The sequence below is a fragment of the Cupressus sempervirens genome, chromosome 5 (genome assembly GCF_028749045.1).
Source record: "Cupressus sempervirens isolate cs-2001-9-10 chromosome 5, ASM2874904v1, whole genome shotgun sequence".
Lineage (NCBI taxonomy): Eukaryota > Viridiplantae > Streptophyta > Pinopsida > Cupressales > Cupressaceae > Cupressus > Cupressus sempervirens.
In genome coordinates this window covers 327,083,478-327,155,566 of record NC_143122.1, presented here as the reverse complement: position 1 = coordinate 327,155,566, position 72,089 = coordinate 327,083,478, and the positions used below count along the sequence as shown (strand labels likewise).

The following is a 72,089-nucleotide window of genomic DNA, read 5'->3' as shown; positions in this document are numbered from 1 at the left end:
GTTTGACAGTGCTTGGATAGTGGTTGCTAATGCTTGACAATTTGGGCTTGTCGAATGGAGTTCTTACATATTTGATCGATTGATTTGGAACATTTAATGCATGTAGTTTGATATCATGATGTGGAATGATCATGGGAGTTTATGTTGACCTATTTGTTTCTTGGTTATTTGTTCTAGGTGTATTTAATGGGTGTTGGAAGCCTTTTAAGACATTTTGTATTTAATATTTGTTGTAGGTTAACTTGTGGCATAATTTTGTATTTATTATAAGGGTTTATATAATATTTAACTTGCTAGGTCTACTTGTGGTTTAGTTGGGTATAAGTAAGGAGGTCTTGTGGAGTCTTGAGAAATAATCATCTAGTATGGGAAGATGGAGTAGATAAGAGGAGCAAAGTTCAAAGAACTAGTGGTTGCAACTTGGAGAACAAGAAGGCTGCTTAGTGGGTCTACGAGCACACATTTAGATTCCTTTGGGTTCTTCTTTCAGATTATGGATATGGGCTAGCTAGGTTTTTAGATATTTTGAGATCTTACAAAATTACTGTTGTAATTGTATTGCGTTAGGCCGTAACCTAGAAGGCCTTACAACCAGGCATGTTGGATGAAAATCTTATGATTCTATTATGAGAATTCACATTGTTGTGGATCTTAATCTCTATGTTATTGTGTATATTCCATTACGTGGTTAATTTCTAGAGGCTAGGACATCTCCATTGAGGATTCTCCTACCTTGCATTGCATCATTTGGTGTAGTTAACTCTGGTTGGTGATAGTATGGTATGTTTAGTAGAATAATTGATTAGAATGAAGACAACATAGATCTTTTAATATTCATCTTAGTTTTTGTGTATTCAATTTCCTATATTGATTCTCCTAGTACATATTTTGGATACAATTTAGTTGGTCATCAACAAGAGTATACATGACAAGAAAATCCTACATTTCCTACTATTGGTGGAATCATGTACTTAGTTGTTTGGGTTCCACTTATTAGTACACGTGTTAGTTTATGGTTGGTTGATTGGGAACTTATGTTCAAATTGTTTTTGATCAATAATTTTTTCCCTTTTGGTTGGTCATAGTTGTTTTTGGTTTCATTGGTATATTTCTCAGGGTTGCTAGTTCATCCAATGATCTTTAGGTTTCTATATTTTGGACTTGGTTGTGGCATTCCTATGGTTTTGACGATTGTGCTATCTTATGTGCAACCTGTGTTTGTAACATGGTGACAAGATTCAATATCTATGTATGATGCTTATAATTAAATGTATCAAAAAAACCAATGCATTGGAGATTTTACATTATATATATATATAAATAAATAAAAATAAATAAAAATAAATACATACATGCACACACACACACACACACACACACACACACACACACACACACACACACACACACACACACACGTGCATGTGCGCGCACGCACACACACACACACACACATATATGTATATATGTAGAGAAGACTTCTTTTTATTGAAGTAGTATGCAACAATGCAAATGAGTGCAATGTGCTAGGAATACAAGTATGCAATGTGCCTAGAAGTAGTATACATATCTGGGTTCACATGTTATTGGTAATGAAAGTGTGAATAACTCAATCAATTTTATTAGGGAGGTGCAAACAATTCCCAACTAAACTTTTTAGAGGCCTGACACTAAACTAGTCTAGTTTCTTTTTCATTCTAGCAATGAGCCTTTCTGTATTTTAGGGTATAGATACACATGCAATTAGTCTTTTAGAAGTATGTATTCTTATTTTTGAAAGTTATCATTATTCTATCAAATCACCAAATTAGCGTTTTAGTTCATTTCTTGAGAATTAGTCTCTTTGTGGTTTTTCCTAGTTTGGGTTTCCATGTCATATATGGTATTCATTGTGTCAGTATACCTACGATCTCAATGCTTACAATTTGATTGTGTATTGTTGTGAACTAACCAAAATATCTTTAGTAGAAGTGGATGTATGCTTTTCTATAACTAATAGTTGGAAAATTTCTTAAGAATGTGTGGGATCACTAATTCACTCCCCTCTTAGTTATTAAACCCATTCAACAATTTCTTACTAAGAATAAAGCTTAATGACCAAATGGATAAAAAGATCATGAAACACTAGAGATTATGGATTTGGAACCAATCCCTAATGGCTAGAATAATCTAATTTTACTCTTATCTAAAAATAAAAAAGGATTCTAGTTTTGATGTGGATGATTGATCATGGATCATGATAAAAAATGTTGATGATATTTTTTTCACACACAACCAAATCCAAAAGATAATTTTAAATCTATTATAGATAATTGAAACTTGCTGTATTTAATTGATTAAAATAGTTTTTGCCACCTCTCACTAGATTTACAATTATTATTGCTTAGTTATTTAACCCCCTTTTTTTCATTGATATTGCTTTAATAATTTTCTATAAGCCTAAACTATTAATCTAATAATATTCTACTCATCACTTTTTATAACTTGATGTGAAACAAGATCTATATATAAGTCATATATAAATAACATATTGTAAGAATTTTCCTAAGGCAAACAATGAAAAAACCAATATCTAGAAGCTCAATTGACAACACAAATAAGAGATAGGCAAAAAGATGATCAATTGATTGATTCAATAATAATCAAATAATAATGAGTAAAAAATCAATGTGTGTGTGTGTGTGCGCACACACGCATAAATATATAAGAAATGCATGAAAAATAGGAGTGATACAAGAGATATTCTATCAACTAAACAAGGTCTAATTACATTCCCACTAGTGGTGGACCATCTTCCATTTCACAAAGTATGTGCAATAATGAGAGAATGATATTGTGATAGGAAAAATAAGTAAATCTCACACACAAAGAGGTATACTATGATAACTAATATGCAAATGCATTATACTATATAAACTTAAGTAAAGTATAAAATTAGGAACATTTAACTACAACAAGACCCCCCCTCTAGTGCAACTTAGGAGAGTACACTTAAACTTACAAAGCTAGATGATAGTGATGTACAATATGAAAGCAAAAAAGAAATGCATTCTCTCATAAAGAGGAGAAAGAGGTAAATACTCATGCGAAAAACTCTCCTCCAAAGAGAGAGATAAAAATAAACAAGATGCATGGATGATGGAGTAATTAAAACCCCCCAACTATGACATACAAAATGCATATCCAAGAATCCCCCCATAGGAAGGAAAGAAGAAGACATGATATACCCTTCATAGAGAATAATCTCATTAAAGTATGGTAAGTGTTTGAAGACAAAACATAGTCTTATGCCTAAAAATAACATTTCTCTCCTTCGAAAGAAAGCAAACCAATTGCAAGTGCAATAAGGCTTCCCATTGTGCATATAAAGAAGGAATGTGTATCCAAATTAAGTATGATGTCTCTAAAGTGTGTTCAAGATTCACCATGTCCTATTGTGATTATCTGTTTTGAATACATTGCACAATATTATTATACATTATGATATTTATTTTATTATGTAATGTTGAACCTAGGAGCAAATAGATGGGCATGCAACATGTAGAGATTCCCATAGAATGTTCTTGATGAGTTGTATTGTAACATTACAATAATATTTGATGTAATTATTTAATATTGGGGAAGAGTATTAAATGTCCAATATTAAATGTGGATCAATGGGAATTATGTAGCACATGATTTATGTAATACCACTTGGTAGTTTTGTGGGAGATTGCTACTATAAAATAAACCATATGGGTAGTTTTAGATGCAAGATAAAAAAATGCAAGGTGAGATATGTTAACTAAGGGAGAATTTGTGAAGTTCAGAAGCATTGCATGAGATGTATGGATTTATGCTTATTTACATTGATTTCTTGATTGTGGCTTTGGCTTTGAATGCTTCCATGGTTGTATTGCAATGAGGCTTTGCTAAATAATAGATGGTGATGGAGGCTTTTGGAGGTTGGGTTTTGTTCCCTAATGAGGGTTTCTTAGAGTATTTCTTGTGTCACATTTTCATGGGTATTTTCTCTATTTTCGTGTGTGTGGATTTTAAGCACTTAATTATTTCATATCAAAAATGGGCTATGTAGAAACAACAATATTCTTGGTTGCAAGTTTCCTTACAAGTGGTATCAGAGCTATAGTTTTGTTGTTGTAACCTTGGATTAAATCCATGGGAATAAATAAAAGAATAAAATAGAGGGAAAGTTATATGGATTTTGTAGGTTGTTTATTGTAGATTTGAGGATTTTGGGTTTGCAGTTATGATGGGTTATTGGAAGAGTTTGGGTATGTGAAATTTTTGGTCAAAAGGGTTATTTGGATGTTTCACTTAAATGAGAGCTCTAAGGGGAGCTTGGAAAAATGACCCCTTGACAAAAAGATACCTCACTATTTGATCCATGTTGGCATTTCCATAAATTTAGATATATATATTTTTATATTTTGGACATGTTGAGAGAAAATACAAAATAACTTTAGTTGTATGCTGTGATGACTGACAAATTTTATCCCATCTAAATTTTTGTCATTAAAAAAAAGTTTTCACAGTGGTTTTTATAAGAAAATAGGTTGTCTTGGTAAAACAACCATGACTTCCACTTAGGATATTAGATATTGGATTATAGTCATTAGAAAGCTGATTCAGAGCACTGTAGTTTGATATAGGTTTGATTATGTGATCGTACCATTTTTTCATATTTTATGAGCCTAAAAGTAAGATGTTATTTACTTTTTAGCATAGACTTGGGAATAAATTTGGCATACAAAGTTGGATTTTGGACTTCAAATAGTCAATAGAAAGGTCTTGGAAAGATCTATGTATTGGTTCAAATTTGATATATGTTTGGCATTGCTTATTTGGTGATGTATTAATTTGAATGGCTTGTCAGTTATATTGACTATGACAACATTATGAGTTTATGATGTTATATATTTTAGAGATTCTAGATTTGATGTCATTATATACTTAGGATGTATTTAATATTGGTCTCATGATGATATGGTTATCAATATCAAGTTGGGATATCTATAATGACTTGTTGGGTCTACAAGTTGTGTAGTGTTGTTAGCAGTCTATACTTACATGTTGCATTTGTGGCTTGGCTATGGGTTATCTTTGTTAGAATGTAAATAGAATAATTGAGAGGTGGAGGATGTGAATTAGTTATCAAAGGCCCATATATACAAATTCAATAAATAAATACTTCAACTACTTCAGATCTAAGCATCCATTAGCTCGAGCTCTAAAGGAAGATTATTAATAATATCAACTAGTAGTCCACTGTCCTAATAATAATAGACTCGTAGAATGTAAAACATTAACAAAAAATCATCACAAATAACATCCACACAAGTTTGACACTAGGATTTAATGTGGAAACCCAATTTTTTAAAAACCACTAGTAACATGTCACCAATCTTTTACTCTTCTGAAGTGAGATCTATTAGGAGCCAACCCTATTAAAGGTTTCAAAACACATTGTTAAATGTGACCTTGTTAAATGATTTAATCACCCTATTAGGAGTGGACTTGTTAGATAACTTTAGAACATTCCATTAGAATGGCACCTTGATTAAAGGATTTATATATGGCTGTTAGATCAACCTTGATTAAAGGATTTCAATAATAATACAATGGTTAGAAAGTAATAGTAGGTTTTGATCTGACTAGTATAACTACTTTTGCAAATACAAATCACAATTTAGATCACATGTTGATCCAGTAAATGGCCTCCATTGTCATCTCAGTCTCTAATCTTCTTGGAAACCCTTCAAGTAATCACTCTTCACCTCTTTGAAATACTTCTCAGCCTCTTTCTTAAGTTCGCTAATCAATAGCGTCAACAACTACTCCAACCTTACTAGGTTAGCCCTTGTACTTCCTTAAATAAGTAATTTTGATCTTTTTCCTCTTAAACACCACCATAGATCTTAGGGTTTGGTTGATTCATTGAATCCTTCCATAATTTAATCTCCTCTTTTCTCCTCTGGAAACTTCTCCAAACTTCTCCTTGAATTATTTCATAGAAATGTGCAAATGTGATTTCCCTTCATTTGAATATTCTAGGTGATCACTCCTTATCCTCAACACAAATTACATATTCCAAGAAATTAACCGCGTTGGATAGAAATCATGATTTCCTCATAAACTACAAAATGTTGTCCCTTGGTCAACGCTATGTTTTGATGCTCAATCATCATTGCATTACTTGGTCACTGCTAACATTTCTATTTGGCACATATACTGATGCTCAACCAATACTGATGCTTGTCGACACTACTTCTTCTTGGCACATACTAGCACTCAGTCAACATTAGCATCACTCGACAAACACTTTAAGTTACTTAATATTCTTCTCTTTTACTTGATCAATCCTATGTATTTGGTCAATTTTTAATTACTTCTTTAAGGCTTCAGTAAAAATATCTTCTTCACTTGCAGTATCATGATTCAAACAATCACTTTATCTTGTCAAATTCTAACCAATCAAGTGCTCATTATAGTTTCCTCTCATATCTCAACATTTCCTCTAAGTGCTTTTGTTATGTCTATCTTTTCAAATCGTTTTCATCAATCTTCTAGATATGGCACTTAAATTAGATATAAAATTGTCTTACCAATTAGGTTTGACATCAATGAAAACATAAATTTTTTTTGAATTGTAGTTTCCAAAAATCTCCCTCTTTGGTATTGATGGAAACAATTTTAGTTACCATGCAATCCAAAACATGTATTGCTTCAATAAATCTCCCTCAGTGTTTAGTATCATATTTTCATTAATATCCTTGGTTTCATTCTGATTATCATCGATGTAGCTCACATAATATCACATACTCCCTCTTTGATATACATCTTAAATGTTCTTCTTTTTAACATCTATGCTCAATACTATTGCTCCTTATTTCATGTATGAATTCTCTTCATTGTTCACTTGATATATTCTTCCTTTTAATGGTAAGTCACTCTCTCCCTCTTTGAAAACAATGCCAAAGACACTTTATCTATCTCATACATCATGATTATGTAAATATCCTTATGTTAGTACTAAATTCATCATCCATCATCTATGTATGACTGATACAACATTTTTTCTCCTCCCTTCACTATTTTAGGCAACTTCTAAAGTACGACAATCTACATCAACTTGTATGATGTTTTGATCAATGCATTTGATGTAGAGCTCCATCTTAGCTTAAGTAGCCTTATCTAGGGGAATCACCCTTAATTTTCCTCTTAGATATTCATGAGCATCCTTAGGTAATACCTTAGTTAAAATATTAGTTATATTGGAAGTATGAATGCTAATGGTATTCCTATGGGGGGGCATTGTAGATATGTTACTATGATGATATCTTACATTCATGACTAAGTTTGTCATTGATGTCAACATAGCAGTCTTCTAATTTATTTGACAAAAGAAAAATTGAAATATCAATTTGGTAAAGATGGATAGTTGAGTATTCTCACTATCCAAGGTTATGGAAGATACTTCTAAGTATCTAGTATATGTAGTTAACATTGGATGAAGAAATGATAAGTCTGGAAGAAGTTATGTAAGTTTTGGTGATGTTTGTTCTGAGATAGACTTTACAAAGGCATGTTCTCATAAACTTGTTATATCTCTTAGCAGAATTGTTGTTCTGAGAATCAAGGTTGAGGATATGAAGAAGACATATTTTTGATGATGTGGCTAAGTTCGCTCATCATAATATTGCATGTATAGAAAGTTATTCAAGTTGCAAGGTGGAAGATTGATGTTATCACTAAGTGTAACATGTTCTTAATGTGGTCCTATACTGATTAATTGAGAAGGTCTAACAGTCAACTTAGGGAATTATTTTATGGACTTAGTATAAAGGAAGGACATTTTCTTTTATCATGACACACTAATACATTAGGGGTCAATTTGCGAGATCAATTTGTGACAGTAGGCAAATGTAATGTGTTTTTGGCTTTTTTTTTCAATTATAGCCCGACGACATCGTAATTGCGACATAGGTGTCACAATTATGACATCATCAAGCTATAATTTCAAAAAAAAAAACAAGCGTTGGTCATTTTGTGGGTTTTGTTCTGTAGGTATACAATATATGCTATGCGACATATTCATCCACCATTTCAAACATTTCCCATCATGAAATATTCATCTGCCATTTGAAACATTTTCCATCGTGACATATTCATCTGCCATTTCTAGAGAAGGGTACACTATTTTTCTTTGAGGTTGCATTTTTTCAAGGCAGGGGCGCATCTACCATTTGCAACCTATGTCATTTTATCAAATGGGAGGTACATTTTGCACATGCCTACATTCCATTTGATATTGGACACTATTTTCCAAGTTGGGAAAGCCTACGTTTTGAATATTACCTACACTTTCATTTGATGAGGGAAATGTTTCAAATGTGTGCCTGCGTTCAAGCATTCGGTGCACTATTCTTCAATGGCATGCCACCATTTTGATGCTTGGCGAGCATGCACAATGGAGACTAGTGCGTAGGTCATGGTGCTACGATTTAAAGGAGGGAGATTTGGCTTGTGTTTACAAGGCAACATTCCAAGGTAATGGCCAACACTCTTTTGTTATTTGTGATTATTTTGTACATTTTAATTTCTATACCAAAACCCTATATTTGGTTGCTAGAGTTATGGTTTTATTAGACATTATTAGGGTTACAACTTATTGATATAGTTGTAATGAAAATTTGTCAATACATATGAGGTTTTGATATGGTTGCTTGAGCCCTACAAAAAGGAAATTCTTATGAGCTATTTTAAACTATCATGAGATTTTTGCATTAATGTTTGTAAAGGGTATATATGCTTCATATTTAGTTTGTTGAGTGTGGGTTTTATAGTCCCGGGAGAGGATGTGGAGAAATGCTAAGGGTGTCTTTCAATTCCTATGCATATGATTTGGAGAATCTTTAGATAGAGAGAGACTATGATGGTAAAGTATTGCTGTCAAATGAGAACACATAAATCTAAATTATTTTGAAATGGCAACAATTTTTAGTAAATTTTTGAAATCATTGACAATTTTTGTTTGAATAAAATTGCAGAGAATTTTTTCCTATTAACGTAAGAAATAAATAGCAACAACAACATAAAATTATAGGTAACAAAGTTAATGTTGCATACATATCTAACAAAGAAGTTAATGTTGCATAGATATCTAAGAAAGCAACTGATTGTTGTTAGTTTATTTCAAAACATGTCTACTATTTTTTCAACTGAGATAATATGAAAATAGTAAGAAAGTTTAGTACATTACATCATACAACAATGAATTTCTATAAACATTGAGAAATTAGGATATATCAATGGACAAAAATGCTGCTAAAATGATATCAGATATTTCAATTCATTGAAAATTTCAAGAAAGTGAAATTGCACTCTAATCTAGAACCAAAACAACAATCATTTATGTAATCCATTTTAATTTGCATAGGAACATAATCAGCATAAACAACATCAATTCCTCATAAACAAATTTTGGCATACAAACGAAAAGTAATATAAAATTAAATAACCAAAAAAGAATAGCCAAAGGTCATATTTTTTCAACCTATTGTTTATATAGGGTTGGAGTATGCATACAGCCTAGTACATGGATAGGCTGGGAGCTCATGTTCACTACATGGATAGGTAGGGATGGTCCCTTTAGAAGCCTAATATCTTCCAAGAGCTTCAAAAATTGATTTTAGTTATCATTATAGTCTTCATCTTCATCATCAAGATTAATTTCCAATGCTTCAAGAGAGGGTGTACTCTAAAGTAAGCAACTTATTATTTCAACTTCTTTCTGACCATACTCAAAAATTTTGATGGTCATTTTCTTGAGATTAGGATGTGGAGGGGTGATGTGTAAATAGGTATAACCATCTCCTGCATTTCAATGAATAATTTAAGAATTTAAGACAAACTACGATAACTTACTTTAAAAAGAACCACATTTATCTATTATTTACCTCAATTCAAGACATACTACCTGAAAGAAGAAACTTATACAATTGATATGTAATTTTTTTATGTTTTAACATACCTGACTATTAAAGCGAAACACAGAGAACATCTTAAGATTTGGAAGTCTGTGAAATAGTTTGAATAATGGAAAAGCCATTTCTTCCCATTGCAAGAGTATGTGAAGTTTCTTCAGGGATTGAAAATTACCTATAATGTCAAGAAACCTTGCTGGAAATTCCCTATATCTAAGATAGCCATCATTAGGTGTGGATTAGAGTCGCAGTTCCCTTAAAGTGTCTCCACAATACATTTCAAGATGATAAACTGCATAAGAAAGCTCATAGAACAAAGTACCATTTACTCTCAGATCCTCAATCATAAACACATCCATACCTTTGAGTTTGGAACAATCAACTAATACAAACTCAACTTCACAGATATTAAGATCTTCTATAAATGATGAAGTGATTACTGCATGAGTTAGCCCCAAACTATATGTCATGACAAGTTTTCAAAGAAGGGGATAGTAAGATACCAAGGAGGCTAAAGAATCATCTGTCATTTGAACATGAGAGAGGTAACAAATAATGAGGTTAGGGAACCCAAGAAAACTAGTTGGAAAGCTGGTGAGAATGTAGTCACCCAGATTAAGCATGACAAGACGTAAACATGAAAAGAGATCAGGGATATCTTCTTCTACATATCTTGGATTAGTAGGGTGATTAGTAAAGCAATTATTTGTAAGGCAATATGAGAGATAGAGATTTTGGATTTTGTGTTGAGATGCATATTCTATCCATTTGTGCACATTTTTAGGAGAGAAGTATATTTTTTAATCTAATGTATATTTTAACTAGACTTTTAGCTTATATGTTTTGAAATTGCTTTTAGTGGCTTAATATTGTAAGGTCTCTTGAACTAAGACCTTCAGGCAATTGGTCAAAGTTTTACAAATAATCTTATCCACAAATTTGCCTAGAGCAATTGATTGAATGTTATAAGAGGTGATTGGGTTAAATGTCTTAGGAATAAAGTTGAAGAAAGTATTTTTAAAATATTAAAGTATTTAGCTAGGTCTAAGAAGATTTGTGTACTTTCAAAAGTTTTGTTTAGTCTGTGAAAGTTGTAGACCGAAGTTTTCATAGCCTAATTTTTGCTTCTTGCGAAGAACGATCATGTCAGATAATATAAGTGAAGAACAAAATAGGGAGACAATCTCTAGATTGTGGTCTAAGTTGAAAACAAAAGGTGATGGAAAAAGTTATTGTCCTTGCAAAATTTGTAAGGGCTTAAACCGTAGAAGACTACTAATCAAAATAGTTAAGAGACATTGTAGGGAGAATGGTCACATTGAAGGGGGGCATGACTATCATCCAATGGTAAGTTGTTCATTATATCATTTTAACAATTTATATACATATGAAATCACTTGATGATGAGTTGATGATCATGGTTTATTTATGTTAATCAATTTTATATAGGCTGATCTCCCCAGGGAAGTACATGATATGAACCACACCAATTTGAAGAATATGGTTTTCAAAGTGGAGGAACATGGAGGTACGAATATCCAAGGTGAAGATAATGATCCCATGGAAGATGATGATCATGCGCCAGAAAACACAATTGAAGATGATGGTATAAATACATTGATCCATGACACATTTAGTCCAAGTGTATTTGATCATGATGATGATGATGATAGCCTTGATGTACCTCTACTTGAGAAGGCATATGAGCCCCTATACAAAGACTTCCAAACAACTCTTCCCTTTGTTGTATTGTTGTTGTTGAATTTGAAGGTTATGAATGGTTTGTCCAACATAACAATGTCATGTATGTTAAGGTATGTCATATATGTCTTTATAGTTAACAAAGGGTGAATAATGTAACACTAATATTGTTTATATTAACAACTTATATTTTTTGCTGTAGATTGATAGGCGAGTTTCTGTTACCACCATCAAATATTCTACCTCACTCATATCGAGAAATATCTGCTGTTATGAAAGATATTAGAATGGAGTATGAAGCAATACATGCTTGTCCCAATGATCATATTATATATTATAAAGAACATGAATTTGCAAAATAATGCCCTGTATGTCATATGAGTAGATATTAAATAGATCGACTGAAAAAAAAGGTGCCTCAAAAGGTTCTTCATTACATCCCCATTATTCCACGGATGGGACAATTATTTAGGTGTAGTAGCTTGGCTCAATTTATGGATTATCATGCACACAATAGAAGTCGAGATGAAATTATTCAAATCCCTGAAGATGGTTCGACATTTATGCACATAAAGGAAAAGTGGCAACACTTCAAAGAAGAACCTCGTAATCTCAGGCTTTCATTGGCAGCAGACGGTGTCAATCCATTTGGAGAGATGAGATCTGTTTACTCAGTGTGGCCTATTTTTGTTATCAAAAATAACATTCTTTCATGGATGTCAATAAAGAGGGAGCACATTATGTTGGCAATGATTGTTCTAGTTATCTTATCATTTGATAGTTATTAATTTACATGTACTTACAAATTTTGCAGTAAAACGGTCACAATAATTATGTAATGTTACTATTCATTCAAGTAGGTAAATATCAAGTAAAAGATACGAATGTATATATTGAGCCTCTTATTGATGAGTTGGTGGAGTTATGGAACTGTGTCACTATGTATGATGTGTCTAGACCAATAAGACAAAGACAATTTCAATTCCATGCAATACCTGCATAGACAATACATGATGCCCCAGGGCTAACACATTTTTGTGGTATGTTATAGTGAATTTAAGTTGCGCATGATAATTATAATTATAAAAATCAACATATTTAATAATCCAATTATATCATTATCTTGTAGGTCTTCAAACAAAGGGAAAATTTGCATGTCCAGTTTTTGGTCCAAAGATGAAATCTCGTCATTCAAAAAGTTTAGGAAAGTAGGTATTTGATGAGTGTAGACACTTCCTCCATAGGAATCATATGTATCAAAGTACGAAAAAACATCTTTTCAATGGGAAATAAGAGACTACATCAAAGCCATGAAGAATGACACATCGCCTATGGAAGTTTGAATATAATAAAATTAATCGTCGAGGTAATGTCATTCCACCTAATGGTTTATGTTTGTAATTTATATATTTATATTGTGATTTTTGTTTACTAATTGTGTAATTGATGATCATGAAGGTCGTCAAGGCAGTACTGACAACCTACCGAAGGGACTAAAAAGCTATCCTAGACAATTTAGTAGGTTGCCCTACTACAAGCACTTACAAATTGTGAATTTGTTTGATACTATGCATATTGGAAAGAATATAACAGAGACATTGTGGAAAATATTGGATGGAAGGTGTGACAAAGAAAAAATTGTCAAAATTTGTAATGACATTCATGAATCCAATCATGCATTGAAGAATTTCATTCACTCAAATAGCAACAGAGATCAGATTAATATAAGTGCCCTTCCTTGGTTATTAACGGAGCAACAAAGTGATGCCATAAAAGAAGTCATACGAAAAATTTGATTTCCCATAGGATTTTCTGCGAACATAAACAATCTCATATAAAAAAAAAGTGAATTTGGGCCAGGGCTCAAAGTGCATGATTGGCATACTTTCGTCAAGGCAAGTTATGTTCTTCTATATTTACAATATATTCATAAACTACGTGTACTGTTTGTTATGTTATGTTAGAAAACAATGAAATGATTGGTCTATAATTACTGCAGTACGTGCTTCCTCTATCTCTCCCAGATCACTTCAACAATAACATCAAACAAATGATATACGATCTTGGAAAATACATGAGGTAAGCAGTAATATCTGTTCAATTTGTTGTATATATTTATTATATTTGTGATTTTTTTTTCTTGCTATGTAATCTATTGTATATTATTTTGTAAAGTCTCGTATCTATATATTTTTTGTGACTTGAATCTCTTAATGTAGGTGGTTGTCATCTAAAGAAATCCATAAAGAAGATATAAACTATTGGAAGAGAAGAATTCCTCATTTACTATGTGAAATGCAAAAGAGTCTACCTCCAACTTTTTTCAATGCATAGGAACACTACCTCATACAACTAGTTGAGGAGATTGAATTGTGTGGACCTATTCACACTAGGTCAATCTGGATGGTTGAGAGGTACTTGAAATCTTTGAAGGCTTTGGTTCAAAAAAGAGCACATCCTGAGGGTTCTATGGTAGAGAGATATATGGTATACTAGACTATGGTGTACAATACTGAATATCTTCCTAAGTTTGCATCAAATATCCATGTAGATTGCATTTGGGATCTCGAGCCTTTTAAAAAATTAGAAGGGGAGTACTTAATGGGGAAAGGTATATTGATGAAAGGGAGAGGTAATAAATTATAAGATGTTATTGTAATAAATTATTTCTTAATCTTCAAAATAAATCGGTTGTAAGTTGTCTATTTTTTTTTTTGTACAGGTGCTCGAGAGTGGGATGCACTACATTTGTATATTGCAAACAATCTTTGATTGGATGATGGTATGGATTGAACAATTTCAACATTTTGGTTGCACATTAACATGGGAAGGTGTATCTTCATTGGTTAAAGAATCTCATCATAATGGAGATTCCAATGTTACACAAAGGGAAATAGATTTAGCACATGGTTTAAGAGATTTTCAGATACATACAAATTTATTAATCACCCATATGTTTATCAACTCACAATACAATAATTTTGACATGTTTCACATATTATTGTAGGTTAAACACCAGAAGGCTATGTTCTATAATGGTCAAAATTTTTGTGTCAAAGTGTTGGATGGCACGAAGAAAACTTGTGTCAAATTAGTACTCTTCATTGTCAAATGGTACAGGCTACGACTTAATCCAAATGATCCTGATAGAACTGTTATTGAACATGATAATGGATTTACAATGGTTAATACAAGGTCGTTTGAGCCAGTTGTGGATGAGCCCTATGTTCTTTCAAGCCAATGTGAGCAGGTATTTTACTCAGAGGTTCCACATAAATCGGGTTGGTCATTTTTTGTTAGATATGAACCGAGAGGAAGGCCAATAAAGTATAATGCGATGGAATAAGAAGATATCGAAGAAGTAGAAGATGATGTAGATGGTGATCACGATCGACAATTATTGGATGATGTTCCTGACACAAATTTTCATGAAGAAGAAGAAGAAGAAGATGATGATGATGATGAAGATGATGTTGATGTTGATGATGATGATGTTGATGATGATGATGATGATGATGATGGCAAGGATGATGATGATGATGACAAGGATGATGATGATGATGATGATGATGATGAAATTTAGAGGTATGCCATCAATCCTTAATCTATTTAATATTCATTTCTTGATAGAAATATATTTGTCTTATATGGTTACATAGTTTATTCATTATCTATTTAAAAGCTACAAGTTTCAACTACAAATAGAATATTGCTAATCTAAATTAACTATTACTCTAAATTAATTAAATAAAAATATTTAAAACACATATTGATGTGTGAATGTATTGAGCCTTATTTTCTTTTAGGTCAAAAGCATTTGTAAGTGTTTAGTTTATAAAAGGGAATTCATTAAATATCTATAAAAGGGAGTTGTACCTAGAATAAAATTCATAGGGAAAACATAATATAAGTGCTTACCCAATTTTTTGGTTAATAATTTTTCCTCTATAGGTGATGTAGAGACCCTAGGTGGACTTGCAATCATTCATAACAAGAGGGACTTCCATAGTGTTCTCACAACACCAACCAAGCATCTTCATAAGATCCCTCTCCTTGATCCAAGCCAACTCCATAACCTATCAGAGTGCACACCAAATCCTTATGCCACCTTAGGTTCTACATCTTTGGAATAATCCCATGAGTGTCCCTCAATCCATCCAATGGATTCATCCAAGCAATCTAATCAATAGACTATTAAATGCTCACAATGCCTCAATAGGCGCCAAAATTGACTTCACCTTAACTAGGTGTTTCCTCCACCTCCACACACATCAAACAACTTGAAATAGCATGTCCCCAAGGTGACTAAGCCCTCAACTCATCAACTGATACAGAAACCTAGTTTTAGCACTTCACTAGGCCTACTTCCCTATTAGGCTTATAATGTGAGCCTGATTTAAGTGTTATATTGTGTTCCTTTTAATGTTTTTAATTTTTATGTGATGCTTATGATGGATGTGATTATGATTATGATGTGATTATGCTCACAATAATTGAATTACATTTGCAAGAAATTGAACCCCTTTTAGGAGCATCCCGCACAGTCTCATGGATCGACACATATAAGTCAATACTCCTTATAGACAATCTATTTAATACACTTATCAATAGTAAGATTGATGTCTTCTAAGATCTCTCCCATTTTCAGGTACCAGTGAATAGGTATTTGTCAGAAGTGTCTTCCTCGAGTGAGAGAAATATAGAAATAGAAGAGGAAAGTGAGACATGCAGTTTATCTAGAACATGGAGATTAACTAGAGGTCAAAGGACTAGAAGGAAATTCAATAAAAACATGAAATTTTTCCTTTCTCAAGGGGGGTCATTTTCTTATGATGATGAGATGGAAGGCGACATCAAGGTGCCCTTGAGGTACCAACATCTACAGAAACATTGGTTACCCAAGGAACTTCCTCCAATAAACACTAATTTTTGTGTTAACAAGAGGATATATTGCATAGCACCATCATCATTACATGGTTTGAGCCTATTTTTTATGGACGACATAAAGGTGTCTTACAAAAAAGTTTCTGAATTGATGGAGTATGTTGGACCATGTTACGATTACAAAAGTTGGATGCATATTGTTCAATATAAAAAAAGTATGTGTAGGTATGCCCTCTTAGAAAATTATATACAACAACAAGACAATAATCGAAGTAAAAGTGTGGCTATATACATTGATGGAAGGCCAAAAGCAACAGGGAATATTGCAGGTTTTATAAATAGTACATGACCTGGGTCAACTATAAAGCAACCCAATTGCATATTTGAGGTGCGCGAGGGAAATCATGTATTCATCTATGCGATAAATCAATACGTGTAGGAGAAGAGCTTCTTATTGATTACAATTTGAACCACATAGATACAAACAAGGCTACTATCATGGGGGTGGTACATACTATTAAACCAACTTCTAATCAATGACTCCAACATACCATTTACTCAATAAATTTTTGGCTAACATTTTTATACTTGATCTTTGACACAGGGGCACAATATGGAGCAACCACCTAGAGGGGATGCTGGCGATGTTCTCGGCTCATCTACACATGAGTAGGTAAAACTCATTGTAATTGTGCAAACTAGATAGAAGCAAAATGTTATTTTTTTAATGTTGTTTTCTTCATTTTTTTGGAGTAATTTTGATAATACTAATACTATTGTTGTCACAGAGGGCCAGTGGTCAGAGGGAGGGAAAGGAACCTGTAGTCCCTCAGTAGTCCCCCCCTGAGGAGGACCCTTTCTATATTGATTTAGCAGAGACTGATGACCCGATCAGTTCAATTAAAAAGGTGCTAAAGAAAATTGGTAGAGAAATTATACGTTTGGCAACCATAAAGCCTACTAGTCAGGAAATAAAAGATAGGGGATCTGAATTGTTGCACACCTCTGAAACCTTAAAAGTAAGTATTAATGAAATTTTTAATTATAACAAGAGTTTAATAATGGTTTTTATGTTATGCTCTTTTATGGCATTAATTAAAATATGGATGCATTGTCTTTATAGAGTTTTTTGCATGATTTCCAGCCCCATTCCCATGATGAGGGTGCTACAGGTGGTTCAGGTAGATCGCATGTTCCATTCCCCTTTTGTTTTTTCCATTGAATATATATAGGAATGATCATAATCATTGACAATACATGCTCGAACAACCCTTTTTTTTAATGCTCTAACAATCTTGTCCATGCTAGTCCACGCGTTCTATATTTATGCATGTTCCAACAATTTTATTCTTTAGCTTCAAATCAATTGTATCCTATGACAACGTCACCTCCATCCAGGATAACCACAAATCTCTTTTCGACTGCTGAGTCCACAACACGTAGCTTACAGGCATTGACTGTTGCACCATCTACTAGTACACAAATCCCTATTTTTCTCTCTTTTGTTATGTGTTTACAATGTAGATTGTAATGACCCCCCTTTGGTAGTCACTCAACGTTTAAATTTTTTCACAATTTTATGATTCCAAATCATAAGAACTCGACTCCATTCATAGCTTGGATATACAAGGTTATGTTATAGGTCAAACTTCAATTAGCTATCTTTAGTTATGAAAGATTGTAATATTGAAGATCATCTTCTCTTGTAGTATATTATCACAATTATATTCTGATGTAGAGTCTAGCAGCCGCTTCTTCTACTAGCCTTTAGAAGGCTTTCACAATCCAATTTTTGGATCTAGGACTTGGTATAAGTCCCCTTACCCACACTGGGTATACACAACTGCTGAGGTCAAATGGGGCAATCCACTTCAAAAACTTCACTCACTAACACAAGAAATGGTGACAGCAACCAGGACCTTTAGTCCAACCACAATCCTTAGTTTGTGTGGAATCTACCAAATCCACAACAATCCTTTGCACTTCTAGGCCTACAATCCTTGCAGCCTTTCCAATCTATTTTCTTGTATTTTCACCAACTATCCCTCTATGGCATAGGGACTTCTCCACTATTTTAGACACCTCTTAAGACACTTGCTATAATCCCAAAAGCTTCTAGGATGATCTTTCTCTAGCACCCTCCAAACTACTGCTTGGTACCTAGGCCTAGTTGATCAAGTTAGGCTAGGGCTTCAAGGAAGGATGGACTAGGTGGGTTCCCAAGACCTCCTAGGTTAGGTGACCTACACCATATTAATGTGCTTGATCATGCAATGAGATGTGAATAAATATTTCTTTTATTGATGAAATAATTGTCTAATATAATGTCCTTGATTTCATAGAATGGTTAATGTGATAATAAATCTACAGTGATGTAGTTGATATTTCAGATGAGCCTTATAAACTTACATCAAGTATGATTCCATTTCTAATGTGTATGAGTTACTTCATGATAAATGGAGTTGTCTTGCTTTGATCTTCCTTAGTAGTAATCAATGCTTTCATCATCTTCAATATATATATATATATATATATATATATATATATATATATATATATATATATATATATATATATATATATCCATTGCCAAAACTATATTGTAATTATTGGCTCTGATCTATATCTGATTTGCCGTCTTCCCAATAGTCACCCTTCATAAGTTACTCAAGGATTCAACAATGTCTTGGAATCCACTCAAGGAACTAGAGTTCAACTCAAGGATCAATAACAAGTCCCTAACTTTAGGATATCAACCAAACACTCCTCTGTAATAGGTTCACTGCCTTGATTCATTTTGAACAACTTTCAATTCACTTTGTCCATGTTTCAACTTCCCTTTCATTGGGAACACTCCTAATTCACCCTTCATGCAATCAACACTTAATCTCTATCTTCAAGGATTCTCCTGATCCTTCCAATGCCTCAATAATCTTCAAACAACATAACTAAGGAGTTCCAACCCCTACCAAACATCAACTCTATACCAATCTTCAAAACTGCCTTTTGTAGGACTGTCCTATTAGCCCTGTCTTGAAAGAAAATTGCATTTTTCTTCCAAATTTCTCAAACACCATGGTAACTTCTCCACCTCTTCAAATACCCTTTAATGAGTTCTTAAGCCCCTGCAAATATCAACCTTTCAACTTGTGACTAATGAACCCTTCTATGGCCGTCTCTACAATCAATTAGGCCTAATTAGCCCTTGCCTAACAAAGCAACTACCTTTTGTGCTTATTATCAACCTCCCAAACCTTTAAAAAACCTTAAGGAATCTAATAAATAGTAGGATTCCTCAACTTGTTTAAGCCTCCATGCATTTCTACATACTTTTCCATCAAGCCCTCCCTTTAAGGGTTTCTAGCCTAGGGCTTCCTAGAAAAGACCCTAAATCAACTTATAAAATCTTTCTAATGGCTCAAACACTTAAAAAAAAACCCTCTTAGATGTTTTCAAGTAGTATTTAGTCATTCCAACCCTCAGATCATCATATTCACCATGTGGTGCCTTGCAAATGCACCTTCACTGTTTGGTTTAATAGTCACCCTTCCGTTCCTTTCTTTGTTCACTATCACCTGCATCTAAATCATGTTAAATTCATCATATTTACAAGCCTTAGTACCTCTCCCACAAGTTACATTTTAATCACAAGAAGTGGGAGAGGCACATTTTCCCAAATTACTTCAAAACAGTGACAGACTGTCACGTTTCCTATGATAGCAGAGATCTAAAAAGTAGTTTTGCTTGAGAATAAATTACAAAACACTTGCAAAAAGTTAACCAAACATGAAAATCTCTTCAAAAAGAAAAATCATAACTTTTGAATGGCAAGAACCTTATTGAGTTACCAGTCTGAATCTTGCAAATCAGAAAACTATCCCTGTGACAGTGAAGTGCAAAATTCTTTTATTTATATTTTTTATTCGTACACACACACCCCTTTTCTCGACTACAACACTTGTGTCTTATAAAGACCTTGCTTTTCAAGCCTTTTTCCCATCTAACTGACTCATCAAACTGAACAAAGACTCCTTGGATGCCAACTGCCCTTCATAACTATCTTATGACAGCAACAAACAATTTTTTTTTTACAACTTTTTAACGTCAATTATCATTTGTTCTTTTATACTTCATGACAAAGACTTATTAAACTTATGAAAATTTTTACAATAGGAGCTGCAACATCATTTCCTGGATGTTCCTATGTTCCTAGTATGGGAACGGTGAAGGATGTCATATTGATCATCAGTGACGATGAAAGCATTCCATTAAAAGTAGCCAAAGTTCCAAGTACTTCAAAGTTATTATTATTCTATAGTGATATAATAATAATTTAGTTTTTGATCACTCTTCATCGACTAATGATCCCATGATTGTTTTGTAGGGAATGATGTTTTTTGGAGAAAATTTGGTGATGAGTGTTTGCAAATATTTGGGCCCACCCTGCATACCTGGTGGAACATCATATCCTAACTAAAACCCCAAACCACTATTTTGATTTCATATCATTGCTAGAATAGTTTTCCTTTTCATCCATTTCTTGAACTATATTAAATGTAGCTTCACTTCATTTATGAGTCTAACATGTTTTTTTATACTTAAAAGGTGGAATAACCAAAAAAAAAGTTGAAGGATGATCTTATAGAGAGCATGACCTAACTTTTTGGACCTCATGCATTCGAGAGAAACAAGCTCCTTGAAAAAGCTAGTATATGTTTGAAGTATATTAGGGACCAATATAGAAAAAAATTATAGGTTAACCCCAGGTATGAGTGTCCACCCTATGTTCTTAAGGTTGAGTGGCAGGCTCTGATTTTGGATGGAAAGTATAAAGTTGACATGAAAAAAGAAATTACACCAGTAGAGAGTAGAGCAAGGTATTTGATACTGTTGAGAACGTAATTATGTACTAATTAACCTCTATACTTATGCTATCTAACATATTTCAAACTTTTTATAGATTGCCTAACACATCAAAGGAAACAAAGGCAAGACTAGAAAAGCACGAGACACACAAGCTCGACTCTGGTGGTTTTTTGAAACTTCAAGCACAAGTTGTAAGTATTAGTAAATGAAAAATTGTAACAAATTTTTTATATATTGTGATGGGAAATGTTAGGATATACTAGCTTGTCTATGCTCCTAATCCTCAACTTGGATCTCAGTGTTCCTCCACACCAATATATGATGCAGAGTAACATGCTTTGGAAGCACCAACAAACTCCTAGCACCTTGGAATAACTAAGAAATTCAAGTTATCACCCCAATATTCTATTCTCCACAAGAACATTCAAGGCTTGATTCACCTTCAAACAAGGAACTAATCTGCTGTTACAACTGCTCCTTTAATTCATGGACCCAACTCATCACATAAGGCTGCATACTAGTTACTTCTCCCTTGTACCATTCAAGGCATCATACACCCAACCTTGACACCAAGTGTTTTGGACAACTCGAACCCTCTAACATAAATGGAAACCAAAACAAACATCAACACAACCCAAAACAAATTAGGTCTAAGGAAAACTTGCTGTTACCAATCACAAGGTAGATTGTAGCACTTGACCTTTATTCTACACACCCAACCAAGAGTGCAATTGGATCCTTCAGGACTCCCAAACACCAAAGAAAATTTAGAACAACTCCAACATGACCAAAATAAGGTGCAACAAGGGTTGGAAACCCTGCTAACTATTTACCATGCAAACTATTGCAACCAACCTAACAAGCACTTAAGTTTCTCAACACTGTTTTTCACCAACAACTCAAAATGTTTACAAAGGACAAGGAAAACAAAAAGAAAATTCAAACACCCTTTTCAAAGTGCCAAAAGACTCCAAAGTTTCAAAATTCTACTCCACTCCAGCATACCCTAACCTCAATCATGCACTCAGGCCTAATTAGCAACTTTAGGCTTGGTCTACAATGAAAGGGTTAAAAATATGGGTGCATGGGTCAAATCTTCAACTTTAGTATGTCCTCCTAGCCAAATCTGAGATGCCTTGCCTCCACACCAAGTCCCAACTTTCCTTTTTCACTCTAACTCATCAAATTCCAACAAACAAGGTCTAATACATGGGTCTTATTAGACCTAGGGCTTGCTCTTAAAATTACCTGCTGCAACCTCCTACCTCCAAGCTTTTGACATATGATAAAACATTGCCCTAGTTTGCTCCATACCAAATTGGAGAAAATTCCAATGGTGGGAATTCAAACTAGGGCCATTTCTTTGGCCACAACCCTTGTTTTGAGGATTTCACAGATAATAAGAAAGAAAAATGGATAACTTGCACATGCAAATAGATCTTTCCTTGAAACCAATGCCAAAACTTCTTAAAATGCAAACTCCAACTTTTCAATGCAAAACAGCCACCGTACAACCTTAGGAGTCCGTACAGTACGAAAAAAGTCAAAATTGCTTAGAAACAACATATTTTATTGATTTTAAAGGAAGTACATAGATTGTTATTCATCCCATGGATGTTTAGAGCCTTTATAGGCTTGTACAAAGTGGATAGAACCACCCCATGGCAGTTGCAGCTGTTGGGAGTGGTTTCTATTAAGAGTTGTAACATTTTGCAAAAAGTTGCTAATGCAACTTTGCAACTTTTGTATTTCCTTTTGATATTTTAACTACCCTCCATTGGTTTATGAAACAATGCAAGTAAAATTCACCATACCATGCAAAAATGCAGGGCTCAGAGTTCAAGAGATGCCTCGCAGAAGAGGATAAGAGAATTGGCTTCCAACAAGGCTATAGAGCCGTGGCTGAATGGCTATGAGCTGAAATCAATGTGGAAGGCTCTAATAATGATGCATCTGAGCCACAGGTAAGTAAGCTAAATGATATTTATTTCAAATTGAACACTTTACCAATTAGTCTATTTAATGTTAAGTTCCAATATAAAGTGAGTATATCTGTTTTAAGCAAGCAATGATAACAATGCGTAGGATGTTGGAATGCAGCCTGAAAATCTGTGGATGCTAAAGGTTCGCATGATGTGCATCCCAGTGGTGGAGGTATACATTTTCTATTAATTTTTTTATATGTAATTGCAATTTGTGTTTGGATTAACGTAACATTTTGTATAACAGTTGTAGAGGATCGAGGGGTCGATGTTCATGAGCATGTTGACATTGAGTCCAGACAAAATGATGTGGTTAGATCAGGTAAAGAGCGCCACAGTTATGTTATTTAAAATAATTAAATACTTGTAAGAATTATAATAAATTATTTTTAATTTAACTCTTTTATTTGTTATTGCAGAGGATCCCCCTTTGCAACAGCATAGGAATTTGAGATCATCAAGAACAAAGAACATAACAACTAATGAGGGGGGAATTGATGATGACCCTGATGCTCCTCTTACATCTTACATAGAAAAAAGAAATAGAAAGAAAAAAAAGAAATGATTGTCATCTACATACCTTAATTGATAATGACTGAATTTTATGTCTCAATGAATTTAATTATGTGCTAATGAATGTTCATGAATTATGTGTTAATGCAAAATATTGATGAATGTTGCGTGTTAACGAATCTAATGTGTTAATGAATGTTATCATGTGATATTGATTGAATGTTACATTTTATTAATGGTTGAAAGAATGAATGAATGTTAGATGTTAATGGGGAATGTAGATTGATTTTAGGGGGAGGGGGGTGGGGCCAAATGAGCTTCCACCTTCATGTGGTTGGCCTTGTTTAGTAGAGAATAATAAACTATTCTCGAAACAAATTGAAGCTCAATAAGATACTAAATATTTCTCTATTTCTCTAAAGTAGGTTTCATATCATATGTTTTTATTACTTTGCAAGTAAAGCCATTGATATGGGTTGAAGCTCAAGTGGAAAAGCATTCAAGAAGTCGGGTTGAACAGTAGGAAAGTTGGATTGAAGAGATTGAAGATTGATATTAACTATTAGATTCTGATGGGGTTTGATTAAAACTTTCTTTAATGAAAAGATGCAAATCTATCCTTATTCAATTTATATACTCCACATTTAAAAAATTTTACGAATTCAATGTTTAATCTTTTCGATCCAACTATCTTCCCGTTCAAGCCTGTCCTAACTAGATTTGTATCCTCAACATTCAACAAAGTTATGAATTGTATCCTCATTGTTTTTTCTAAATTTCACCATAGCTTCCTAGTAGGGTGTTTTATATAAGCTGTTTCTTGCAACTTTTACTTAAAAGAGCTATTACTGTTCATGGCTTTCCTAAACATTGTTTCTTGTTTATTTGCTGAAGTTAGCTTGGGTTGTACCTCGATATGTTTTGTGTATTTATTTTAGTGAAATTTGCAAAGGGCTAATATGAAATTACATTTAAAAAAAAGAACATGTAAGCTAACTTTCATGGAGCTCCCTAATAATTTGTTGTTATGAAATTTTGCTATTTCAAATTGTGATAATAAATTATAATATCTAAATTTTGTGTTATTTTGTCATTCTGTCTGTTTATGGTCTCAATGTTTCTTTTGAACACAAACTACTTTCTTATTTTAGTTCTAAGGTGATAGGGAAAAAATTACTTCCCAAGCATGCCCCTCTGGATTTAGGGGTGTTCATGAAATTCGCAAAACGGATCTTTGATTTTTTGTTGTTGTGATTTAACTTCTGAAATATGAAGTCAAAAGCTAAATAGTAAATTTTTTAAGTATGATCATGATAGTTTGATGGTTGGGCTTTGTTTTTGATAGGAAGAATGTAGAAAGGTCTCAATAGAAGGGTAGTAGAAATGGTTGAAACTTTCAAATAAATTTCATGATGCAATTAAGGTTTGTTCTATATTTGAATTTAATTTTTTGATATATAGATAAGACATCTACGCATTCTGATTCTTAGCACGATATTTATGTTTTATTTGCCCCAGGTTGATTGCTAAGTACAGGCCTACTATTCCATTAATTTCTTTTGTCATCCCAAGATTAACAACAAATCAACTGAGATGGGGCTTTACGGGTGCATTTCAAGTATGCTATACATATTAAAAAAGAAAGTTGTCCTATTTTTCTTCTACTTGAGTGACATGGAGTAAAAATCAAAGTAGCTTTATTATTCTGTGTAAGTTTTTGTTCAAATCATTCAAGTAATGTTAATTAAATAAAAAATGATGAGATCAATACGCACATCTCAAAAAATTATGATGTTGCTTTACTAGCATTAATATCTAGAGATATTTTATATTCAATTACATAAATCGATGTATTCAATCTAATGCCACATCATTGCAATCTTTCTTCATAATATTTGTTTTCATTGAACCTTCCCAATTTTACTGGCTTTTGCTTCCATGGTTTCACTACTTCTATATTTGTATAATCAGTTTCACTACATGATATTGTAGTGCATAAAATATATATTGCACATTCCTAGTCCACCATAGCCAGAAAAGTGTGTGCATGTTCAAGAGATTGTTTATATCATAGTTTATCTTTATAAGAAAGCTTCTTAAAAGAGAAATGTAAGGAATCAATTTTAGCAAAATTTTCAGTATTCAATGATTTAAGCAACATAAGTATGACATATTAAGGCCTGAGAAGGAGTGAGGCAAAGGGAGGAGACAAGGGAAGTGAAGCTTACAACTATGTCATTCTCAACTACTTCCAACATCAAACCAAATCAAACCTCCTAAACCCTATGTAACTTCATTTGGTCACATCTTATATTTGAGTAGGATGGTGTCTTATTGGTGCTCCTTCCATTATTTCATGATATATTATTATCAAGCCACCAATCGGCTATAGGACAAAGATGATTCCTGAACAATCGAATTAGCAATACGGTCGATCTGCATTGCATTTGGACACTTGGTTTGAGGTTCATCTCATCGATTCCCATTCATCACAGGATCTTTATCTGATTAGACCTTGATAGAAAACATTGAGATTTCCCAAGCCCCAAGCCCAAATCATGTAAGCTTCAATCTCCACATATCATAAAGCTTGTATATAGAGCTGAGCATTCTCACACCATCTGAGAGCTGATGCAGGTGAAGCTTTTAGCTACAGGATGCTCAACTCTATATACAGGCTTTATGATATGTGGAGATTGAAGCCTGCACGATTTGGGCTTGGGAAAAGAGAAATATCAATGTTTTCTATTGAGGTCTAATCAGATAAAGATCTTATGATGAATGGGAATCGATGAGATGAACCTCAAACCAAGTGTCCAAATACAATGCAGATCGACCGTATTGCTAATTCGATTGTTTAGGAATCATCTTTGTCCTATAGCCGATTGGATGGCCTGATAATAATATATCATGAAATAATGGAAGGAGCACCAATAAGACACCATCCTGCTCAAATATAAGATGTGACCAAATGAAGTTATGTAGGGTTTAGGAGGTTTGATTTGGTTTGATGTAGCTAGAAGCCAGCAAATTTTTTTGTTTGTTTTACTTTGTATTCGTCGCTATTGCGATGTCAGCGACACGAATTGCGATGGGGTTTCTGTAGCGTTGACGCCCAAATACCATCGCAATTGCAAGGGTGTCTGTCATAATTGCGACGTCAGCCACAAGCATTGCAATGGGGTTGCTGTAGCAGTGATGCCCAACTGCCGTTGCAATTGCCAAGGTGTCTGTCACAATTGCGATGTCAGCCACAAGACTTGTGATGGGGTCTCTGTAGTGGCAATGCCCCAACTACTGTTGCAATTACCTGATGTCCATCGCTATTGTGATGTCAGCCCCAAGAATTGCGACGGGGTTGATGTCACAATAAAGTGGTTGCATAGCAATGAATATGCATTGTAATTACGATGGTAAAGGATAGACGTCATAATTTGCGACTAAAAAATAGCGACGTTAATGACTGTCATAGTGGTGACACATTTTTGTCATAATTGCGACACATAGCTGTTGCAAAATGATGCCAAATGTATTAGTGACATGTGTGTGGATTGATAAGAAGTAATTATATGCAACAAAGATCAGAATACAAAGTCAAGTAGATTAGAGTGGAAGTGAAGGAAACTTCATTGCTGAGGTTTTGTTGAGTGATCCGACATTTGATATTTGGATCCAAGATTTGTGACCTAGTCTACAAGGTCTGACAGTGATTGGTTCAATTGAAGAACATAACACTAAATTGCATGCTTGAGTAGTGAGCTCTTCTTGTAGTTGAAATTGCATATTTGGGCAATGGGCTCTTCTTGCATACATTAAACTACAACTCCTAATAGGGTTGGCACAAATCCTAACAAGGTTGGAATCTCCTAATAGGGATTCAAAGTCTCCTAACAAGGACTCTATGTACTAAATGTTGTAATAGACTCCTAACAAGGTGCATGCTCTAATAAAGAATATTTATATTAGTACATCATCTTGTGGGCATCATTCCCACCAGGGTTTCCCCTCTGATCAAGAGTTTCCCTAGTTAAAATATCTAGTGTAATTGTCTATGTGCATCTTATTATAGTTGTTGTTTACTTTGATTGAATGGTTAAGATTGTTTAAAGAAGATAAATGTTTTAATTGTTGAATAACTGATTCACCACCCACACCCTCTCAGTTATCTTGGTGAACTATTGTTTCTAACAATTGGTATTAGAGCATCAGGTCCTTGAAGATAAAGTCTAACAACTTTGGGAGATCCATGGAAAGCATGTTTAGGAAAGATAGTCCTATGTCTAGCAGAGGAAATTTTGACACTTGGATGGTGGAAATTCTTAGTGAGTTATCATATTTGTATAAAGAACAAAGTATTGAGTTTTCAGATCCAGAATCCTTCTATTGTATACAAAAGAATAGAAGCTCAAGCAAAGATAAGTCCAAATCCAACGAAGACATAAAGATAAAGGAAGATATTGATCTACTTACAAAAAGAGAGCCAGAAGGTATGAAATTTTTTGTTTGTTGGACATGTAAAAAGTTTGGTCATTTTTCATCTACATGCCCTAAGAGAGTAAGGAAAACTAGAAAGAGTTCACTTTCTGATGAAGATGAAGAATTTAAAGCAAGTATGGAAAGATTATTGAAAGATTGTGATGATAAAGATAATGAGCCTAAATTGGTTAAGAAAGAGGAAGTATTAGAAGAGATGGCTTTGGTAACTATTGTTGATCTGGAGGCTAACCATGAAAATGTGGAAGATATCATTACAATGATTTGAAGAATGGGAATCAGATTGAAGAAATAGAAGAAGAGAAAGTTGAGTTGAGAATCCCTAAACATAATGGTATAGTAGAGATAAGAAATAGGTCAGTAAAAGAAGTTGCAAGAGTTATGTTAGTTGAGAATGATGTACCAAGATGTTTTGGAGAGAAGCTATGAATATATTAATCTATAGTATGAACAAAATGCAAGTTAGGAAAGACATAAACAAGACCCCTTATGAGATGTGGTTTGATCACTTACTTACAGTTAACTATTTCAAAATTTTTGGCAGTAAGTCCTATATCAAAAGAGATGATGATATTGGTAAGTTTGATGCTAGAAGTGATGAAGTTATGTTTCTTGGTTATTAATTGAAAAGCAAGGCTTATAGATGCTATAATATGAGAACAAAGACTATTTTGGAAAGTGCAAATGTGAGAATTGATGAGAAATTCAAGATACAAGAGAATAGTTGATTACAATTTAGATGATGATGTTGTTACTAAGCCAAGGAATGATTAGGTATTATTGAGACTAACAATGATTTGTAGAATGAAGGAGAGCTAAGGCATGAACAAAGCTTAGAATCTTTAGTAGAGCCAAGAGTTGAGATAGAAACTCCTACTTTGGAAAAGAGTATGATAAAGAATCACCCATTCAAGTAGATCATCAGAAGCAAAGATAAAGGTGTGATTTCAAGAAACAAAGTCAATGAAGAATTATGTTTGATATCTCAAGTTGAACCTAAGAATGTAGATGAAGCATGTAAGGATGATTATTGGAAACAAGCTATGGAAGAGGAATTGAATTAGGTAGTAAAGAATGAAACATGGGAATTGGTCCCCAGACCATAAAACAAGAATGTGATAGGAACTAAATGAGTATTCAGAAAAAAAATGAATGAACAAGGTGAATTTGTAAGGAACAAGGCAAGATTGGTATGTAAAGGTTACTCACAAGAAGAAGGAATAGACTATGATGTGACCTATGCTCCAGTAGCTAGAATAGAAGCAGTAAGATTATTCTTAGCCTATTCAACACAAAAAAAAATCAAAGTGTATCATATGGATGTCAAGTCAACATTTCTAAATAGAGAACTTGAAGAAGAGGTGTACATCGAGCATCTTGAAGGTTGTCCCTTGATAGATGACAAAGACATAGTATGAAGATTGAAGAAAGCATTGTATGGATTGAAGCAAGCACCTAGAACTTGGTATGCAAGGTTGGAAAAGCATGTGACAAAGTTTGGATATAGAAAAGGTATGGTATATAGTAATCTCTATTGGAAAGAAATTGATGATGGTTTGATGATTTTGGTAATATTTTTTGATGATATCATATTTGAAGGAAATGATGATGAAAGTGAAAATTTTGCTAAAGAGATGAGGAAATAATTTGAGATTAGTATGATAGGAGAAAATGAAATATTTTTTTAGGATTGTAGATTGCACAGAATAAAGAATGAATCTTTATTTCTTAGACTAAGTACTTGAAGGAATTAATGAAAAGGTTTGGTTTAGAAACATGCAAACCCATTGGAACACCTATGGTAACTAGAAACAAGTTATCTACAAAGGATGAGACAACTATTGTTGAGTGGAAGAAGTACAGATCTATGATTGGAGGATTTTAATATTTGACTCACACAAGGTTGGATATAGCAAATACAGTTGGAATTGTTGCAAGATTCCAAGCTGATCCAAAAGAAGTACATTATGCAGCAGTCAAAAGGATATTTAGATATATAAAAGGAACATCAGAGGTTAGATCAGATCTAATGATTTTACTCTAAGTGCTTATACTGATGTTGATTGGGTAGGTAGTATGGATGACAGAAAGAGCACCAATGGTGGAGCCTTCTTTCTTGGAGGAAGATTAGTTTCTTGGCTAAAAAAGAAGCAAGATTGTACCTCACAAAGTATAACGAAAGTAGAATATGTTGCAATAGAAAAAAATTGTAATCTAGTAATTGGATGAAGCAAATATCGAAGGATAAAAGGATATAAATTAGTCAACCTCTTGTCATACATTGTGACAACACAAACATAGTAAATATTTCTAAGAATCTAGTGTTGCATTCTAAGACCAAACACATTTCTAACAAGTATCACATGTTGAGAGAGAAAGTAGTAGAAAAGGAAATAGATTGGAGTATGTGATCACTAAAGAGAAGATTGTAGATATATTCACTAAGCCTCTTCCCAAAGAGACTTTTGAGTATTTGTGAGGTATGTTAGGGGTTATGCCCCTTCCTACATCAGAGTAAAAGATACAAGAGTGCATCAATCTAGTGTAATAGAGCACTATTGTTTGTCTAGACTGAATGCTAACACTTCCTAAATGGGGGAGTATCTATGATGGACAAAGTCATCTAGGACTCTTGTTGGAAGTTGTTTTGAGTAGTGTCTTTCAAAACTTGAGCTAGTAAGAATTAGTTGTTGCTAAGTTTGATGGTTGCTGAAACCTTTGACATTGATGTCAATGGGGAAGAAGTACAACATGAAAAACATCATGAAGAGAAGTCAAGCAAGAAGAAGTACAACATGAAATGGCAGTTTGATGGAAAGTATATTGAGTTATATCAATGGGGGAGAATGATTGATGAAGAGGATTTGAAAAGAAAGATTAACAATCTTTTATTGGTCTTCTTGGAACTATATGTTTTTCGTCTATGTTGCCATCAATGCCAAAGGGGGAGATTGTTGGAAGCATGAATGTTGATGATATTCCTATGAGAAAGTATTGTAGATATGTTACTATGATAATATGTTACATTCATAACTGAGTTTGTCATTGATGTCAACATAGCAGTCTTCTAAGGTATCTAACATAAGAATATTAGAAATATCAAGTTAGTACAGATGACTAGTTGAGTATCATCCTTATTTGAGATTATGGGAGACAATTCTGAGTATTTAGTATATGGAGTTAACATCGGATGAAGAAATAATAAGTTTGGAAGAGGTTATGTAAGTTTTGGTGATTTTTGTTCTGAGATAGAGTTTACAGAGGCATGTTCAAGTAAATGTGTTATATCTCTTAGCAGAGTTGTTATTTTGAGAATCAAGGTTGAGGATATTAAGAAGACATGTTGTTGATAATATGGCTAAGTTCACTCATCATAATATTGTGTGTACAGAAAGATATTCAAGTTGTAAGGTAGAAGATTGATGTTATCTCTATGTGTAACATGTTCTTAATATGGTCCTATAATGATTAATTGAGAAGGTCTAACCACTGACTTAGGAAATTTTTTATGGATGTGGTATAAAGGAAGGACATTTTCCTTTATCATGATATGTGTGTGGATTGATAAGAAATACTTGTAAGTAGCAGAGTGGAATGCAAAGTCGAGCAGAGAATAGCAGAAGTGAAGGAAACTTCATTGCCAAGATTTTACTAAGTGATCTAAGGTTTGATATTTGGATTTGAGGTTCGTGACCTAGTCTAGAAGATCTGATTGTGAGGCATCACCCTAACCCATCATAGTACAACTAATACATTATTGTTTTGATACATTATGACTTGATATGTCAAGACATTGCCAGATGGACTGGACATTATTATGTTATTTTATGTCGTGTGATGTTTTACTTTGAGATGCTTAATCATGTTATTTAATCTTTTATAAACATGCATATTGATGATGTAGTACAAAAAATGAATGTAGAATAAGGAGTATGATTAATACCTTAATTATGCAAAATTTTAATGGTTAAATATATGAGCAATATTGAGATAACAATTATTTATATGAAAGTTTGATGTTTTAATTTACGTGAATATCCAGATGAGTTTTAAATATATGCATGTCATTTTCTCGAACCACTAATGTGTGAATTCAGTGTGTAGGATTATTAGCTAGGAAATTTAATGGAGAATTAGAACTCGACCTTGTGTATAGTTTGTAAAACCCAAGGTTGAGTTTAATGAAAGATGTAGACCTCATTGTTTCATATTTTCATTTGTATCGTAATCTAAATGTGTGTATCATTATGTAATCATAAATTTTAAAGTGTTTAATATTTTGTAACAGTGATCTTATAGTGTCACTTGACACTCATAATTCGTATATGTATATTAGCATGATAAATAGGGTTAGCCAAGTAATCTAATAATCTGAGATGGACTAGGTTAGTAACCTTATACTAATTAGTTGGTAATCGAGATTAATTACCCTAATTGCATTCCTTGGGTTTTTAGAAAGTCCAAATATTTTAAGCAAATTAATAGGTCATAAATGGTCCTAGGGGGAAAAATTAATGAAAACTAAGTGCCTAGGGGGTATATGTATGGGTTGGGGTCATTTTCCACCCCTCTAGACTCTGTTGTTGACTTTTGTGACCACCCAAATATCCCATTTTTACTTTAGTGCGAAAATTGGAACTCCACCATTACTTTCACAAGTTTACACTCCATAAATTTATGCAATTTGATTTTGAACTGTTTTAAGAAAATTCAATTATATAAATGGTATTTCATCTTGTATTTTTGCAATTGTTAAAAAGAGAAATATTCATACATTAATGTATCAACATAACATCAAACTCTATACTATTATTTAACCTAGATGAAAATATATATATATCCCCTTGCCATATAAATTAAATTGTAATTGAAAATCTAATACTTAGAAAATTATAGACATTGGAAAAAAAAAAAAAATCCTTCTTGAGAAAATTGCTCTCTGCCCTTTGTATGGGAAAAATTTAATCCCCTTATTAAAAATAGCATATTCCCTCAAGATCCTTTTTAATATTACTTTTATTTATTTAATTAATAACATAAAATAAATAAACAAAAATAAATAAATATATATACTACTCTATCTTATCCTAAAGACCAACAACTAAACTTTGAATTAACTCCTACCCTCCACCTCATCATCCCAGACATAGGCTTTTTTGACCAAGTGCAACACATTAAATGGTCTAACTTTATCTACCTTTCTCCTATTGGCTTCATGTTTGCATGTGCCCCATGACAACTTGGTTGAGCACTTCATTGAATGTGAATGCTTTGATGGGGGGGAGGGCTTTTATGTTTTGATTTGATGGGTCTCCTTAACCAATTCCCATCCCACCCAAACCACATCCTCCTACGATCTCCCTTGGGCAATGTGACCCACGTATGGGGTGCCCATGTGAGCCTGGGGTAGTGTGGTAAAAAGGGTGGTGGAAAAGTTAGTGAGTTAGGGAGAAAGTTAGCTGATGGCTCGGGTTTAGTTAGTGGTTAGGTTTGGTTAATAAATCAAGTTAGGATTTTTTTTAATTAGTGTGATGTTAGAGGTAGTTAAGAGTTAGGTTAGGTCATTTTTTAGGAATAGTATAGTAGTTAGTTTTAGTTTTGTATTATTATTTTAGTAAAGTTTAATTAGTTATTCTTTTAGTATGTCTTTCTTTCTTTGTTAGTAAGTGTTAGTAAGAAATTTAGGATTAGATTTATGTAGTTTTTTTTATGTAAATAGAATTATTATTTTGGTAATATTGTTTGAGTTTTTTAAATTTAATTCAAAATATTTAAGTGTAAAAGTTGAATGGGTTAGAATTTGAATAATGATTAGAAAGATAACGTTTATTTGATTTAGTGTTAGTTATGTAAATGTTTTGTCTAATAGTACTTTAGTTATAGATTTAATTACTATTATTTTGGTTTAGTTATTTAAATTATTTAATTAATTTATAAATGTTGATGTTTACCTTATTTTCTTTAATATCATAATTATTTTTTAAAAATAAAAGTGATAGATTAATAATGTATTGAAGGGTCACATTTTATAAGTGGTAATGGTATAGGGTCTAATGTAGTTCAAACAAATGTCAAATCGATTAAATAAAAAATGTTTTACTATAATTATTTAATCCTACACGTTTGGATATAAATTGAAATGAAGTGTTAAGGTATTGTTAGGGAAACCTATATCTACATTTCAACATAACTATAGTTTAACTTGTGAAACAAATATATAGATTCATAACCTAATGTGTCATGTAAGTCATAGTCAAACATATATCAACTTAGTGGATTAATTAACTTTAAAAAAAAAAAAAAAACTGTGTGTTTTTGCCCTGTTATTTTGGGCATGAGAATTTGGTACCATAGCTTGTGTTTCAACACTAGGAACCTAAAATCATTAAGTTTCAACTTATCTAAAACTTTAATTTGTGAAGGATGCCTCCCGTCACACAAAATAGCCGACAAGGCAGAGGTTGTAGAGCAGTTGGTGCTAGGGCAGAATAGGAGGATGGACCACCACCTCCACCACCACCACCACCAAACCCTAATCAAGATATTTTGGATGCCCTTCAAACCTTGATTGGAGTAGTCTAATAGAGGCTACCACCCATAGTATAGCTAGGGTAGTAGATTCCAAAAGGGGAAGCATAGGATCTCAAAGGAGATGAGGTAGGTGGCAGAGAGAGGAGTAGGAGTCCCCCACTAAGGTAGGTTGAGGGATAGGATGATCATGAGGGTGAGTCGATACATCAGTTAGGACCACCACTCAATAGACCTCCTAGACATGTAGAAGATGAGATTAGGGAGTTGATACAACTCCAATCACCATTATTTATTAGTTCCATTGACAAAGTAGTAACAGAGGTCTAGTTACAGAGTCTACTGTGGTGTTTTAGATTATATCCTTATAGGAGTAATATGAAGGCATGACTAGTAGTCCATTAGCTAAGGAAGAATGCCTCCATTTGGTGGCAACATGAGGAATCTATAGGAGAAGTGAGCTTGGATACCCTCATATGGGAGACATTTTTGGTTAGATTTTGAGAGAGGTGCTTTTTCAAGTACTTCAGATAGAAGCAGATAGAGAAGTTTCATTCTCTACATTAGAGGGGCCTTACAGTAGCTTGATATGGGAGTCAATTTTTTGAGCTTCCTTCCTTATGTTGAATACATAAAGGATGAGAAATTGCAATTCCATCACTTCATCATGGGCCTAAATTTCTCACTCTAGGGTGTAGTCCATTTGGCCTTCCCTACCACCCTTAGAATGGTAGTTGAGATAGCACTAGTTGTTGAGGATACCCAAGTAGACAAGAGTCTCAAGATTGGTCTTAGAACCAAAACTCGACCTAGTAGTCAGGACAACATAAACCTCCTTAGAAAGGGAATCAAAACTATGTAGTAGGGTCCTCTAAGGGCCAACAATATTAGTAGTAAAAACCACAACAAAAACAATATAAACCTCATAGGCTTATCAGGGCTCTAAGCCCAAGTAGTGGTAGTCACAGGTCCTAAATAGGATCAGAAGGCATAGCCCCCATAGTCTTAGTTATCAAAGACTCAATAGTCTTCCAGGGGTGGATACAATGGATCTAGTAGGTTTGGGGGTCCACAACAATCCAGATCTTAGGGCGTTTAGGTTTATACCTGAGGACTGTGCTACACATATAGTGGCATAGGTCATATAGCTAGAGAGTGTCTATAGGGATAGTCATCTAGTGGTTAGAGAGGGGCTATCTCAGAGCCTACAGTTGGTGACATGGGTAGATCCGATAGAGTATTTGCAGTGGTTGACAACCACTAGATTGAGCATCAGGCCATAGCGACTAGGGCTATAGGTATAATACAGGGTACTATGGTTGCTATTTTATTTGATTCGAAAGCTATAGACATTTTATATCTCCATATGTAGTGGAGTGTTACGGGCTAGTGGTAGTTAGATAGGATGTTAGTTGGGAAGTAGAGTTAGCCCTAGGAGCTAGAGTGTCAGTTAGTTCCATGGTGAATAATTGCCAGATTCAGATTAGAGACACGACCATGATGCCTGATCTATGCATTATCCCTCTAGGTTATTATGATGTTGTCCTTGGCATGGATTGGATTTATGCCCCCAGAACCAAGATGGATTTTCAACAAAAGAGGGTAGAATGTGTGGAAGAATATGGGATCTCTAGAGTGATCTTCAAAATGAAGAAACTAGTATCTCTTCATATAATTTCTGCTATGCAGCTTAGATGGTGCATGTGAAAGGGATGTTAGTTATTCACTATCACTATTAGTAATAGAGAGGAAGATTCAAAGGGAGAGTTATCCCTCGATGATTTTCCAATTTTGTAGGTGTATTTCATTTAGAGCTCCCTGGTATGCCTCCACCTAGAGCATCATATTTTCAAATAGATCTTGTGCCAGGAGCTAAGCCAGTATTGAGAGCCCCTTACAGGATGACTACTCATGAGTTTGGTGAGCTAGAGACTTAGTTAGAGAAACTCTTAGAGAAACGGCATATTCAATCTAGTGTGTCAACTTAGGGTGCACTAGTAATTTTGTAAAGAAGAAGGACATATCACTTAGGTTGTGCATTGATTATTGATAGTTGAACAAACTAACCATTAACAACCAATAGTCATTTCCTAGGATTGATGATCTCTTCGATTAGTTATAGGGTGCCTAAGTATTTTCAAAGATAGATCTCAAGTTGGGTTATCTATAGTTGAGGATTGTGGTAGTGATATCAATGAGACTGCATTTTGTACAAGGTAGGGTCACTACAAATTCATCGTGGCACCATTTGCCCTCATGAATACTCCAACTATATTTATGAGCCTCATGAATAGAGTATTTTGTACCTTTTTGGATAAGTTTGTGGTCATATTCCTTGATGATATTTTGATATATTCTCGTAATGAGAAGGAGAATGAAGAGCACCTAAGACAAGTGTTACATAAGTTGAGAGAGAACTAGTTGTATGGTAGCTTATAAAAGTGTGCATTCTATAGACCTAAGATGTATTATTTGGGTCATGTTATATCAGGCGATGGAGTCTCAGTAGACCCATCAAAGATTAGGGCCATCATGGGCTGACCAACACCCACCAATGTCACCGAAGTAAGGAATTTTATGGGACTAGCAAGATATTACGAGATTCTCTAGATTAGTATACCCAATCACATCTCTTCAAAAAAAAGGGAAGAAGTGTGATAGAGATTTCCTAGAGCTCAAGAGAGCCCACATGAGTATATTAATCCTTATAGTGCTAGATCCTTTTACGAATTTTGTGGTGTGCACAGATGCATGTTTGGATGGTATAGGAGCAGTCCTTATGCAAGATGGATGACCTATTTCCTATGAGTCTAGAAAGTTGAAGACTAATGAACTCAATTGCCCTACTCATGACCTAGATCTTGCAACAATTGTTCATGCTTTAGTGAGGTGGTGATACTTGCTTTTAGGTCATAGATTCAAACTTCATTCCAACTACCAAAGCTTGCAATACATATTCACACAGCTGAACCTTAATGCTAGGAAAAGAAGCTGGATGGAGTTCCTTTGTGAGTATGATATTGATGTTTATTACATCAAGGGAAAGGATAATGGGGTTACAAATGCCTTAAGTAGAAGGTTTCATGAGCTTTCATCTATGACTACTTGCATTGGTTTGCGAGAGTAGATCCTACATCACTTGTTAGCATATGAGCTTTATGCAGAAGTTAGTCAATTGGTGCATTCTTAGAGACCCTTAGAAGGGAAGTATTTAGAGTATTCATTGGAGTCTGATGGACTTTTGCATCATAAAGGATGTATCTATGTACCTTTCATTGGGTGTTTGCATGAGCTCATTATACTTGAGGCTCATAGAGCACATTATGCAATGCACTCTAGTGTTAAGAAGTTACATGCAGATATGAGTCAGTTATATCATTGGCTAGGCATGAGAGTGTATATTGCTAGAATTTTTGCAAGATGCCTTGAGTTTCAGAGGGTGAAGGCAAAGAATCATCATGCCAGTGGGCTTCTTCAGCCTCATGAGATTTCAAAGTGGAAGTAGGATGCCATATCTATGGATTTTATTGTCAGTCTCCCCATGTCTTCTCATCACCATGATGCCATTTTGGTGATGGTTGACACATTGACCAAGGTTTCCTACTTCTCACCCATGCATACTACATACATAACACAAGACATAGCTCAGGTATTTTTGCAAAAAATTATTAGACGTTATGGCATTCCCCATAAGGTCATCTTAGATAGGGACTCACTATTCACTTCATCCTTTTGGAGAGAGTTGTAGGAAACATTGGGCACTAGGCTCAATTTTAGTACAACATACCATCCTTGGACTAATGGTCAGACTAAGTGAGTGAATCAGGTATTGGAGGACATGTTACATATGTATGTAATGGACCATTAGGTCAAATGGGTGGAATACTTTCATCTTGTCGAGTTTGCCTATAACAATGGGCACGATTCCTCCATAGGTATGCCACCTTATGAGGCCTTGTATGGAAGACCTTGTAGAACACCCTTGAGTTGAGATAGGATTGAGGATAGAGTATCTATTGGTACTCAATTAGTCAAAGAGATGGAGTAGTAGGTGACCCTAATTGGACAATGCCTTAGAGAGGCACATGATAGGCAGAAGAAGTATGCTAATGTGAAGAGGATAGATTGAGAGTATAAGGTTGGAGATAGGGTCTTCTTGAGGGTGTGACCACTAAAGATTCTGATTTTATTTAGAAAGGGCTCTAAGTTGGCACCTCAGTTCATTGGACCATTTGAGATCCTAGAGAGGATAGGACCAGTTGCATATCATCTATCCTTGCAACTTATCCTCTCACACATACATGATGTGTTTCATGTTTATGTACTTAGAGGATACATTTATGATGAGTCTCACATTATACATTGGAATGCCTTGCAGGTGGAGTTAGATAGGTAGTTAGTACTAGAGCCTATTCGTATTATTACCTGACAGACCCTAGCTCTTTGAGGCCAAAAACTAGACCAGGCTAGGGTCTAGTGGGATCCTTATGATGAGGTCACAACTTCATGGGAGGATACAACAGAGATGAGATCTCAGTAGCCATATCCTTTTGATGAACTCCAAGAGGAAGTTCATGCCTAGTGGGGGAGGATGTGAGGCCTCACCCCGACCCATCATAGTACAACTGATACATTGTTATTTTGATACATTATGACTTGATATGTCGAGACATTATCAGATGGACTGGACATTATTATGTTATTTTATGTCATGTGATGTTTTACTTTGAGATGCTTAATCATGTAATTTAATGTTTTATGAACATGCATATTGATGATGTAGTACAGTAAATGAATACATAATTAGGAATATGATTAATACCTTAATTATGATTTTTTTTAATGGTTAAATATATGAACAAAAATGAGATAAAAGTTATTTATATGAAATATTGATGTTTTCATTTATGTGATTATCTAGATGAGTTTTAAATATATGCATGTGATTTTCTTGAAGTACGGATGTGTGGATTTAGTGTGCAGGATTATTAGCCAAGAAATCTAACAGAGAATTAGAACTTGACCCTATGTATAATTTGAAAAAAATAGGGTTGAGTCTAATGAAAGATGTAGAATCCATTGTTTTGTGTTTTTATTTGTATCATAATTTGAATGTGTGTATCATTCTATAATCGTAAATTGTAAAATGTTTAATATTTTGTAACAGTGATCTTATAGTGTCACTTGATAGTCATAATTCGTTATCAACATGATAATTAGGGTTAGCTGAGTAACCTAATAATTTGAGATGGACTAGGTTAGTAACCTAATACTAATTAGTTGGTAATCAAGATTAATTACCCTAATTAGAGTTTAGAGGTAAGTTTGCATTCCTAGGGTTTTTAGAAAGTCCAAGTATTTTAAGAAAATTAATAGGTCCTAAAATTGTCCTAGGGGGAAAAAATTAATGAGAACTAAGTATGTAGGGGGTATATGTATGGGTTGGGGACATTTTCCACCCCTCTAGACCCTTTTGTTGACTTTTGTGACCACCTAAATATCCCATTTTTACTTTAGTGCAAAAATTGGAACTTCACTATGAGTTTGACAAGTTTATACTCCACCATAAAGTTTGCCTTGATTATAGGGTTAAGTTAGAAGACTCTAGAAGCATTTAGTCAAGTTTGGAGTTATTGCAATTTTTAGGTGGTTGAGTTAGGAGCCTATTTAGTTACAAATTTGAGGGTTGGAGAGTGTTCACCCAATCTCTACTTTTAGAGAGACTAAAGCCAAGATTAAAAGAGGAAGAAAGGATAGCTCTTCTCAAAGTTTCAGTTTCCATAACCATTTGTGAAGGTAGGAATCCTTCAAGTTCGTGTCTTCATGTTGTGTTTTTATTGCTTAAGTAGGCTTTTTGCATGTGTGTGTATTCATATGTAAGATGAAACATGTAAGGGATGAGATTGTGATGGGTTTCTTAATTTTTTTCTTTTCATGTTTTACATTTTGTTTTATGAAGGAAACTATAAGGGTTGTGTTGGCATTGCTCACCCTAGATAGGGAAAAAGTGGCCATGTATGGGAGGAGGGCTTCAATTGGACTTCGGGTAGTCCAGAGTCTCTCCTCATGATGAGGAGAGGGAGAGAGTAGGGCGATATGGGCCCCTACAAAATATTTGTGTTTTGAGATTTGAGAAGTAAATAATGAAAGTTCTTGTGATTATAGCCTCAAAAGAGGCATCTGTTATGGTGTTGTGACCAACTTGTCCTACTCTGGAAAAATCCACCTTCACCCTAGTCTAGTTCATTAATGAACCTATTGTGCAAACCTAGGATGGGAGGATTTGATCATATGTGGTACGTGTTAAATCTAATTGTCTCTCAGTTAGTTTTGATTTCTCCATGGTTACCTTGATGTAATTTGTAGATTTCATAGTGGCTACCTTGATATGGGTCCAAGCATGAATTTAGAGTTGTTGTTGCAATTAAAATGTATGAGAGACTTCTCCTCAAGATAGTGACCCTATTGAAAAAAATTATTGTTAACTTTATTTCTGAGATGATTATGATATTGAGTTTTCTTCCCTGGTTCTTTCCCGAGGGAGTCCTTGAATCAGGTGTTTGAATGAAATGAATAAGAAGTGGCTAGCTCACGTGTGTTGAAAAAAATGAGAAATTTGCCTTCATATAATATTCTTTATGATTCAAATGTGTACGCATATGTTTAAATGGTAATTAGGTCAAATGATGATATATAAAGTTATACAATTTGATTCCGAACTATGTTAAGAAAATTTGATAATATAAATGGTATTTTATCTTGTATTTTCGTAATTGTTGAAAAGAGAAATTTCCTACATTAATGTATCAACATAACATCAAACTCTATACTATAATTCAATGTAGAGGTAAAAAAAATCCCCTTGCCATATAAATTAAATTGTAATTGAAAATCTAATACTTAGAAAAATATAGACATGGAAAAAAAATCTATCCTTCTTGAGCAAATTGCTCTCTACCCTTTGTATGGGAAAAATTTAATCTCCTTATTGAACATAGCATATTCCCTCAAGATCCTTTTTAATATTCCTTTTATTTATTTAATTAATAGCATGAAATAAAATAAACAAAAAAAAAGAATTATATATACTACTCTATCCTATCCTAAAGTCCAACAACTAAACTTTGAATTATCTCCTACCCTCCACCTCACCATCCTAGGCGCAGGATTTTGTGATCAAGTGCAACACATTAAATGGTTTGATTTTATCCACCTTTCTCCTATTGGCTTCATGTCTACACATGTTCCATGGCAACTTGGCTGAGTGCCTCATTGAATGTGAATGCTTTGATGGGGGGAGGGGGCGGCTTTTTATGTTTTAATTTGATGGGTCTCCTTAACCAATCCCAATCCCACACAAATTGCATCCTCCTATGATCTCCCTTAGGCAGTGTGAACCATGTATGGGGTGTCCATGTGAGCCTAGGGTAGCATGGGAAAAAGGGTGGTGGCAAAGTTAGTGAGTTAGGGGGAAAGTTAGGTGATATGTAGGGTTTAGTTAGTAGTTAGGTTTGGTTAATAAGTCAAGTTAGGATTTTTTTAATTAGTGTGATGTTAGAGGTAGTTAAGAGTTAGGTTAGGTTAGTTTTTAGGAATAGTATAGTAGTTAGTTTTATTTTTGTATTATTATTTTAGTAAAGTTTAATTAGTTATTCTTTTAGTATATATATTTTTATTTGTTAGTAAGTGTTAGTAAGTAATTTAGGATTAGATTTATGTAGTTTTTTTTGTAAATAGAATTATTATTTTGGTAATATTGTTCTAGTTTTTCTTAAATTTAATTCAATATATTTAAGTGTAAAGTTGAATGGGTTAGAATTAGAATAATGATTAGAAAGATATTGTTTATTTCATTTAGTGTTAGTTATGTAAATGTTTTGTCTAATAGTAGCATAGTTGTAGATTTAATTACTATTATTTTGGTTTAGTTATTTAAATTATTTAATTAAGTTGTAAATGTTGATGTTTACCTTATTTTATTTAATATCATAATTATTTAAAAAAAATAAAAGTGAGATTAGTAATGCATTGAAGGGTCGCGTTTTATAAGTGGTAATGGTATAGGGTCTAATGTAGTAGAAAAAAATGTCAAAATCAATTAAATAACAAATGTTTTAATCCTACACATTTGGAAATAAACTGAAATGAAGTGTTAAGTTATTGTTAGGGAGACCTATATCTGCATTTCAACATACCTATAATTTAACTTGTGAAACAAATATATAGATTCATATCAAAACATAATGTATCATGTAAGTTGTAGTCAAACATATATCAACTTAGTGGATTAATTAACTTAATTTTTTTGTGTGTGTGTTTTTGCCCCATTATTTTTGGCATGGCACTGACAGTGATTGGTTCGATTGATAAAATAGACGAAAGAACATAACAGTAAATTACATGTTTGAGCAATGAGCTCTTCTTGTAGTTGAAGTTGCATGTTTGGGCAGTGGACTCTTCTTGCATACATTGTACTCCAAGTCCTAACAGGGTTGACACAACTCCTAACATGGTTGGAATCTCCTAACAGGTATTCAAAGTCTCCTAATAGGGACTCTATATACTAAATGTTGTAATAGACTCGTAATAGGGTCCATCCTCTAACAAAGAATATTTATATTAGTACATCATCTTGTGGGCATCATTCCCACTGGGGTTTTCCTTTTGATCAAGGGTTTCCCTAGTTAACATATCTTGTGTTATTATCTATGTGCATCTTATTATGGTTGCTACTTACTTTAATTGAATGGTTAAGTTTGTTTAAAGAAGATAAAATTTTTAATTGTTGGATAACTAATTCACCCCCCCTCTCAGTTATCTTGGTGGACTATTGTTTCTAACAAGTTATATGCTCTGTAAGGCCCTGCCAAAGGATCCAAAGAATTAACCTAAAGTTTCACTAAGTTTGGTAACATTTTTTAATTTTTACAATGAAAGTTAAACTACAACATACATATAGTAACAGAAGCAATAACATCATTCAACTGAAAGTAAACATAACATACATAACAGGTTACATTCTTAAGGATCCCTTAACATTGAATCACATCTAACATAACTAATTATGTTTCCATCTAATACTACATCCACATGAAATAATAATGAAAAGTCCAACGTTCATAAGTTACATCTTTGATTGCTCAATCATCCACTGTACATGCCACAGGGTATGAAAGGCTTAAAAGAATATACATACGTAAAATAAAGTACATCATCATACTAACTCTAATCCGTGATGCAATAACATAAATGAAACCACAAATCATACATGATACATCATCATAGGAGATAACCATAAATTACAAACATAACTAACTAAGTGCACAGTTCCTCCCAACCATAAATTGCATCATTAGACCATCATGGATCCTAGCCATCCCTCTGTGCATAACATCCCAAATCACCGAAGAGATCATCGGTATTAACATGGTAGGAATATCACTCCTAAATCATACTACATCATATGTAGAAAGATATCTAAAATACAAAATAAAACATAAGATAACATCATCTAACATATGCAAATCATTAATGTGAGGATACATGTCCACCATCATAATCCATGAAGATAGATACTAACAAAGAATGCATCAGCCACAGTGTCTCAGACGGATCTCAAATGGTAAGAGTGAAAAAGCACTACCACCTGACTGCGTGGAACCTAAATGGCCCACTCCCACCGTGCTGAGGAGATAATCTCAAGTCCCAAACAGGTTATCAAAAATCACATAACATAAATACTCTCTAGGTCCAGGAATCCTAAAAGTATACTAACTCAAAGGTTCCAACACAAACTGAAATCTAATCCCAGAGGCACACAAAGACATGTAGGAAACCTACTATGCAAGCGAAAAAGTGTCATCACATGGATCAGACTAGAGTTACCCTGGCAGTCTCTCAATAGACCCCGGCCCCCTAGTGATCCCTGTGTGGCCACTAGTATCCTCTCATACTAACGAGGCTTACTATGGAATGTAAGGTCACAACCAAGCATTCTCTCTACTCCCATCCTAGCCTGTACAAGCACTCGAGGCATGGGCGAGAACATACAATTATCTTATTAGGTTCATTTAATCCCCATTTAGTGGAAATGTTTTCACTTATTAAAACAACTTACAATGAGTTACCTTGGCAGCCACTTAGGGCCCTGACCCCCATCGCAAGCCACTTCCCGACACTACAAGTAGATAACCTACCCTAAGATCATGGAATCATAAATCACAAAATCACCACAGTCCTATACAAGTGATTGGAAAAATACCAAAAGATAATCCACAATAAGAGCATTATATCTCGATGAGCACATGAAAAGCATCCATGGATAATCATGACCATAACAATTCTCTATTGGCAACTGAAGGTACCACTCAAAAGTATCCATTGGTTCTCAATAACCAAAATATATCTCAAAATCATACTGATCGAAGACTCCAAAATGGTTGAGTCAAAATGTGTCACAACATGACATCATCAAGAAATAAATCAATATTTTAGTCCCATTATGGCGACTAGAAAGTAATCCAAGGATAACTGATTGATGACTCAAAAATGGTTAAGTCAAGTGTGTTAGATACATATAACTTAGCTTCACTCAAGAAGACTAATGAGGAATAACAATCAATAAATACAAACATCTCATAGAGCATGCCATCACATTACCATGGTTGGGTTTATAAAGAATCAAGATCAAAAGACATCATCATGACATCACAATCACAACCCCCGAGCCTCTGGTAGATGTCCTATAACTGGTCAACACTAGTCAACCCAAAAACCCAAAACAAGAAGCATAGAGAAAACACAATGCAAGCACATGTTTTTGGTTTGCTAAAATTACATAGTTGAATTGAGTATGGAGGTTTTAGTTTCTATTTGCAAGTATACTTCAAGTATATAAGATTAATCATTTGACCTACAAGTCAACCCGTTTGTTCCCTTGATAACATTATCCTTCCATTATTTAAAATTACATTCTAAGAATAACTGAAGGATAAATATTTACTCATTACACTAACCTTCATTGTCCCTTAATTAATATTATTCACTTTATTAATTAATCTTAATTAAATCAATTAATAATGAACATAGGTATGACTCTTTATCATTCTAACAGTCATTAATTAAAACTCAATTAAATATCACTAAAATTTAGGTCTCTTAATTTAATCATTATAATATTTAAATCATCACTAACAACCATTAAAATATCTAAAGTCATTATTCAAGTCTTTAGAACAAGACTTATCAACTTCGATGTAAATACTTCACAACTTTGCTAGAAGAATCGATATTAGCATATCAATTAAAACTTTATTACATAACTTAATTATTAATTAAATTTAATTAACTTGAATTAATTAATTTAATTAATAATTACATATCCATACCAACAACCCAACGAATATCAGTTGATTAATAACTAACTATAATTTGTAAGTTAAAAGTCAACTATAATCCAATTCTCCAATATTAATAGTTCAATAATGACTTGTTATTATTTAATAACAAGTTATATTGGAAATCTTATTAATAAATCTATAATGACCACATTCGTCACTCTTTTCAATGAATACTAATATTTCCTTAACAAATTTGTATTATCGATAATCATTTCAATTAAGATTCTATCTCATAACTTAATCATCAAATAATTTGCAATTATTTAAAATTATCTAGTAATTTCATTACTATATTATTAGCTCAATGAATATTTCAAGCGAGAAGACTCTTTTCTAAAATCGACTAAGGTAAGCGTTCGAATAACTTAAATTTTTAAATTTATAATTTGATAATTTTCTCAACACATTATGAGTTCTTTTCCATTAAGTTCGATCTCCACTAGTTCATTGATTCCCAATAAGCCAATGTGCAATTCTATTGAATCCCAATAACATCGATAACAACAATTGAATACATCTAATAATTAGCCTTAATTAAACTAAATTTAATTAAGTTAATTATTAAATTCTAAATAAAAATTATAATATTAACATATAATTATTACAAATAATATTATTATCCTAACTAATAATAGTGAGCAATTAACAATATTGTTTATGACCTTATATATATCTATATTTATAAAAAATTTCAACAAAACTATAATTAAAAACTTAATCAAAATTTTAAACTTTATACATATTAAAAACTTTATACGTATTAAAAACTTTATACATATTAAAAGAGGGGCGCTTTGAGGTTTAAGCGATTTAAAAATCGCTGAGCAACTATATAAAAAGGGTTGTGCGGCAGTAAACAGGTCCGTCACGGGTACCCTGCGATATGCAGGTACCTTGCGACTACGGTACCTGCTGGTGCATGAAAACAGAGGGGGGGTACGGGAGGTATATCCCGACCCTCCCACAAATATGTATACGTTTTGTTTTTTTAATTACAACGTTATTAAAAACATTTTCCACCAATGCGATTCGCAATATTATTACATATTTCTACTGTGATTTTAAACAAATATATACATATATGTATATACGTATATATATTAATGTATATACATCTATACATATAAATGTATATATATATGTATATATACATATATATCTATATATATATACGTATATATATATATAGGTATGTATATATATATATGTATATACATATATATATATACATAGATATAATATATATATATATATTATATCTATGTATATATATATATATATGTGCAGATTTTATATATTTAAAAAGAGAACACATATATAACTTTTAAATAAAAAAAGGCTTTCTAATTCTTTAAATTAAGAATTATCCCTTTTAAATAATTGTTCTCTAACTTTACCCATTATTTATTCTTTTAAAATGCATTTGAAAACCCTAACCCCTTAGTTTCCTCAGATCTATGCCTATAAAATTTTCTTATAAAGAATTTAACTACCCATGACAAAATGCATACAACCAAGATATGAAAATCCCCATAAAGCATTCAGAAGACACGAAGAAGACAGGAAGTGCAAGATGCGAAAATAACATAAGCAAAGTCACAAGTGTCTACCCAGACACTAATGCTAAATCACTTCTCCTCAGGATCTGCAGAGCAAGCTCCTTCCTTCTCCCACGTTCTCGATCCTCTAACCACGCTCCAAACGCTCTCTCCCTAAGCTTCTAGGAGTGCCTAAATATAAAGAACTCTCAGGAAGCACCTAGAATGTCTCTAGAAACAACCAGAAGGTGTTGACAACTAAGCATGAGTCTTTTCCAACCTTCTAGATGAGTCATAAGGTTGTAGACACCATGTGCTTAATTTGTGCACTAACCCTTGTGTTGTTGAGAACACGTGCATAATTAGAGTGCAAACTCCTGTGTTGTCTACATGACAACTCCCGAGAATTTGCAAACTCCTATGTGAATGAATATTAGAATAATGCACATTAATTAATTTAATATTCACTTTACTCTTTTCAATTTAATTTATTAATTTTTAAATCTTATGCACTCACTTTAATAACTCCACTTGTTCTATCTTAATATATTTTAATCACATGCATGCATCATGTGATCTAGAATCTTTTAATAATTTTAATATCTTTTCCACTTTTAAATTTATTTTCAAAACTTAATTGATAAAATATTTATTAACTTAAATAATAATATTATTTAGCATTTATTTAAAAATCAACTCTAAATAAATATCATCACATTCGAAATTTATATTTATAACTTTCATCTCAAACTTAATTCTTTTATTTAATTAATTTTCCAATTAATTAAATAAAATAAATGTCATATTAATTTTCCATTTAATTATATCATTAACTAAATCTTTTATTTAGACTTAATTAATAGAAAATACACTAAAGACTCATAAAGTAAAATACAAAAACCCATCATAGCAAAACACATACAAAATCAAACCAAAAGGGTTAATATCACGAATTACGTCATCCGATGTATTCGAAGGGTATCCAACTAAGATACTTGTCCTAATTTTCAATTAGGAAAAATGGCTTAAAGGGTTGGGATTTGGACTTGAGAATTTATCTCCCCTCTCTTACCATTTGAGATAATGTGATAGGGTACACTCATCCTGGCAATTCAGGGAAGTCGATACCCGGTACCTACAACTTGCATAAAAACCATGCATGTACATACTATATATATGCTAAGCTAAACAAGCAATGGCAGGAAGTGGTGCATCGTGTAGATCCCGACTAGTAGGTGACTACGACTCCCTTCCTTGACCACATCAGAAATGCCATCCAAGAACAAACACACACACCATACACATGCAAGTATGGGGTAAGTATCCATAAGAAAACACATGTGATAATAAACCATCTAACTAATCAATAATTGAAAATAATGTAATAATCATCATGCATACGTGAAATGTAGAGTACCAAGTAATCTCATCATATAATAAACTGAATCCATAACACAATATCTGATAGTCTCAAAACTAACCATCAACATAAAACTAGCCCTAAAAGAGTTCGACAATGATAACAAAAATGCAACCTAGGGGTAGGCACTAGATACTCCTTAGTGTTCACATATGCCAATCTCACTTCTTCACCTTGAACTAACTCTCTCAAGTAATGATACTTGATAGAAATATGTGTTGTTCTTGATGGGGGGTTTAGCTTGTTCAAAGCCCAATTTGGAATCAACCTTTAAATGTAATTGAAATTGAAATATCTAATTGACCAAGCTAAACCCCCCACAAGAACCAAACATATTTCTATCAAGTATCATTAGATTCTTTAAAAATACAAAAAACATTTACATTTCTATGTGGAATTAGATACCGTTACTATGTTTGTGGTATTTGATTTCCTGATCAATTTCATTTGAATGCATTTGGATATATCTAGATATATTTTCTATGCATTTCTTTACTCTTTATCATGTGGCACAAGTTATTTTCAAGTGTTTTCAAATGTCTTATTGATAGGGTTGATAATCCTCCTATTTGAGATGAACCTTTGGATTTGGATGTTGATTACTCTCTTCTTCATGAAACCATTGTGGATGATCCTATGGATAAAGACATTTGTTTATCCCCTCCTCGCAAATAATATTTTATACAAGAGGGTATTTTATTAATGGATGAAAAATTCATACATGATGATAAATCTTTTTCTAACACACATTTCTCTTATGTGGATATTATAGATGCTTTACCTCCATTTGAGATTCCTTCTAGTGGTGAGGCATTACCGGAGAATGATATGACTTATCTTAATTCTCTCCCTCTTAGTGATGATCTTATGGAGAATCAAGATTCAACTTCATCTTATCCTAGGATGTCTTCTTTGCTTCCTTCTTATGAATTTGTTTGTAGTGTTGAGACAACTAACATGGTTTATCCAGAACCTTTTTTGACTATCAAAGGTTGTCCTCACATTACTATCAAATGTAAACCTATGGAGTCTTTAGAGTCTTTTAGTGACCAAGGTTCTATAGCCCACACGTATCATACAAGGAGTAACCTTCAACCTCATCTAATGGTTTCTACTTCATTTCCACCCTTTCAACCCATTCTTCCTCCTTCACTCCATCTTCCTAGAAAGGAATATGATTTGATAAACCAATTACAAAATACCCCTGCCAAGATTTGTTTATGGGATCTTCTTCAAACTTCACCTACTACTATGAAGCCTTGCAAACATCTCTAAATAAAATTTATGCTCCTATTATGGAGCTCCACATTTTGTCAACAATGTTAGCCTAATCTTTGGGGGCTTGTTGTCTTGTATAGTGTTGCAAGTGATATAATCGACCCCCTTCCATCTTTATTCCTATGCTTGGGGGACAAGGATGCCATCTCTTTCCTTTCTATCTTTTCGGGATCCACTTTTCCTTGGTTAATAGTTATCTATCTATTATGTGATATTCAATCATACATGAAAATTATGGTTTATATTTAGAATCTTTGTCCTTGATCATAACCTATTTCATTGCTTGACATTGGCTTTCCATGGTTGATAAATCTCTCACCTTGGAAGCTGCATTGTGTGCTATTCCTCACAAGGGTTATTTTTTCTTTTCTTGCATGATATCTCTTTGCATTTGTCCCTTCCAAGGCCTCATAGGAGTTGTGACCTTCTTGGCTTGGGTGTTGTCTATGGATATTGTCTTGATGTTGAAGAAGGCTTTATCCTTGTTCTTTTATTTCCTTAACATGTCAAAATAGTATGTATTTTTGTCATCTTAAGGAGGGGGACATATATACGACTTCCCTTGTTCTATATTATGCATTTTTGTTCTAACCTTTTTTTTGCAACATGCTAAATCTTAGAAGGTAATGCACATAAGTTTCTAAATTCTTAAGAGACATGCATTTCTAATTTCAAACATGCTAAATCCTTGAAAGGTAATGCACATAATTTGCTAAATCCTAAAGAGATACACATTTTACAAATGTATTCTATGGTAATATGAGAATATGGATCCATGGGTAATTTATAAAAGCCTCTAGAAGATGAACTACATGCATGCACAAAGCTACCAAAGGGCACATAACTTTATGGGGGTGACTATTAGGTGTTTTCCTGGTGGTCCATCCCATCCTTTTGTGGTTTATAGTGAGATACACACATCTTACTACACAAGCTGGCCACTCCTCTCTCCTCCCTCTTCTTCTTTTTTTCTAGAGATGTCTCTCTCTTATTTTAATCTTGGAGTTGACAAAGAATTGATTCCTTGGGGGCTTGAGGATCTCTTTGTCCCTTTGATTTTAATAATATTATCTTTTCATTATGTTGTCCTTTACCAAGAGTTTGCATTGAGTCCAAACTCTTTCTAAAGTGGGGGCTTAATGAATCATCTTAAAATGGAAGCACTTCCATGTTAAGAGTGTTTAGCTCTCTGAGCAAGTGGTTTGGGGTCATATCAAGCACCTTGAATGGGTCCTTAGCTTAGCTCTAGCTTTCTCCCTTGATTCTTCCCCCTTTTCCACTTTCTTTCTGCATTTTTCTAGCACGCTCGACTGAGATCCTGAGACCTCAAGGTCAAGGTCAACCTTGACCATGACCTAGGTCAAGGATGACCTCAACCCTAACCTAGGTTAGAGTCAACCTTGACCTTGAACTGAAGTCCAAATTTCAAGGTTCCATGATTTATGGATGTTGGGTTTCAAAATTTTCTTTTCTCCCGCATCTAGGCTGGTTTTTTTGGTCTTCAAAATGGAAAAATCTTAAATAACATTTAATCTAGGTCCATTTCTAGGGGTTAAGGTTAATTTGGGATTTAATGCCCCCATGTTGACCTTCTGTAGAAGTTTTTTCCCTAGATCAATATATAAGGAAGCCTCCTCTCATTTTCTCTAAGGCACATTGTGATATCGAATAATCCATCATCAAGCATTCAAGAATTCAAGCATTCAAGATCCAATTCATCAAGGAGATTCATTGTTAGCCATTAAAGGATTCACGATCTATGGAGCCCTCTTGTTGAAGACTCATCCATTTCCATTCAAGCCTCTTCCTACTCCAAGACCCATTCAAGATTGGTGTTGAAGATCTGAGAAAATTGATTTGAGACATCCTACACACAATTCTACATTCATTTGGAACATCCATACTTTGTGGATTCAATGATTTGAATTCTCCACAAGGATTTCAACATAAGCAAGGTCACTAGTACATTTGACCCCATTTTTAGACCAAATTTTTGACCATCTATTAAAATGGGGTCAAATTGGTTGGAATAGGCAAGAAAAATATTATTTTTTCAAATTCATGCCTGTGTTGGTCAAAATTTTGACCAACACGTATTTTTCCCTAAGTGTTGGTTGAAATTTTGACTAACATGGGCTTCATGATGTTAAAATACAAAAAGTTCTATTTTGGGTACACAAATACAAACACATCCGGGAAAATGGAAATGCATCAAAGTTCTATTTCGCATGCACAAATACAAACACACCAAGGAAAATGGAAATGCATCTCTTCTATGAGGAAGTGAGGGCATCTGTGTAGTGACTCTTGCAACAACATAAGTCACTAGTTTGTATGTTGGGGGAAGTGGCTACCCATGCTACTTTTGTTGATTTCAGGGGCATTGGAGATTTGCTGGAGTGTAGGAGCCAAGAAGGGTTGTATGCCTCCTCGGTTGGGTCAGGTTAGGGGCCCCTAGGGCTTCGGTTGAGTAGAAGAAGTCAAACTATTTGCTCTGCTCCCGAGGTGATCTATTTGTGGTTGAGTGTGCTCACTTTATGATCTCGTTTATTGACTATATCTCTCCGATGGGCCTCTATCTCCTCCCATCCACCCCAACCAACTGGTGCAGATATTAAGTAAGTCTCAAATTTGGATTGAAAAGAACATATTAACTACATGAATAGACACATTTTTTAATGAACAATGGCTTACTTTGAAAATTTTGATTATTCTCTTGCTTTTTTCAAAAGACTACGATGTGTATTCTTTTCACACCATTTAAATTTGCACTGGTATTGATGATTTCTAGTTCTCTTGGAATCAAATTCTAAAAATTTTTTGTTTGTGGAGCGTTTTTGTGTGTTGCATATAAGGGTTGGTTCTTTAAGCATCAAGATTTTTCTGCTTTGTTTTTTTGATTGAGAATGTTATCTTTGTCAAAGAGTAACTCTTCTTTGCATATCTAAGGATTCTCTTTGGGGAAAGCATATCTGAAGTTCTAATCTATGCTACTATAAGGAGTTCCCTGTGAGAAGGCCATGGCTTCTTAGAGAAACCATGGAGTCAGATTAATCAGCCCTTGGTTTTTTGGTGTGACTGATTTCTACTTCTAGTAGTCAAAAACTCTTTGTTTGCAAGCAAACGGTTGATGGAAAGGAGCTAGGTTCTTGAATTTTCTTCTTTTTCAATGGAAAGAAGGCCTCATAGGGGCCTTAGAAAAGTAACATAAGTTGACCCAAAGAGATACTTGAACACATACACAATAATATCTCTCTGGGTGGGAGAGGAATCTTGGGTCTACTATTTTCAGATAATGTATTCTTTGGCAAGTTTTGAATAATATAAGACACACTTCATTATTTAAATCAAGTAATGGATTTTCCTAAATGATTCATTCATACATTTTTCCCTTAATACATAAGCCCTTCATGTGAGAATAGGGGAGAAATTTTATAGCTGGAAGGACTATGTGAAATATTTGGCATCAGGCAGAGATTCTGACAGTGTAGAGGATATGGGCCAAAAGAGACCCAGAAAGAAAGTTGGTAAAAACCAAGCTAATGTGGTCAAGGTTCAAGATGAGGGTGAATCTAAACCAGCTAGAAAACACCCCAAATGAGCAGCCACTATGATGAATTACAAGGAAAAGACACTTCATCCGAATGCAAAAGATTCAATCATTGAAGCCAAGGAGGAAAAAACTATGGAAGAGGAGGAGCTTGCCATTAGTTTAACAGTGAATGAACAACACCAAGAAGAAATGCCTCCACAACGATGCTTGATAGATTTTATAATCCATGATTCTAAGGGTGCCTCTCAGCTAATAAAAATAGTGTATGCTATGGATCTTTATATTTCTGGATTAATTTTGCCAAAGGAAGGTTTATTGGATAAATCAAAAGTGGTTCATTTTGAGGGGTTTGGGGTTGTGGAAACATGGTCCATAATAGGATATGAAAATGGGTCTTCTATTATATGGCTTCAAACTAAGGTAGCCGAGTATGTGTGTGTAAAGCCTGCTGGCTCTTATAAGAAGTTCTTCAGTATTCTAAATGAAAAAGCAATGCTTTGTGTTGAGGTATACAAGGCTCTTTCCAATCCTGATGGAGGTAATCCTGAACTAGGATTGGATGAATTGGTGGCACGTGTTGCATGATCTATGTCTTCTAATAAGAGTTTTCAAGGAAGCTTTTGTGGGAGAGATTTCATACTTTCTCAGGGAGATTTAATTGTAAAATAGTTAACTAGTTTGGACAACATTTCTGAAGAAGCCGATCAGATTTTTACTGGTTTACTTGCTCTTATAGCTTTGGAGTAGGAGTGTTTTTAATCAAAACATATGAGGCTTGTTGGTATACAAATTAAAGAGAGCTCTGCTAGTACTGCTATTGGTGCTTCATCTGTCTATGACGAGGATGAGAAGCTTTCAAGATTGATGCAAGAGGAGAATGATTGGATGGCTGTAAGACCAAGTCGGAAAGTCTTAAGGCAAGAAGAAGTTCTAAATCAAAATCAATGAAGATGAAATTGTAAATGATTATCCATTTCTTGCATATTATAAGGCCACTGAAGATGAAATGGATGAATATCTTTTTTATGATGATTCATGTATATTAGATCCTAAAGATCTACCTCGCAGGATGTTGCATGATTGGTCTTTATACAATTCCAATTCTAGGCTTGTTCCCTTGGAACTTCTTCCAATGCTTGGTGGTACTGAGATAGATACTGCAGTATTTGGCTTAGGTGTCATGACATAAGATAATGGTAGCGGCTATTGCTTGGATGCTAAATCTGGAGGGGGTAAAAATTCTCAAGATAACGAGCTGCATGGAATTCACATATATTTAAGTGCTATCAAGGAATGGATGATAGAATTTGGAGCAAATATGCTCTTCATATTAATACACACTGATGGTGATTGGTATAGGCTTGGGAAGCCTTCTAAGAAATATTTACCATGGTATAAACCCGTTCTAAAAATTTCCAGGCTTGCAATCAAAATAATTGTATTGCTGAAGGAGCAGAGTCATGCTTCAAAACTTTCTTTCTCAGATGTGATTAAGAAGCTGGCAAGCCTATATAAAACTAAGCCATTTGTTATCTCATACAATCTAGATGCTATAGAAAGGTATGTTGTTGTTCATGGTCAAATCATTTTGTAGTAGTTTGCAGAGTATCCAGATGAATGCATACAAAGGAATGCCTTTGTGACAAGCCTTTCTAAAAAGATGGAACAAAGACATCATACAAAATTGTCTTTCACAAAAAATGGAGTCATAGTTAAGGAAAAGAATTTGAATCCTAGGGCTAATGCACGGCCTAAAACTATTAGCAAACAAGAAATGCATGAAACTACTACAAAGCTAATAAGTCACATATGGAGTGAGTACTACTCAATTTCTATGTCTGATGAAATAAAGGAGGAAAATGGTGAGAATGGTGAGAAAGATGAGGAAGAATAGGCTTAGGAAGACAGTGAGGATGAGGAAGAGATTGATTTGATTGTGATGGACAAAATTGAACTCTCCCCTATCATTATAATAGGGAGAGGTAGATTGAGTAGTAAAGATATAAAATGGGTAGGCCAATCTATTGGTAAAACATCATCTGAAAAACCCCTGTATAAGATGGTTTCTGCTGATGGAGATATTGCTATCGGAAGTGTAGTTCTAGTGTATTCAAAAGGTCAGGACCAACACTCTAAGGATCTTCCCACTATTCTTTTTGTTTAATACATGTATGAGAAATCTAATGGGACAAAAATGATTCATTGAAGAGTTCTTCAGAGAGGCAGTGAAACTTTGTTAGGAAATGTTGCTAATCTTCGCGAAGTCTTTTTGACTCATCAATGCCTTCAAGTTGAACTGAGTGAGACTCTATCACATTCCCAACATTTTTTCCTTTCTTGATAGTCTTCAATGTAGGGCTTCTTTCTATTCTCCATTCTTTCTTGGCAAGCTTATGCTATTGGCATTTCCATTTAGCTTTATGTCTAGATTGATGGAACAAATTGTGCTAACAAAATGTGTAGAAGAACTTTGTAAAGAAATTTCAGACTTGACTATCGTACATGCAAAAACAAATCAGAACAATTCACCTTTTTTGAGATACAAAATTAATCTGTGCACAAAAAAAAATCTAAAGATGGATGGATGACCAAAATTACCTTCTAACAAGTGATTTCCATTTTCGTTACTTAAACAAGTAGAAAACTCTTCTTCAGTGGAAGCACTGAAAGTTTCACATTGAATGATATCCTTCCCCAATGTGTTTTTTCCTTCCAATCTGCAGCTTATCCATAAAGGAATTTAACAAGAATCTTGCAGTTTGTAATGCTAAGGACACACCAAGAAAATTTAGTTCATTGTAGTAGATAAAGCAAGTGATCACAATGAGTTAGAAAAGAACTCTAGAGAGTTAATGGATTGATAAAAAATTAAGAGAGGCCAATTGCAAAAAACACTTGGCCACATACATCAAGTTGTTTGAGTAGAGGCTAGTGTTTCTACATGGAGCATGCTAGCTACTATTTAGGAATATTGTAATTTGAATAGAACAGTTACTTATTTACTAAGTCAAATAGTTGTAACATTTGTTTCTATTTTTTTACTAAAAATGGATTGATCTGATATCAGATCAATGCAACTTCTACCCTGGTTTTGTTTGGATCTAGTAATTAATACCAGGTCCTCCATAGTTCTTTCCAATGGTTGAAAAGGTTATTTTTTATGAATGAATTAACAAATTTATAACCTATCAACAAATGTGGTTGAATGTTGTAGGAAAAAAATTTGGATTTTGATGAACATAAAGGACGAATAGTTATCGGGAGGGTAAACTCTGGTACTATTCATAGAGGTATGGAGATAAAGGTGTTGGAAATGATTGAAAAGCTCTTGAATGAAGAGTAATGGAACTGGTAAAGAATGTTTTCAATGATTTTTTTGTCATTAATGTCAAACCTGCTACTTGCAAGAATGACAATTTCTTTAGTGACCCAAAAACTATCAATTGGTTGATTGACAAGGAGGTGGCAATCAATAAGATGTAACTGCGTACCTAGAGAAAGGTTGAAGTTATGATGTTTTAATGAAGTGTAAGGATCAGCTAAGCCATTGATGAAATAGTGTATTGATGATATACTCTAAGATACAGAGGATGGACACACTAAGACACATGATGTAAGGATTAACTAAGATCTAGTTAGTGCCAAATAGATTCTTAGTTGAAGTCGAGCAAGTTCAATTTTAGTGTGTGCTGAGTGATCTTTAGGTGTCGAGCAGTCTTCAGGTGCTGAGCAAGAAATAGGTGCCGAGTGAAGATATAGGTGCCAAGCAAGATACAAGTGCCGAGAACACAGAAGAAGCCGAGCATCAGAAAATCAATAATGCCGAGTTGCTACATTATTTTGAAAATTGAAGATTCACCAGATTTGAGCTGACATGGTAGTTATCTAGAATTTTGTAAATCAAATAGAAGATAAGAATGATGAGCCAGTGGCACAGAACACTATGTAAAATGTTTTTGACGAATACAATTGGATTCTAGACAAAGTTTCTAGATAAGAGCAAGATATGGGATAGATACATTGTATCCTACCTAATCTATTGAACCCTAAAATTGGAGAAGGCAAATCGAGTAGGAAAGGTATCCCAGATTTCTATTTAAGGAGTCATAAGGTCACGAAGCAAAGTGGTGGTCAAGCATGAAAGCATGAACTACTGAAGAAGGTGCTAAGGTGAAAGAGAGCACAGATACTCTGCTTTGATAGGTGACCATAGATATGATTGCATTGGTATGATGACTAAGAAGACTCAAGGTGATGAAGCTTGAGATGACAAGCTAACAGACCTGAAGTGATTAAAGCCAAGAAAAGGATTGAACTGAAGTGTGATTTGTAATCTGCAAGATATGTTGTAAGTTGTATCAGATCAAAAGCCATTATTGTTACTCTCTAGCAATTGTAATAGTTAAAATAAATCCTATGGAATTAGGTTGGTTTAATAGCCATGTTGTAAATCCTTTAACAGGGTGACATTCCAAGTGAATGTTCCAAAGTCCTTTAACCAGGCCCATTCCTAATAGTATGGTGAAATCCTCTAACAAGGTCACATTTAACAATGTGTTCTAGCCTTTAACAGGGCAGGCCTTTAACAGGGCAGACAATCAGAAGTGGTTGAAATCAATTGCGCAGTTATTTTGTGGGTATCATCCCCACTCCAGTTTTACCTTCTTATTCCTAGAAGGTTTTTGGGTTATCAAATCCTTAGTGTTATGGTGTGATGCATGTTTACTTTTCATGATTGTTTAATGTTCAATTGCATGCATGATAGTTTCAGTTATGTGCCATTAACGATTTGTAGAAAAAGTTGCATTAGACATCATTGGACCTTGAATAACTGATTCACCCCCCCTCTTAGTTATTCTAAAGAATTATAACAAAAGGTAAAGGATATTTTAGATATATAGAAAGAACAATAAATTTGATGCCACAGTTAACCCTTATATTAGATATATTCCAACAAATGTGGTGTTCAGATGTGGCATAGCGACATTGCATATGATTGGTTGAAGATAATGTTAGAAAATTTATTTGCATGACATTTTGTATGGACTCTGGGAAAATTTTATGGTCAATATTATGCAAGTAAAAATAGAGAATCCTTGCAATGAAAAAAATAAAATTCCCAAATTGAATATAAGAAATCTCAATACCAGAGTAATTGTAAATCTACAGACTAGGCTACCTGATGGCTACTGTTTTTTAGCCTTTTTATTGCAAAAGGTGAACATTATAATTTATAATCTATTCCATAGAAACTATTCTTCAAACATATTTGCCACTGCTACACTTTGGCTTCTAGGGTCTGTTCTGTATGAGTAACATATTATGTTGTACTTTTTTGTTAAGGTTGTTTTACTTGATTTCTTGTTCAATCATTTGTTTCTTAAAATTACATCTTTCAACAACCTCTTCAACACTTAGTTTTAAAGGATTCTTACAAAGCAACTTTTCTTGTTACCAAATTATGACTTTTAGTAATTCATTTTCAACTTCCAAGTGAAGCTCAAAAGAAAGAAAGGATTTTATATTCCTATTTCATATCAAAATTGTTTTGTAAATTGATGTAGCTATTTTCATTGAATAGAAATGTTACTTGAATGCTATGAATGGGTCAAATGGACAAACCAAGGCCATATATGTTATGCTAAGAAAAATTGGATGGTGGTAACAACACTAGTTGTATTATGAATATTTTAGAAATCTTTTCACAAATGTAAAAGTATATGTGAAGTTGAAGATATTTGCTGAGATAATATTTCTTTTCTTACTGTTTATATTTATTTTACCTTTCTAATGCTATTTTCCTAATGGTCTAACATTATTTTCTCTGTTCATCTAATTTTTAAGAGGTCTTAATCAGGTATTTAAGTCACAAATTTAATTGCAGCTCTTCTTAATTGAAACTGCTACAGGTGTATTCATCAGATGAAAAATTTAGGTTGGGTAAAGTCAATGAATTGTTTGTGTATGAGAATTTTACAAAAGTTCCAACTGAAATGGTCAAAGGTTGAGATATTTGTGCTATCTGTGGTATAAATGATGTCCTTGTATGTATATATGTTCCTCTGTCCATCCATTAAATATCCCTAATTTTCATTCCTAATCTTGTACATCACGAAGCATTTCTTTTGAGTAATTTTCAAGATAATACTGAAATGTATAGTTTTTGGCTTTTTTGGTTATGTACTATGATCAATACAGATTGGTGAAACTTTGGTAGATAAAGTTAATGGCTCATCTTTGCTTGGAATTAAAATTGAACAACCTACTGTGAAAATGGCATTTGCAATCAACACTTCACCATTTGTTGGGCATGAGGTTTGCTCCTTGATTAAGTCAAATAGAGTTTATGTACTTATCATAGACACTTCTATTGATCAAGCTAATTCATTTTTTATTTGAACAATTTTTCAGGGGAAACATGTGACAAACAAAAAAATTAGGGAACATCTTTATCATGAACTTGAGAGGAATTTGGCAATGAAAGTTGAAGATGGGGAAACAACTGATACATTCATTGTTAGTGGGAGGGGTACATTGCATATAACAATACTAATTGAGAACATGTAGGTGTATATGGATTTTTATTTTCTCCAAGCTGGATATGGTTTATTACAATAATATGTTCTTTTGCAAGCTGCAACACATTTATAATTATGGAGCTAGTTTCTTATCATTGTGCAACTATTTATCTTGAAAATCTTACAATCAAAAGGAACCTTTGAGAATTATTTTAACATTTTGATCTTGTAGGTGGAGGGAAGGATTTGAGTTTATGGTAGGCCCACCTAAAGTTATAAAAAAAAAAGTTAATGATAAATTGTTTGAACCCTATGAGGTACAATAATATCTTCATCATCCTAGATTTCTATTGATGATTGTGGAATCTTATAAAGAGTAAAATGATGAAAAGATGATGAAAGTATATACTATATGCATTTGCAATATCAAACATTACTTCTCATATGTTAGAAATAATGAAATGCAGATTGCTATTATTGAAGTACTAGAAACATATGTGGGTGCTGTTGTGGAGCTCCTGGGAAAATGCCATGGGCAGATGCTTGATGTCCTTTATCACACCTGGTTATCTTGAGTATATAATTTTTTTGTAAATATTCTACATATAAAAAACATGAAGTAGATATTTATAATCAACTAACTCTAGGTTGTCTTTAGCCCATCATTTTTTTGTACTATTTTACATTGATTTTCCTATAGTGACATTTCTACTTATCTATTTTTATTTTGAGATGCCCTATGATGTATAAGACCTTTGATTTCACTTTGATTTTCCTTTTGCATGCTTACTATCATTTTGTGTTCAACAACTTGATGTCTCCATTTTGATTGGCACTAAATTATGCTTATGAACACAAGTTTTTGTCAGCTCTTACAGTGCTTCAAGATATTGCTTGTGCCCCATCAGGTGTTTGAATAAAGTCTTTTTCTGAGAACAAGATGTAATAGCCACAACTTGATACGTTGATTCATAGAAACCCAGTAGACACTAGCTAAGTGTCTATCAGAAGAATAAAATAGGTTAAAAATATGGGTTTACAACCTTGGAGCTTGTGAGACAGGATGACTCTAATTTAAAGAGAAATTGGTAACTCTCTTGCATACACGAGGAATGCATGTTTGCTTCAACCAATATGAGCATTCTACCATGTAAATTAGAATATGATTAATAAATTACTTTTTATTAATATCAGTATCTTGTATCCTTCTAATCTTTTCCCTCACAACAACATGTTTTGGTGTTTGCCATGGAAATGGTCATAATCATACTTATTTGGATAGTTGCTCATCAACCATCTTGCATACTGTCAGTAGTTTTATACAAGTAACAAGACAATTCTCTTTGGTATTTTTTTAGTTAGCAAGTTAATTTTATAATTTAGATATTGTGGATTGCAAAAATTAGATTTCATTCTTTCAGTATTTGCGTCCATTGATGGAAATTCAACTATTAAATTCTTTAATGTAAAAGAGACATTTTTCTTTCACTTGAACTATGTGATGCAGATTCAAAAATGTTTTGTTGGTTGGAAATCATTTAATCAATTGGATATCACTAGATGAGTTGTTACAACACCTAAATGTTTTGAGGGAATAGTATATTTTCATTTCTCGCTTTCAATGTAATGGCGAATGGGCATTAAATATTTGTTTGGCATGTAATTTTTGACATTGTGGCTTAGCTTTGATAGAATTGATCACTGCATTTAATAAAAATTGATATCAACTTTTCAAGGACAAGTCTTCATAATTCTTCATGAAGTAAATAGTATTTGAATTGCCAGAGTTGAACTTTGATATAGAATTTTTTGCTTATTACCTATATTGGATATAGAATTTGTTGCTTATTACTTGCATTGGTTATGTTCAAACACCAAAAGAAGTGCTTGAACCAAGCCTCATTAATGTGTAGGTAGAAATTCAGGATCTTGATGGTATCTATAGACCATTCAATTGAACTATGTATTTGTTGTAGCCTTCCTCCAGGAGGAGGGTTTAGTTGAACTATTCGTTTAGGATTCCATATTTTTCGAGCATGTCTACCAGGGTAGTTTCAACTTAAACAAATATATTCTCTCAATATATCTTTTTTATGCATATCTAGCAACCATGGCTTTTGATGACCACATTACGTTTAGGCATCCTGTCAAACAGTTCACATGACTTATCTATGCTTCCATTTTGCAAGCATGTCTCCCAAGGCAAATGCTACTACTTCATCTACACTGTTTGAAAAAATCCTTTATGCTTTGATGGATGCCTATAGCTTATCCCAAAGCTCTCATTCAACAATTATAAGACAATCAATCAAGAGGAAATAGTTGAGTGCTTAGAGTGACACAATTTTCAAATGATCATATGAAATGAAATGGGTGTGCAAGTAGAAAGAATCTAGAAAGACATTGTGTAAAGATAAAGGCATGAAATGGATGGTTTTCAAGAACTTAGCATAGACACTCAGCATTCAGTACATATCATCATTCAAGATCAAATGGGTGTGTGGGATTATATGCATAGTGAATATCAAAGTAGGGAATCGAAACCTCCCTAAGACTCACAATTGTTGAGGTCCACTTTAGAAATGGCCCTTCCTATGAAATTGTTGTCTAAAACCTTTCTAATGAGATAATGTGTTATGAGCTCTTCATCAGTGGGATGGAACGTGAATCTAGGAGGTAGTTGTGCATCACCCATATCATGACTGTAACTAAAGTTAAAGCCTTAGAACTTTAGATCCTTTTTGTTCCTCATAAAGAAAATATAGGATAGAGGTTGTCTATACATCTCTCCTGAATAAATTAGATTACTCAATTTTACTTGTTACTATCTTAGGATATGGTGAAGGATGGAAAATTCATTATTTCTTATGATACTACAGTGAAAGCACATTTTGGTATACTACCTCAATATGCCAAAAATGATCTTTAGATGAGATGGTTTGAGGTACCAAACTGCTACATCTTTCATAATGGTAATGTTAAGACACAACCATAATATTTTAGTATTGTCTTGATAACTTATAGACCATTTTGCCTTAAGTTTCCTTCAAGACTCATTTTTCCTTGCATTTTTTAATGTTATATTTAATAAACTTACATTTTTCTCTTATAAAACTAGTAGTGGATAAGTTTGTATTACTATTGTCAATTTTATGATCATCTATTTTTTTCGTGATGACAACACTAGGTATGGTTCTAGCTTACACTCAATTTTTTTGAGTCTAGAGTTGTCTTATATTTTTCTCTAGAGATGATAAGAAGAAACTTATATTTATGTGAAGGCTATTGCCTCTCAAATACATGATGAATAAGTTGTCTGGTACATGCCACTATTTTGAGAGATATAGTCTTTAACAAAATGGATTAGAATAATAACATTACCATAGCCAATACTAAAACTAGGATAAGGATAAATCATAGTATTTACTAGTAATCACTATATTAGTGGGTGAAATGTTAGGAAAAAACTAATTATGTTAGAGAAATCAGTAGTTATGAGATGATCAATCAAGAGGAAATAGTTGAGAGGTTAGAGTGACACAATTTTCAGATGATCATATGAAATGAAATGGGCGTGTGAGTAGAAGGAAACTAGAAAGACATTGTGTATGGATGAAGGCATGAAATGGATAGTTTTGGAGCACTCAACACATACACTCAGCATTCAATACATATCATCATTCGAGATCAAATGGGTGTGTGGGATTATACGCACAACAAACAATAAAGGAGGGAATTGAACCCTTCCCTCCAAAACCATCCATTTCATGCCTTCATCTGTACACAATGTCTTTCTAGTTTCCTTCTACTCGCACACCCATTTCATTTCATATGATCATCTGAAAATTGTGTCACTCTAACCTCTCAATTGTTTCCTCTTGATTAATCATCTCATAACTGCTGATTTCTCCAAAAAAAAATTTGACCAATGCGTGAGGGTTTTCTACCAAGCATTGGTCAAAATTTTGACCAGTGTTGTGTAGTTTTCCATAAGAATTGGTTGAATTTTGACCAATGATGGACAAAAAATGACAAGTGTTGGTTGAAATTTTGACCAACATCTGGGTGCCAATTGCACCATGGCAACACATTGTTTTCGACCAAATTTTGACCAACCAGGTTTTGGTCAAAATTTTGACGAGAAAATTTTTGACCAATGTGTTGGTCGAATTTGGTCAAAGTTTGGTAAAAAACTAGGTCAAAATTTTGACCAATAAAGGTCAAAAAATGAGCCCAAATGTACTAGTGGGTGAATAGTTCCATTTACTTTGTTTTTACATATTTCAATTTCAATTACATTTCAAGGTTGATTTAAAACTAGGATTTGACCAAGGAAAACCCCCATGAAGCAAAGAAAACCATTTCTCTTGTAGGTATAGGTGTGGGACAACGAATATCCATGCAGATTTAGATACCCTTTTTTCAAACTTGCGAGATCCGCAACCATAATTTTCATCGAAGTAGTGTAGGTCAAGGTTGATGTTTGGGGCACAATTGTGCCCTGGGGTAAGAATGTGCCTTGCTATCTTGTTCAATGTCAACCTACCCTCAGAAAAGGAAAATAATTTTGGGTTTTGAAGATCTCACAGTTTCGGTTCTAGGGTGCAAAAAATGACATTTTTTGAGATAGTTTGACAGGGTTTTCAGATGATTCTTTTTTAGAGGCAAGTACATTTTTATTTCTTCATTTCAATATTAGTAATCTAGATTTACTTTCAATATCATAAAAATTCATATGTATGTGTAAAATATGGGTTTAGGGTCTCTTTCATGTGCACTATTCTAAACCCTATCCAACCGCATATTTTTCATATACACCAACTAATATCAAAATTATCAATCTTATTTAACTTTAACCATATTAGAAATATAATAAAAACCACAGCAAGATCCTCATGCATAATAACACTAGATATGTTAACTAGGGAAACCCTTGATCAGTTGGAAAACCCCAGTGGGGATGGTACCCACAAGATGATGTACTAATATAAATATTCCTTGTTAGAGGATGGACTCTGTTAGAAGTCTATAATAACATTTAGTACATATGAGTTCCTGTTAGGAGACTTTGAATCCATGTTAGGAGATTCCAACCATGTTAGGAGTTGTGCCAACCCTATTATGAGTTGTGGAAGACAGCTGAACCCACTGCCCAAATAACTTCAAGGGAAAGATCAATGAACTCATTGTCCAAATGATTTCTATATTATTCCTTGCAAAATAATAAAAATGAATTGTACTTCCTTTCTCTTTCTTTGTCCTATCAACCAAACTTCTGCTCCTTCTGATCTTATAAATAGATTAAAAAATTGCATGCAATAATCCCTTGGATTGCTTACTTGCATTTAGTAAATAATTTTCTCCTTTTCATAGTTTGTACTCCATACAAAAACCACTACATCCATACCCATCTTACAAACAAGGGGAACATCGTTCCTTTATGCCATATCTTCAAAATAATTCCTTGAGTTGGCCTTAAGGCTTTCCCAATTAATTATAATAAGATAATTAATTAATTATAATTACAATAGCACTATTGGCTCACAATATATACAAAACTTCACATGTATGACTTTAGGACCTACACACTTGCTGAGATCATCATTAGACTATCCTTTATCAGTGGCTGGCCATGCATCAACATATTATATCACTATCAAAGGATATAATGCAAACATCAAAAATGATTTCTCAGATACTTTGTCTCTGTACTGCTCTTTATAAATAAGGTAAAACTTCTGTATGTCTTCGACTTACATGTTGCACATGTAACCTCATCATCAAAACATTGTATTAAACATTTCCATGAATGTACATCACCATACAATCAAAATAATGTTCGTACAACTAAGATCTCTCTCTCTCTACTAATCTGCCAATTTTCATAGGCTTACTGCTATCTTGACATCAATGAAAAATATAGTCATGAATACAACATGTCAATACTCTCCAATGCTTAGGATACTCCCCCTATCTACTATAATCAACATTCATGTTAACAATAGGCCCCTTTGGCATTGATGGTAACATAGATGAAAAACATCTAAGTTGCAAGAATACCAAATAATACTGTACTGCTACTACTGATGTTCTCATCTTCTCAAATCCTCTTCATCAATCAAATCTAAAATCCTCTAGAACACCACTTTATTCTTCTTCTTTTTCTTTAGGATTGACAACAATTGTTGACACTAAACAACTCACAATACATTAGAATTCCTTATGCTTCATATCTCCACCATAGAGATTTTTCTCCTTCTTCTTTAAATGAATCTTTCTAAATCTCCCAAATAAGGTAGAGACTTCTCATGCACTCTTTTCCCCATACATACTTAGGAGATGTTTTTCATGAATATTCTCCCCCATTGACATCAATGACAAAGGCCTCATTATGTCAATTTAATGCTCCAACTCTTCAACTAGCTCAAGTGACCAAATACACTATTCAAGACCACATACCAAGAGTCCTTATTGACTTATCTCATTATAGATTCTCCCCCATATAGGAAGTATCAACATTTAGTCTAGTCTAACAATAGTGTTTTATTCCATTGGACTGATGCACTCTCTACATCATCTACTTAGAAGTAGGTAGGGGCATAACTCTAAGCATACCTCTAATGTACTCAAATGTATCTTTAGGTAAGGGCTTTGTAAAGATATTTTCAATTTTATCTTTAGTACTTACATATACCAATCTAATCTCCCTTTCTGCTGCTTTCTCTCTCAAGAAATGATATTAATAGATATATGCTTAGTCTTTGAATGCAATACAAGATTCTTAGACATGCTTACTATACTTGTGTTATCACAGTAAATGATAATAGGTTCTATAAACTCAATTTTGATATCCTTCAGCATCTATTTCATCCACATCACTTGATTGCCATTATTTTCCACTACAACATACTCTGCCTCATCTGTACTTTGAGAAATGCAATCTTATTTCTTGCTTAGCCAAGAAACCAATCTTCTTCCAAGGAAAAATGCTCTGCAACTGGTGTTCTTTCTATCATCCATACTGACTACCCAATCCACATCAATATATGCACATAGAGTGAAATCACTCAATCTATCATACCAAATTCTATAATCATATGTTCCTTTTGAATATATGAGTATCCTCTTTACTACTGCATAATGATACTCCTTAGGATTAGCTTGAAATCTAGCTACACTCCCAAGTACATTTTCTATATCTAGTCTAGTGTGAATCAGATATTGCAAACCTCCAATCATGGATTTGTACTTCTTCTGCTCAACTATAGGTGTCTCATTATTGCTAGATAACTTGTGACCAATTATCATAGGTATACCAAAAAAATTACAAATTTCCAATCCAAACCTTTTCAACAAATCTTTCAAGTACTTAGCTTGTGAGATGAAAATACCATCACTATTCTACATAATCTACAATCCTAGGAAAAATTTCATTTCTCCTATCATGCTCATTTCAAACTCATTCTTCATTTGTTTTGAAAATTTATCACTTGCTTCACCATTTCCTCCAAATATGATGTCATCAAAAAATATTACTATTATCGGCAAACCATTCACTATTTCTTTCAAATACAAGTTACTATCTGTTGTACCATTAGCAAGTCCAAGTTTAGCCAAATAGTTGCCCAAACTTGCATACCAGGTTCTAGGTGCTTGCTTCAGACCATACAAATATTTCTCTAGTATGCATACCATATCTTTATCTTCTATAAGAGGAAAACCTTTAGACTGCTCAATATATACCTTTTCTTCAAGTTCTCTATTTAGGAAAGCTGATTTTACATCCATTTGATTATTGTTGCTTCTCCCAATGACCTTTTCAGGAGGATGATTCTTTGATATAATTTTTCTAGGAGTTGTCAACTCAACTCTTTCTTTTTCTCTAAGCTAATATCTTTGTTCTTCAATATGATTCCCATTCTACAAATCATTGTTAGTCTCAATGATAACTTCCACATTTTTATGGTTATCCTTTAGATCAACAATAATTACCAAAGGTATATCTTCTATTACTTCCTCTTCCTTAACCAATTTAGTCTCATTATCTTTATCATCATAGTCATTCAAGAATCTTTCCATACTTTATTTACATTTTTCATCTTCATCAGAAAGTGAATTCTTTCAAGATTTTCTTGCCCTCCTAGGACATCTAGATGAAAAATGACCAAACTCTTTACATGTCCAATAAACAAAAATTTCCATACCTTCTGGCTCTCTTTTCATAAGTAGATCAATACCTTCTTTGATCTTCATGTCTTCTTTAGATCTAGATCTATCTTACTTGTGCTTATGTTCTTTTATGTGCAACAAAAGGATTTTGGATTTGGAAACTCAATGCTCTATTCTTTACACAAATCTAATAAATCACCAAGAATATCCATCTTCTAGGTGTTGAAATTTCCTCTATCTCACTCAGGACTATCTTTACTGAAATGACTTGCCACTGATCTCCCAAAGCTATTAGGCTTTCTCTGCAAGGACCTGATGCTCTAATACCAATCGTTAGAATATGTAGTCCACCAATATAATTGAGTGGGAGATGAATCAATTATCCAAATAATATCATAATTATCAACCTTATTAAACTTTAACCATATGAGAAATATAATTAGAAACCACAGCAAGATACTAATGTACAATAACACAAGATATGTTAACTAGGGAAACCCTTGATTAGAGGGAAAACCCTGGTGGGGATGGTACCCACAAGATGATGTACTAGTATAAATTTTCCTTGCTAGAGGATGGACCTTGTTAGGAGTCTAAAACAAAATTTACTACATATCAGTCCCTATTAGGAGACTTTGAATTCCTATTAGGAGTTGTGCCAACCCTATTAGGAGTTGTGGAAGATAGCTGGACCCACTATCCAAACAAATTCAAGGGAAAGATCAATGAACCCACTGTCTAAATGATCTCTATATTATTCCTTGTAGAATAATAGAAATAAAGTGTACTTCCTTTCTCTTTCTCTATCCTATCAACCATACTTCTGCTCCTTCTAATCTTGTAACCATATCACAAAAATTGCATCTAATAATCCCTTGGATTTCTTACTCACATTTAGTAAACGCTCTACTCCTTTTTGCACTTTGCACTACATACAATGTCGCTACATCCATACCCATCTTACAAACAAGGAAAACATCTTTCCTTTATACCATATCTTCAAAATAATTCCTTGAGTTCACCTTGAGGCTTTTCCAATTGATTATAATAAGATAAATAGTTAATTACAATTAAAATAGCACCGTTGGCTCACAATATATACAAAAATTCATATGTGTGACTTCAGGGCTTGCACACTTGCTAATGTCATCATCGGACTATCCTCTATCACTTGTTGACCACACATCAACAAATTATATCATTGTCAAAGGATATTTAATGCAAATATCAAAAATGGATTCTCAGATACTCTATCTCTATACTTCTCTCTATAAATCAAGTACAACTTCTGTACATCTTTGACTTACATGTTGGGCATGTAGCCTCGTTAGAAGGACATTGTACTAAATATGTCCATGAATGTGCATCACCCAACAATCAAAAGATTGTCTATACAACTAAGATCTCTCTCTGCTACTCTACTAGTCTTCATAGACTTACTACTATGTTGACATCAATGACAAATATTGTCATGAATGCAACATGTCAATACTCTCCAATGCTTAGGATATTCTCTCAATTTAGTATCATCAACATTTATGCTAACAAACATTTCTTGCCCAATCAACATCTGTGTACACTTTTAGTTTAAATTTGTCATTCTTCTTTAATGCAAGCCATTGTCTTCTTTTCCTTTTAGATATCTTAGTATTCTTTTCATTGCCATCATGTGATTCTACATAGGACTTGCAAAAAATCTTGCAATAATCCCAACTACCAATGCAATATTAGGTTTTTTGTGAACAACATATTGCAACTTTCCAATCATTGATCTATACAATGTCTGGTTTGTATTAATAGAATCATCATTCTTAGATAGCTTATGTCCTATAGCCATGGGTGTACTAAGTGGTCTTTAATCTTCCATTCCAAAGGTTTTCAATATCTCCTTGATGTATTTTGATTGAGTACACCTTGCTTCATTTGATATACTTATAAACTAACAAAGAACTTGAGCTCACCAAACATGGAAATTTCAAATTCCTTCATCTCATCTATAAATTATTTGCATAATGCATCTTTTCCTCCAAATATGATATCATAAAAAAAATTTTAGATAGCAATATCTCATTGTTACTACTAGTCTCCAAATATAGATTTTTGTTGTTATTAGTTCTAGAAAATCCAATCTTCATCAAATAATTATGCAGTCTTTCATACGATGCTCTATGGGCTTGTTTCAGACCATATAGAGCCTTGTGCAATTTACATACCATGTTCTTCTTGTTGGGTCAACAAATCTTTCTGGCTATTCAATGTAAACTTCTTCTTCCAATATTCTATTAAGAAATGTAGATTTGACATCCATTTGGTACACTTTAAATCATTTATAAGAAGAATATGTAAGTAGTGTTCTAACTTATTCTAATCTTGCAATTGGGGTAAATGTTTCCCTATAATCAATTCCTTCTTCTTATGCATATCCTTTGCATACCAGTCTAGCCTTTTTCCTTTGAATTCACCTTTTTCATTTAGCTTGTTTTTGAATACCCAATTTTTTCCTATTATATTTTTGTTCTTAGGTCTAGGTACCAGTGTCCAGGTTTTTTTCTTCTCTATTTTCTCTATTTCCTCATTCTCCAAAGCATCTTTTACTGATTTAGGTTCAAACTTAAAAAGTAAACATGTATCACTTATGAGTTTTTTCCTTGTCATAACTCTAAATTTTTTGTTATCAATGATTTTGTTAGGTGCATGGTGTCTTCTTACATACTTTTCTAGTACAAGTTCTTTCCTTCTTTCTTCTTGCATAGGTTCATCTTGAAAAATGATTTTAAGATCATTTTGTCTCTCTTGTTTTGGTTTTGGTTTTTCTTGCTCAACATTCTCTTCTTGATGTTTGTCATCTTTTGCATGTACCTCAACATCATTTTATTGTTTCTAATATGTAGCTTTGTTCTCGTGCATGTGGGGTGCACCTTAATTCACCTATATGAATGTAATGTAATCTTCAAGTTCTGTCTTACATTCAACTTCATTCTTTTCTGCATATTCATCAACTTTTACATTTGCATTTTTCACAACTTTATTAGTGTTAGAGTTCAAACATTTATAAGATTTTCTCTTAGTGGAATATCCTAGGAATATGTCTTCATCACTTTTAGCATCAAGCTTTCCCTTTCTATTATCCTTTAGTATATAACATTTACTTCCAAAAACTTTAAAATACTTTATATTAGGTGTATATCCATACCACAATTCAAAGGGTGTAACACTTTTACCTTTACCTATTTCCTTTTCAACTCTGGCCAAATACTACT

At 33.5% G+C, this 72,089-nt stretch overlaps 1 pseudogene; it reads left to right on the top strand.

The window, feature by feature from the left end:
* The first annotated feature begins 27,342 nt into the window (after positions 1-27,342).
* Positions 27,343-61,235, top strand: LOC149555998 (DNA (cytosine-5)-methyltransferase 4-like; annotated as a pseudogene).
* The last annotated feature ends 10,854 nt before the right edge of the window (positions 61,236-72,089 follow it).